This window comes from Saccoglossus kowalevskii, chromosome 14 (genome assembly GCF_978046115.1).
Source record: "Saccoglossus kowalevskii chromosome 14, keSacKowa6.1, whole genome shotgun sequence".
In the NCBI taxonomy this organism is placed as follows: Eukaryota; Metazoa; Hemichordata; class Enteropneusta; family Harrimaniidae; genus Saccoglossus; species Saccoglossus kowalevskii.
Genome location: NC_140654.1, coordinates 3,583,536 through 3,650,941, shown reverse-complemented (window position 1 = coordinate 3,650,941; position 67,406 = coordinate 3,583,536). Strand labels below are relative to the sequence as shown.

Genomic DNA, 67,406 nt, shown 5'->3' with positions numbered 1-67,406 from the left:
AGGATGTCCATGCTATGCATACAAACAGCACCTAGACAGATGAACACACACATGGGATAAACTGTTAGGATGTCCATGCTATGCATACAAACAGCACCTAGACAGATGAACACACACATGGGATAAACTGTTAGGATGTCCATTCTATGCATACAAACAACATCTAGACAGATGAACACACACATGGGATAAACTGTTAGGATGTCCATTCTATGCATACAAACAGCACCTAGACAGATAAACACACACATGGGATAAACTGTTAGGATGTCCATGCTATGCATACAAACAACATCTAGACAGATGAACACTCACATGGGATAAACTGTTAGGATGTCCATGGTATGCATACAAACAGCACCTAGACAGATGAACACAAACATAGGATAAACTGTTAGGATGTCCATGCTATGCTTACAAACAGCACTTAGACAGATGAACACACAGATGGGATAAACTGTTAGAATGTCCATGCTATGCATACAAACAACATCTAGACAGATGAACACACAGATGGGATAAACTGTTAGAATGTCCATGCTATGCATACAAACAACATCTAGACAGATGAACACACAGATGGGATAAACTGTTAGGATGTCCATGCTATGCATACAAACAACACCTAGACAGATGAACACACACATGGGATAAACTATTAGGATGTCCATGCTATGCATACAAACATCACCTAGACAGATGAACACACACATGGGATAAACTATTAGGATGTCTATGCTATGCATACAAACAACACCTAGACAGATGAACACACACATGGGATAAACTGTTAGGATGTCCATGCTATGCATACAAACAGCACCTAGACAGATATACACACACATAGGATAAACTGTTAGGATGTCCATGCTATGCATACAAACATCACCTAGACAGATGAACACACACATGGGATAAACTGTTAGGATGCCCATGCTATGCATACAAACAACACCTAGACAGATAAACACACACATGGGATAAACTGTTAGGATGTCCATGCTGTGCATACAAACAGCACTTAGACAGATGAACACACACATGGGATAAACTGTTAGGATGTCTATGCTATGCATACAAACAACACCTAGACAGATGAACACACACATGGGATAAACTATTGGGATGTCCATTCTATGCATACAAACAACACCTAGACAGATGAACACACACATGGGATAAACTGTTAGGATGTCTATGCTATGCATACAAACAACACCTAGACAGATGAACACACACATGGGATAAACTGTTAGGATGTCCATTCTATGCATACAAACAACACCTAGACAGATGAACACACACATGGGATAAACTGTTAGGATGTCCATTCTATGCATACAAACAACACCTAGACAGATGAACACACAGATGGGATAAACTGTTAGGATGTCCATGCTGTGCATACAAACAGCACTTAGACAGATGAACACACACATGGGATAAACTATTAGGATGTCCATTCTATGCATACAAACAACACCTAGACAGATAAACACACACATGGGATAAACTGTTAGGATGTCCATGCTGTGCATACAAACAGCACTTAGACAGATGAACACACACATGGGATAAACTGTTAGGATGTCTATGCTATGCATACAAACAACACCTAGACAGATGAACACACACATGGGATAAACTATTGGGATGTCCATTCTATGCATACAAACAACACCTAGACAGATGAACACACACATGGGATAAACTGTTAGGATGTCCATTCTATGCATACAAACAACACCTAGACAGATGAACACACACATGGGATAAACTGTTAGGATGTCCATTCTATGCATACAAACAACACCTAGACAGATGAACACACACATGGGATAAACTGTTAGGATGTCCATTCTATGCATACAAACATCACCTAGACAGATGAACACACACATGGGATAAACTGTTAGGATGTCCATTCTATGCATACAAACAACACCTAGACAGATGAACACACACATGGGATAAACTATTAGGATGTCCATTCTATGCATACAAACAACACTTAGACAGATGAACACACACATGGGATAAACTGTTAGGATGTCTATGCTATGCATACAAACATCACCTAGACAGATAAACACACACATGGGATAAACTGTTAGGATGTCCATGCTGTGCATTCAAACATCATCTAGACAGATAAACACTCACATGGGATAAACTGTTAGGATGTCCATGCTGTGCATACAAACATCACCTAGACAGATGAACACTCACATGGGATAAACTGTTAGGATGTCCATTCTATGCATACAAACAGCACCTAGACAGATGAACACTCACATGGGATAAACTGTTAGGATGTCCATGCTGTGCATACAAACATCACCTAGACAGATGAACACTCACATGGGATAAACTGTTAGGATGTCCATTCTATGCATACAAACATCACCTAGACAGATGAACACTCACATGGGATAAACTGTTAGGATGTCCATGCTGTGCATACAAACATCACCTAGACAGATGAACACTCACATGGGATAAACTGTTAGGATGTCCATTCTATGCATACAAACATCACCTAGACAGTTGAACACACACATGGGATAAACTGTTAGGATGTTCATGCTATGCATACAAACAGCACCTAGACAGATGAACACACAGATGGGATAAACTGTTAGGATGTCTATGCTATGCATACAAACAACACCTAGACAGATAAACACACACATGGGATAAACTGTTAGGATGTCTATGGTATGCATACAAACAACACCTAGACAGATGAACACTCACATGGGATAAACTGTTAGGATGTCTATGGTATGCATACAAACATCACCTAGACAGATGAACACTCACATGGGATAAACTGTTAGGATGTCTATGGTATGCATACAAACAACACCTAGACAGATGAACACACACATGGGATAAACTTTTAGGATGTCCATGCTGTGCATACAAACCACTTTTTCCACAACTTATTGGGAGGCCTTATGCATTGGAAATTGGTAATGCGGCTCATGGTTTCACTTGCTACAGTGAGTTGGTACCAACACAAAAGTGTGGTTGATTTTCTTTACTTATTTCTCCAAAATTACAATTACGTAATATTTTTTTTTCTATTGTTTTGATCTTTTCAAATATGCTGAGCCTTCAGAAAATCTTTACTATGATTCAGCCATACATCTGAGCAGCTCTGAAAGGATAACTAAAAAAATCTTTGTCTTGTACACTTGTTAAACCAATAAGAAAAACTCTAACATTGAGTTTCTGGTCTTGACAAAGTTTGTTATTTCATGTAATTTATAATTGTCATAGTTTTTACTAAGATTGTATATATTATATCATAATTTCACATTCCTTTGTAAGAAATAAAGGCTTCTTTTTGCTCAGAATATTTATAATTTCACCTCTGTGTGTCTATCCATCTCTCCATCCACGCTGTATCTCAGACATGCCTAAGCTCATCTCATTCACGTCACACAATGTGTATTACACATGCATTTGTTTCATGATTCACTTCTAGATGGCTGATTGGCGGACATTTTAGTGATAAAAGTTTATCAAAATTAGTTCCGGGTACTTACATTAGATCTCTGCTTGACACCAACTATATGACAGGGGCATCTTTTTTACCAATACACAGGCGATGGGTTTCTCCAAGATCTTGTCTAAACACACTAGAAATTTTGCCGTTGTTAGAGTTTGTAATCAATGAGGGAAAACCTTTGAGATAAGCCAATGTCTGGGCGGTTCAGTCTTTAATCCTTAGACGCTGTGACAAGCAATGCACAACAACTCGCTGCAAGTCAACAACATCACTTTTTTCAGCATGTGAAGGGTATGGTGCCTCACTCAACACATTTCTGTCATACTCCGGGGCTGTATACCGTTACGGTACTTACCTTGATTTTGGTGGGAGTACTCCGCAGCCATTTAAAAATTGAACCCAAAAAGATTGATGTTGAAAAAAAAATGGCCTAAATTTGGCTAAAATTACCCAAAATCTTAGAATTTGAGATAAAAAAAAGATTTACTCGATGGTCCGTACCCATGTTTCTGAACTATAGGAGTAAACACCCCCTCCCCCCTTCTCCTGATTTGCATGCAGGAAACTCTCAGTACCTAGCATTGATAGGCAACCTGGGGGCCATTCCCTCCTGAACATTCCTACCCGATGGTCCACAAATCCCTATCTGTCTAGCTTAGACAATATCTAAACAATTGATGTTAGTAATTTACAGCAAAATATTTTTAATTTCGACCATACACACACAGTCAGCTGGCGCACACGTGATAATAAAATAAATACGATATTTACTATATGGGGGCCGCCATCTTGAATGACGCATAAAACTAAATACTAGTATTTTAGTTTTATGCGTCATTCAAGATGGCGGTCCTCATATAGTAAATATCGTATTTATTTTATTATCACGTGTGCGCCAGCTGACTGTGCATAGACACACCACTGTCATAAATGCAAGTGCGTGCGCTCCTAACAGTGTTTAAATTACCGTGTGTACACCGTAATCAGTGGACGGCCACCATAGCAAAACTGAAACGTGTCGAGTTCTATATATGAATATTACACTAAAATGACATTATTGAAAACAAAAATTCATAACGACAAATAGTCCGGTTTTATTACTTAATTTATTATACAAATTTTACAAATCTTTCATTTACCGATGACAGCCAAATATTACAGTTTTTCCCTTCAACAAAATTGAACATTAGAACAATATATTTGTAGTAAGTAAGTAATAACTTTATTGATTTCGTATCCTTATTGGGATCTTGAAAATAATACAATAAAGAATGTTGTTTAAATAAACAACAGCTAGCTAAAAAAGTAACAAAATAGAGTAAACAATTAGAAAATTACATCAATAAGTAAAACAGAACAAAAGTAAAAGAAAAAATACAAGAAATGTAAAATTGAGTGATTATTTTGGGGCAGCTGGTGGTTTTTTTCAGTGTAATATCTCTGCGGTTAAAGCAGTTAAAAATGTATGTTAAAGAAAGTTGACTGAGTCACGGTTTATTTTGATCTGATTTTATAAATCACCTAACAGAAGTTAGAGTGTGTAACCTTCACATTCATATAACGAAGCACCAGAAAACATTTTTTCAAAAAAGTGAGTGCTGACGAATCTGTGTTGCTTGCACATCTTTGGTTCTCCACATTCCCCCCCCCCCCCCCACTCAGGATCCATAGGGGGCCGCATGCGCGTTCCCATTTTCTCGGGAAAAGGGGTACTTTTTGACGATCTGTCTCGGGAACATTTTCCCGAGAAAATCGTAGAAAAGGGGGTATTTTTTGCTTGTTTTCCCGAGATTCTCAAAATAGGGGGTGTATTTCAAAACACTTCCCGAGATATACAAAAAAGGGGGGTTTAAAAGGAGTTCTAGACTGAAAAGTTCCCTAGATAGGGGGTGAAATTCATCGGAAAAGCCCGTGAAAGGGGGGTGTTAAATTTTCTTCTTTTCCCTAGATAGGGGGGGGGGGGTCAAAAAAATGAGGGAACAAGCAAGTGGGGGGGTCCACATTTCAGTTGTATTTCAAACACAAAATGCTGAAAAAAACAAGAGACTGAATATTGCAAACTGATCTATAATGAGGTCGCTATTTCGAAAATGTATAATGACAGGTATAAATCGGCCGACCGTCTCAAATTCAGTGACAACAGACATTTCTGCATTGTGGAACCACTGTTCTGAAAATGATAATCCAGCCAGGCGTGAATTAAACTGGTAAAACGAATATGGCTCAAGTAATGAATTGAAGTGAGTAGTAAATTTGCATACGGGGTTAGCTTCCACAAAACTATGGATATTTCCACTTTACCAATATCAAAAAATATAACAAATCGTTAAAAAAACATTCAATTTAGAATGTATGAATCGATGGATCTTGAAAACAAAATCTGCATAAAAATCTTAAACCGCACTGACTAAACAAATGTTCATAAATGATAGTGTATTATCCTCAACAAATACAAATGTGTAATATTTACAATATTTTTCATGTGTGTATTATTTTTCATAAAATATATCCATCTCGGATACTGTCACATCTATCAAATCAGAACTTAAAAAACAACTATAAGCTTGACATGCAGGTGTGAGTGGCGCCCTCGCTGGCCAAATGGCATCAGTTGGATTTGGAACACCGCGGAGGGCGCGACTCATGCGACCTCGTCAGGCCATAGGCTTATGTGCCCTCACAGTCACACAAAACGCACGAATTCTGTTTAATTTTTAAACTACCATAAGTTGATAATAATATATTCTAATACTTCGTGTGGAAGACGTAGTAAAACGGTTTGCTTAATGGTACACTTGGATACACAAAATGTCATTGGATATGGCACTTAAAGCGCGGTGGTCGTCGCGCAGCGCGTGTTCGAATTTCATGTATATAAACAATGTATTTTACACGCATTGTTTTCGTCGCTATGAGTCCCATATCGAACAGGACGCGGCGTGACGACCATTGCCCTTTAAGATAGAAGCCTACTCATTATTTTTGAGAAAGTTGATCATAAATCGCATGACAATGTTCATTGTGTAAAATCATACCCCATCTTAATACCAAGCTGTGTAAAACGTTTTTCTGTTGTTGTTTTTTTTTTGAAAACCTGCGTGTGAACTAAAATATCCTATCATTTAACAATAACAAGACGTGTTTAGTTGTCTGAGATTGTAGCATGGTGGTGGATTTTCATTCATGTAATTGGGACAAAAGCTAGTTATCGGGAAAATTGGTTTACTGACATGTAGATCTGTCCATTCACACTTGGTTTACAGGCATGTAGATCTGTCCATTCACACTTGGTTTACAGGCATGTAGATATGTCCATTCACACTTGGTTTACTGACATGTAGATCTCTCCATTCACACTTGGTTTACTGGCATGTAGATCTCTCCATTGACACTTGGTTTATTGGCATGTAGATCTGTCCATTCACACTTGGTTAACTGACATGTAGATCTGTCCATTCACACTTGGTGTACTGGCATGTAGATCTGTCCATTTACACTTGGTGAACTGGCATGTAGATCTGTCCATTCACACTTGGTTTACTGGCATGTAGATCTGTCCATTCACACTTGGTTTACTGACATGTAGATCTGTCCATTCACACTTGGTTTACTGACATGTAGATCTGTCCATTCACACTTGGTGTACTGACATGTAGATCTCTCCATTCACACTTGGTGTACTGACATGTAGATCTGTCCATTCACACTTGGTTTACTGACATGTAGATCTCTCCATTCACACTTGGTGTACTGACATGTAGATCTGTCCATTCACACTTGGTGTACTGACATGTAGATCTGTCCATTCACACTTGGTTTACTGGCATGTAGATCTGTCCATTCACACTTGGTTTACTGGCATGTAGATCTGTCCATTCACACTTGGTTTACTGGCATGTAGATCTGTCCATTCACACTTGGTGTACTGGCATGTAGATATGTCCATTCACACTTGGTTTACTGGCATGTAGATCTGTCCATTCACACTTGGTTTACTGGCATGTAGATCTGTCCATTCACACTTGGTTTACTGACATGTAGATCTGTCCATTCACACTTGGTGTACTGGCATGTAGATCTGTCCATTCACACTTGGTTTACTGACATGTAGATATGTCCATTCACACTTGGTGTAGTGGCATGTAGATCTGTCCATTCACACTTGGTTTACTGGCATGTAGATCTGTCCATCCACACTTGGTTTACTGGCATGTAGATCTGTCCATTCACACTTGGCGTGCTCGCATGTAGATCTGTCCATTCACACTTGGTTTACTGACATGTAGATATGTCCATTCACACTTGGTGTACTGGCATGTAGATCTGTCCATTCACACTTGGTTTACTGGCATGTAGATCTGTCCATCCACACTTGGTTTACTGGCATGTAGATCTGTCCATTCACACTTGGCGTGCTGGCATGTAGATCTGTCCATTCACACTTGGTGTACTGGCATGTAGATCTGTCCATTCACACTTGGTTTACTGGCATGTAGATCTGTCCATCCACACTTGGTTTACTGGCATGTAGATCTGTCCATTCACACTTGGCGTGCTGGCATGTAGATCTGTCCATTCACACTTGGTTTACTGGCATGTAGATCTGTCCAGTCACACTTGGTTTACTGGCATGTAGATCTGTCCAGTCACACTTGGTTTACTGGCATGAAGATCTGTCCAGTCACACTTGGTGTACTGGCCTGTAGATCTATCCATTTACACATTGGTTTACTGGCCTGTGGATCTGTCCATTCACACTTGGAATTGGCAGCTTTTGAGTCTTCTTTTCAGCGAAGTCATGGTTCTTTGGGAATCGTTCACCCACGCTATGTTGCGTTCCATCAGATACGTCAAATTAATTTATTCCCATAGCAGATATCAGTGTGGTGCCACGGTAGATGGACTTATCGTGCACAGTATCCATGGTAACAACATCACACAGTCTGATTTCCAAATGGGAATGTTGTCGTGTCTATTAAGGGCTCCGTGACGTTATCTACCACGTTGTCAATATTTAAAGTTACGGATGGTGAATGTGTCGAGGACGCGAATGTAGCTGTGGAATAATTACACGAGTAACATGTTAAATATTAATAGAAAATAAGGATTTGATTAAGAATATCATATATTGCATTTTACTCTTCTCGTTGTGAAATTTATTTCATTGAAATAATTGTATTCATCTTATATGTTAATTATTCTGTAATATGATTGCCCAATATGTATTTTATTTATTTATTCATTCATTCACTAAATTATTGGTGATTGACGTCACATACGAGTCATTTACTACAGTACATAGCCATCGTAGGCAGAACAACGGTTGCATAGTGACCGTGTTCATGAACTCAATAGTAACCGTTGCATCCATTAAAGGATGTAGACGATGGGAGTGTTCGTAACTTGTACATGAATGGGTGTGCATCTCGAAGGTGAGTAAAATCTTGTCATACCTTGAAAAGTATTCCCATCTGAGTTGTCTTTATTATGGTTATTATTTTCCGTTGTTTTTTCATTGGTGTTGTTGTTATAGTTATTTCTGCCAACTAGATTTAAAACAAGAAAATTATTTTTTGTAAATACAGTGGCCCCTCGCTAAGTCGCGCCTCGGTAAGTCGCGATTCGGCTAAGTCGCGGGTACTTGGATGGCTCCCAAAATTTCTATTGTTGTTTTGACGCTGTCAGAACTTTTCCCGAAAAACTGAGAGAAATTATCTATGAAGGTGGTTATTTTGACGAACATGATTATAATTGCGATGAAACTGGTTTATTTTGGAAGCTGTTACCGTAGAAGTCGCAAGCAACAGCAAGCGGCCCACATAATATCAGACACAAACAAAATAATCAACGCAATGTTTACAGCAAACATAATCATGATTTTATTCGAATACTGCCTGACACATGTGATGATACATCAATTAACTAAACCGAGGGTTTATATGTGCTTTTTATATGTTTTTCAATGCACGACCTCCCTCTTTCACGATGTCCCTCGGTAAGTCGCGGCCCTCGATAAGTCACGGTTTTTGCTTGGATCCCAACACCCGCGACTTAGCGAGGGGCCACTGTATGTCAAAAAGCTACTAAGCGCAGGTTAATGTCGATTCCAAAATGTGATGTAGTGAGAGGTAGCCAATTAGATGGATTTCGACAACAGACTGCACAGAGAAAGTTTTGAAAATATAACAAATTCCACCGAAAATACTATAGTAAAAAACCAATGTTTATAAAAAGAAATTTCACACACATCTGATTGAGAAAAGCAAAAATGCGTGTGAATGATTTAACTCCTCTTTGACATTATCGTACATATGGTCGCCTCACAACTCTTCTATTGAATTTAATCCAAGGGCGCCCTCTTTGACCACAGTTTTTCCTACTTACGTTTAAATTCTAAAACAACTCCAATAGCACAAGCTACTATCGCCACCACTACAAATAATCCAACCATGAAGAACACCATGTTTCTCCTGTTTTTCCGATACCTATAGCTGGCCGTATCTGTCTCTCTTTTCATTGTTCCTGCCGTTGTGAAACTGTCTATCGCTTCCCAGTCTGGTGGATACGGTACTTGCGTCTTATTGATGGTCTTATTTATGTTATCCCCGTACTTCCAATTCGTAAGACAATAAGAATCTTTTTTTAAAAGTGAAACATTGTGTGTTTTAGTTGGAGAACTCAAATTGTTTATGTCTGAACTTTCCTCGGTAATGTTCGGAGGAAGCCGGATATTAATCGTCGTTTCAGTCTCGTCGTCATTTTTCCTGGAAGCAGAGTCTGGCACGGTTTCTTCGACGGGTTGATTTTCATTTTCATTTGTGCTTTTCTTATCTGACCTGTCTCTCATGGTTTCGTCTTCTACGTTATTATTGTTCTCTCCTGTATCAGGTGTTAAGTTCTGTAATGAAAAAATGACGAGTAAAATAATATAAACTGTTATTTATGCTTGGACCGTTTTGTTGATACTGTACATGGACCGAGCGTTAACTCCCGGGACCTAATTCTTTAAACAAAGCTAGACTTGGAGCATTTGGCTATATATACACTATTCGATAGAATGACCCTCAAATTCCACTTCCATGCATCACCATTGTTAATAATTTTCAAATAAGTATTTTAAAGGCTAAATTAATATCAGAATTATTGAATTTGGATACAACTTTAGTTGCCAACTGTGCACGAGAATCCACACATCGTCACGAACCAAAGTAAGACATCTTGAAATAGCTACATGCAATTTTAGCGAATTTGCATAAATCAGAATCTTAATCTAGTTAAAGCGCCAACAACCTCATTGTGAGAATATTCTTTCTTTTAAAACGACATCTAGAATTAAAATTACGAATTATCTGAATTAACAAAAATATCGTATTAGCTAAAGACATGTTTCACAGTAGTTATATTGTGGCACTGTCTTTTCTAAAGACCATTATTTTAGACTTTGTAACGTTTACTTTAGGTTCCCATTTATCTGTACCCAAATAAAAATTCTTGGCCAATAGGAGTGGAACTGAATAAACCAAATTGCCAACGTACAAAGGAAATAATAATTTCAAATTAATAATAAAACTCCCGCTATATTATGTGACAAAGAATTCTCTGAATCATTGATGAATATTAACAAAATGGGGATAGTATACTACTTTGTTGCACCCTCATCTCACACCTGAAGAAATGTGTAAAGCTACACGGTGACCAAACACAAGTTGTGACATTTTTATACATATATCTCAAAATTGAAAAAGCTTATCAAATATTTAAAAAATACCGTGACGCAATTGTATCTATTAACAAGTGTTTGTAAAATAAATATGTCTGCCTTCTCATTTACTATAGGTTAGTTGGTTTCAGCATGGAGGTAATTAATCTCTAGTAAATGATGTCACTTAAACATTTTATTTATAGTTGGTAAAAGAGTTATTCTCCGGTAATTATTTGCAGATTGTTTACACCCTTTTTTGTGAAATAGGACATAAATCAATTATGTAGAATCTTTAATTAATTTGCTTTATAATTATTTCATTGAGAACCATTGGTAAGGCAAGGCTGTAATTTATAGGCAGATGATCTATCAAAAATGCAGTGCTAGACAATTGCAAAATTTGCATAATTTGAGAGTGTATAATCAATAACACTGCATCCGTTCTTTTTTATCAGAGACATCAAATATTGACACGTCGATCACACCGCGCACAGAAAATTCGCGGGTAGGATAATATATGCCGTATCCGTGGCAACCAATAACTCGTTCGTTTAATGCACAGGCACCATATGCCTCACTGATTCATAAACACAAATGGTACAAATATGTATTGGAAGTAAACGCAGACAATTCATCCCAAATATAGTGTTTTTACTTATACTTCGCACAAAACATAAATAATTCATGACGTAATATTAGATTAAATGTGTGAAGCTGGTAAAATCCGCGTTTCAATGAATCGCTTCATTTTCAAGACTTGATTATTGTACAAATAAATAACGTTCAGTTGATTTCAATAGTGAACACCGGAAACACACTAAACCGAGATGCAGATGGATCAAAAGCTGTCATTATCGTGTCACTGACTGGTTATTGCAATATCCTGAAAAGAAACTGTAAATCGTCTTTAGTTGGTGTAATCGGTGTTCAAATAAGCAAGTAATGAGTTTAATTATCGTCCCTTTAAACCAGGGAATATGTCAAACAACTTTAATGGGCAGCATGATGTCAGTCAAGCTCGAAGTCAAGTAACGAGCGTCCATGACATCGACGCCTGACGCGTGTGACAACTCACTGCAATGGGTGCTACGTGTCCTCATTTCACTTCAGTTTAAACTTTCATTTTGAAACTGTTAATGTACATTCTTTGTCAACTTGTAACCCTTCGGTTGATATTTTAACTTAAATGGAAACATGTTTTCTATGCTTTGTGATTTTATATACTCCTGCGAATATAAATTTGTCAAATTGCATGAAAACAGATAAATCTGTTATTTTGTCACCGTTTTGTGAGATTCTTGTAACGGTTGTCTACAATTATAAAGATTAAAGGTAGCGGGATATTTGGGGTATTTTTTTAAATTAAGGTAGAGATGCAGTTTACCTGACAGGTATTTTAATTAGTTAATTAGGCAACCAAGATGACCTCCTTGTCTACAAAACTATATATTTTCGGAAAGCTTATTGTATGAATTTTAAAATTTTGTAAGTATTTTTTTATGGGCACTGTTGTTTGAAATATGTACATATGTTTACTATGAAGAAAGTGCCGTCTTGAAAACTGTCTTCCAGTTGTCAATTTTGCTGGGCAGCAGCTCAAATTTCACTAATTCAAGTTTATGCATAAATTAACACCTAGGCTAGTTGTCTGTACGATTGTTGTAACACTGTTCAACCAGTCACTGTGGTTCAACCAAAAACAATGTCCCGACGGCGTTTTGAAGATAAACACATTGTCAGTCATTTGTGAAAATTTCAAAACAAAAGGTCAAAGCGTCTAGGAGCTATTTTTTTCAAAGTTCTGGCATGTGCACTAAAAAGAAACTGAGATAAAAACCACTTTCTCTATGTACTGTCATATAAATTTCGTTTAAAATATGTTTTTTTTCTATGAAAAAATGCATGTTTTTACATTCCATAAAAATGGACACGTTTTTATTTACTTATGGTACAATGTAGAAGTACTGCTTCATTGTTATTCATGATATAACTACAACAAGCCCAAATGTGTTATAACTGTGGTCGTCACGCCTTTACTTACACATATAGAATCCTAGACTTGTAAACAATATTGTTTTTGGTGTATAATATGATCCCAGATATCAGTTTACCTGTAGCCAAGTTTCCCGCTATCAATAAAAATGCATAAAATGTCCATATGGTTCACAGTAGAGAAACCGTGACGGTGGTCAGTTCGATAAACTTGAATGTGTCTTGATACAATTTCTATCCGCATCGTGTTCAATTCCCCGTGCCCAGGTGTCACTCTACAAATTGTGTAAAATACATTGTTTACACCATGGGGGTAATCTTTTTTACACGAAATTCGTGCGTGGTACGCAACGACTGTGGCATCGATCACATATTACCGAACAAATAAACAAGATAAGAAGTTACTTTAAAGCGGGAGGGTCTTCACCTACGCAGGCGCGGGAATTGAGTCCCAAGCGACGATAACAACACACACTAAAAACGCAAAGGCTCATGGGTAGGCGCTTGTTTGTAAACCATAACATGCTATAGCCATCTGACGCATGCGCAGGTGACGACTCCCTGCTTTAAATTACAGGTATGTAATTTACAATGATAATAAGGGGCATTTAATACGAATTATTGTTCATCCGGGTACTTATGAATAAGTAGTTAGTTATGTTACACTTGTTTATTTCTAGATGAGTGATCTTTTTAGTAATCATGTTGTTATGATAATATCGGCATGGTGCACCATATGTTACTGTTTAAATTTATTACGTAATCGCATGTGAAAAGAAATTTCTTATGGATGTTTATTTCACTAGAAATTTATTTTTCAATGACCATGGTATTACTAATACGCAGTCACACCCATGGTATTACTAATACGCCGTGGTTCCAATTAACACAAGTTAAATATTATTACGCGCTGGTTTATCGTCGATAACGAGTTCTAACAAAATAACGTAAAAGCCTACGGAACGTTACCTAACGTATTAATACGGACAGCTATAGGTCTGCTTAAGTACGTATTTACTATAATTAGACATAGTCTTTACCTTGCCGTTTATTCTGTGTTATTTGCTTACTATAGGTCTGCTTAGCTGTTTTGCAGAATAAAATTAAAAAGACAAAATATACCAATATAACCATTTTTGACCAGTTCAGACACAAAATCATTGTCGTAAACGGTGAGCAACACTTCGCCTTGAAACTTATAAAGGCTCCATACTTTGAAATAGAGGGGGTGTCGAATAATCAGTTGCTATCACGGAATGTTTCGACAATCAAGAAGTCTCCCGTTTGAATTATTGATTTTGGAATCTACTCTACATGTTAGAAACTTAAACACTACCGAATTTACGGAACTGTTCGGTGATGTCATTGCTAGGCGGATACATTGCGAATATCGTAGCTCTTGCATTTATTACAGTACATATGTTACTTGACATTTCAAAAGCCTCAAACACAATTTTGTTGACAATACAGATGAAACAAAGTGTAAACAAAAATTATTTGAAAATATTCTAATTGTCACTTTCTCCATTTGCGTGTATCAAGAAGAATTCTGCTCACCGTTTACAAGAATTTTTGTCCGATTTGGTGAACACAATTCTTCTCATCTATATTTGTTCGCAATTTACCCGATTGGCACGTTAAAGATTGGGAATACGATATAAGAATAAGTTACTTATTTGAGCTTTTAACCCCATTAACCTTAATTGATGTATGTAGATCGCATCCGATATGGATTCACCTTTCTTTAGAAGTAGCGCCATCTAGCGATGTATCGCTTTCATGGCGACAACAAGACGTAGATGTTGGTCGAAAGCCAAAGCGGCAACTCTGATTGGTTGTGCGGGGGTCAAAAATACACTATTTTGATTATATAACTGCATTGTTAATATGTCATTATAAAACTATTTTCATTAATAGACGATAGCAGATCAATGCAACATGGGCACTGTGAACGGCCTTTCTTTGTCCCATTTACACCACAGATGCGCGTCCGCGACGCAACGAAATATGTATTCAAGACACGATCAGTAACACTTGACCTACATGACCTACATGACCTACATGACCTACATGACCTCTCTAAAAATACAGTAAAAATATGAGCATGTCATTATAACCGCATTAATTGTACGAATATTCACACATACAAATAGAGATAATGAAGATGAGATTCATGTTCAAAAAAAGAAATTTATATTTTTCCACGCGAGAAAAAAGGATCAATAAAATGGTTCATTAAATCAAAATGATTACGACTTGCAAACAAGATTACAATCCATTACTGCTCAGTGTGCATGGCGATCTCAATGAGATGAAGAATGGCTTGAGATTGATTGAATTAAACTTCCTGCATGTCACAATGGGTCACGTTTGTCAATATTCAGATACTGTATGAAAGCCCTATTCTTGTAAAAATTGCACGGTCGGAGCAATTTAACAGTTTGATGTAAATGCACCTACCAGGGTTTCCCGTTACTCACACGCATATCCCATAATGTAACGCGTTAATGACGTCAGGTAGAGATGCGCTCCCACAAAACAGAAATCATGTATCCGTTACTGCCCCATCTAACGGTTATATTGCAGTAAATCACGATGTTTTAACGCCCAGGCTATGAATATGCGATCATGGCTTATACGTACACGTTTTCGACCTGGTTTCGAGGAATAAATATCGTGTCGGGTCGCCGAAAACTGACAGCTGTTATGAGAAGAATTATTGATGGCACGAAATGTCAGAATGAATACTACTGATATATAAGCGATGGTATACTATTGTTTTCATCACAAGACTCTTTATGACATTAGAATGAATTCAAAAACCAAAAGTTGTAGATTCCGATCCGTACAACGTCAAACCCATGCATTATTTTTGTTTAAAGTACCATGAATGTAATCTATTTTCAGATTTACCTCATAAAAAATCATAGTGGATGAAAACAAAAATCAACGGTAAATCAAATGCATTGTTTTGACTGCTAGTATATATATGGCGGGTAAAATCAAAATTCTAACATGGAACTAATTTTTTTTGTAAGCTTTATCACATATGTCTGTATAGAATAACGCGCTGTACACCATGACAACCTCGGACTAGTAATATTACTCGTCTGAGATAAAAACGATATTAAACTATCGTGAAAATCTACCCAGCACTCATTTTACTAGTTCAGAAATCCTCCGGAGAAATACATAACCAATAATGATGGTTTTAAACTCAGCTGTAGCATTAAGGAGCTTTAGAAGCGTCTGACTATTATTTGTATAACGAGGCTAACCACTAAATGAATCATAGTGTATGAGAAACGAGAGTATCCAAGTAAAGCACCGTCAAACTAGAAGCCTGAGTAAATGTCACGTGAACAAATGGCCGGCCCTAGTGAGTACCCATATTATTATGATACGTGTAACATTTCCTTACCTTCTACCATTTGCCCTGGTCAATCGCCTTCAAAAGAAAGTTCTCTGTGTGTAGCGCACAGAACAGTGTACGTACAGTGACTGACTACAGAACAGTGTGCGTACAGTGATTGACAACAGAACACTGTACGTAAAGTGACTGACTTTTGTTGGGTTTGAAAATTGGTATTATTTTGTTTATTTTATGTAAAAAAGATTAAGTACGCGATTGTTAAAGGATTATAACTAGTATATTTGTATAGTTCAATTCTCGAATACCAGATGTTGGCATAACGATACAGATGGATTTGTTTTTGATTAAGCCTAAACGTATGTCAGGGTGTTAATTCGTGATCTGAAGGCTGTGACATTGATAATATCAGATATATCGAACCAGGGTCGGGGCTTACTGTGACATTGATATTATCAGATATATCGGACCAGGGTCTGGGCTTACTGTAACATTGATATTATCAGATATATCGGACCAGAGTCTGGGCTTACTGTGACATTGATATTATCAGATATATCGGACCAGGGTCTGGGCTTACTGTGACATTGATATTATCAGATATATCGGACCAGGGTCTGGGCTTACTGTGACATTGATATTATCAGATATATCGGACCAGAGTCAGGGCTTACTGTGACATTGATATTATCAGATATATCGGACCAGGGTCTGGGCTTACTGTGATATTGATATTATCAGATATATCGGACCAGAGTCTGGGCTTACTGTGACATTGATAATATCAGATATATCGGACCAGAGTCTGGGCTTAGTGTGACATTGATAATATCAGATATATCGGACCAGAGTCTGGGCTTACTGTGACATTGGTATTATCAGATATATCGAACCAGAGTCTGGGCTTACTGTGACATTGATATTATTAGATATATCGGACCAGGGTCTGGGCTTACTGTGATATTGATAATATCAGATATATCGGACCTGAGTCTGGGCTTACTGTGACATTGATATTATCAGATATATCGGATTAGAGTCTTGGCTTACTGTGACATTGATATTATCAGATATATCGGACCAGGATCTGGGCTTACTGTGACATTGATATTATCAGATATATCGGACCAGGGTCTGGGCTTACTGTGACATTGATATTATCAGATATATCGGACCAGGGTCTGGGCTTACTGTGATATTGATAATATCAGATATATCGGACCAGAGTCTGGGCTTACTGTGACATTGATATTATCAGATATATCGGATTAGAGTCTGGGCTTACTGTGACATTGATATTATCAGATATATCGGACCAGGGTCTGGGCTTACTGTGACATTGATATTATCAGATATATCGAACCAGGGTCTGGGCTTACTGTGATATTGATATTATCAGATATATCGGACCAGGGTCTGGGCTTACTGTGATATTGATAATATCAGATATATCGGACCAGAGTCTGGGCTTACTGTGACATTGATAATATCAGATATATCGGACCAGAGTCTGGGCTTACTGTGACATTGGTATTATCAGATATATCGGACCAGGGTCTGGGCTTACTGTGACATTGATATTATCAGATATATCGGATTAGAGTCTGGGCTTACTGTGACATTGATATTATCAGATATATCGGACCAGGGTCTGGGCTTACTGTGATATTGATAATATCAGATATATCGGACCAGAGTCTGGGCTTACTGTGATATTGATATTATCAGATATATCGGACCAGGGACTGGGCTTACTGTGACATTGATATTATCAGATATATCGGACCAGAGTCTGGGCTTACTGTGACATTGATATTATCAGATATATCGGACTAGGGTCTGGGCTTACTGTGATATTGATAATATCAGATATATCGAACCAGGGTCTGGGCTTACTGTGACATTGATATTATCAGATATATCGGACCAGGGTCTGGGCTTACTGTGACATTGATATTGTCAGATATATCGGACCAGAGTCTGGGCTTACTGTGACATTGATATTATCAGATATATCGGACCAGGATCTAGGCTTACTGTGATATTGATATTATCAGATATATCGGACCAGAGTCTGGGCTTACTGTGACATTGATAATATCAGATATATCGGACCAGAGTCTGGGCTTACTGTGACATTGATAATATCAGATATATCGGACCAGATTCTGAGCTTACTGTGACATTGGTATTATCAGATATATCGAACCAGAGTCTGGGCTTACTGTGACATTGATATTATTAGATATATCGGACCAGGGTCTGGGCTTACTGTGATATTGATAATATCAGATATATCGGACCAGAGTCTGGGCTTACTGTGACATTGATATTATCAGATATATCGGATTAGAGTCTGGGCTTACTGTGACATTGATATTATCAGATATATCGGACCAGGGTCTGGGCTTACTGTGACATTGATATTATCAGATATATCGAACCAGGGTCTGGGCTTACTGTGATATTGATAATATCAGATATATCGGACCAGAGTCTGGGCTTACTGTGACATTGATATTATCAGATATATCGGATTAGAGTCTGGGCTTACTGTGACATTGATAATATCAGATATATCGGACCAGAGTCTGGGCTTACTGTGACATTGGTATTATCAGATATATCGGACCAGAATCTGGGCTTACTGTGACATTGATATTATCAGATATATCGGATTAGAGTCTGGGCTTACTGTGACATTGATATTATCAGATATATCGGACCATGGTCTGGGCTTACTGTGACATTGACATTATCAGATATATCGGACCAGAGTCTGGGCTTACTGTGATATTGATATTATAAGATATATCGAACCAGGGTCTGGGCTTACTGTGACATTGATATTATCAGATATATCGGATTAGAATCTGGGCTTACTGTGACATTGATATTATCAGATATATCGGACCAGGGTCTGGGCTTACTGTGACATTGATATTATCAGATATATCGGACCAGAGTCTGGGCTTTCGGTGATACTGATATTATAAGATATATCGAACCAGGGTCTGGGCTTACTGTGACATTGATATTATCAGATATATCGGGTTAGAGTCTGAGCTTACTGTGACATTGATATTATCAGATATATTGGACCAGGGTCTGGGCTTACTACGACATTGATATTATCAGATATATCGGACCAGGGTCTGGGCTTACTGTGATACTGATATTATAAGATATATCGAACCAGGGTCTGGGCTTACTGTGACATTGATAATATCAGATATATCGGACCAGGGTCTGGGCTTGCTGTGACATTGGTATTATCAGATATATAGGACCAGGGTCTGGGCTTACTGTGATATTGATATTATCAGATATATCGAACCAGGGTCTGGGCTTACTGTGACATTGATATTATCTGATATATCGGACCAGGGACTGGGCTTACTGTGACATTGATATTATCAGATATATCGGACCAGAGTCTGGGCTTACTGTGATATTGATATTATCAGATATATCGGACCAGAGTCTGGGCTTACTGTGACATTGATATTATCAGATATATCGGACCAGGGTCTGGGCTTACTGTGATATTGATATTATCAAATACATCGGACCAGAGTCTGGGCTTACATACACATCAGCCTGCATGGACAGCTCACAGATTTGCAGAGGGGGGAATCATAACACTTTAATAATTCAGAACTTGAGTGACATTTGTAACCTGTAAAATAAAATGCAATCTTTTCTCTATAGTGCCAATGCTAGATTTAGGTAAGTACCACAAATAACATTGAAAACCATTGGGCTGGGATGAGATCATGTTCAGGGAATAATGATCGCCGCATTACAGCGGTTTTATATCAAGGTGTTGTGAACACATGGCAACCATTCTTTTCGATTATCTCCATGGTGATCAATTTTAATGTGAGTTTCTGAAAGCAACTTACTAACGTTCGATTCTGTCGCTATGCGTTGTCATGAAGGTATTAGGGGGTTCATATCAATACGTCAATGTATGGTCAAAGCGTAAGAGGCAGAAAGTCAGAGAGAAAATAGTTCGCGTTGAGACGGGCTTAACAACAAATAATTGATGATCAATTTTATATTTGTGATCGAGCAAAAAAATTTTGTTGTAAAATCCCGACCCCGCAAAGTCACATTAGTTGTAGAGAAGGTATTTATAGCCAACGCTGAGAGAACTGGTACATGAATACAACCCCTACACAAGGTAATACACATTTATTTGATTAGAACTGTTTTAGTGACTTTAACCACAATGTCTTGAGGGACTGTGCTTTAACCCCGGTGTGACGAGTAACCATGCTTTAACTGTGTATTCTTTAGTGAATATTGTGTCCACATGATGTACGCAAAACTAGAAATAAACATTCGATTTGGACATAAGATACAGAAGACACGCACTTTATTCTGGATCCCTCTTGGTTGTCAGATATAAATCTAAACTAAACTCCCTTCGTCTGGGTTCCACAGAAGAGCTGGCGAAACTCTTGCACCTAACAAATTTGACTCTAGTATTTTATAACTAAAATTATGTAACATTACCACAGATAGTTTGATAGTTGAATGAATTAAATGCGTTATGGGACCTATGTGATTTTACAATGACGATCCAAGGTTTTCGTAAAAAGGAATTCTTAGTCAGTCCTAAATGTTGCTAGGGTAGAGGTAAGCTGTTCGCCAAGTGATATATGGAGTCAGTCCTAAATGTTGCCGGTGTAGTGGTAAGCTGTTCGCCATGTGATATATGGAGTCAGTCCTAAATGTTGCCAGGGTAGTGGTAAGCTGTTCGCCATGTGATATATGGATTCAGTCCTAAATGTTGCCAGGGTAGTGGTACGCTGTTCGCCATGTGATATATGGAGTCAGTCCTAAATGTTGCCGGTTGTCGGAGTAATTTCTGAATCATTTATCTGTGAAGCATTGTAATTGAAACATGCAATATTTGTTAATCGCTTTATTCATTTCGTTTTATACAAGTTCAATAATACTGTATTCTGACTTATACATTGTTGCAAAATACGGATTCTGAAGTGAGACGACGACATGAATGCGAACGTGGTAGAAACCACCGCAGTGTGTTCTTTTGTTTCAATTTTTATATTCATCCAATTAGAAGTTTTCCCACTAATTTTCTTACACGGTCAAGAGTTTATCGATGTATATCAAGGGCATACGGCCAATTCTGTATCATTCTTACAATTTGTGTTATATCGTTGATATCCAGTTGTAAGTCTCCGGATTGCCAGCGGGTTTTCCGTTAGTGAATAAATTCTGAGTTTTACATTTAAGTCGTTCCTCTGTGGTGATTGGTGCTGATTGTGTAGCAGATAATTTTGCATACTATATTTCGTTACATTTCCATATTCGCAACGTATCGTCCCCCACACCGGTGTAGTGGTACGCTGTTCACCATGTGATATATGGAGTCAGTCCTAAATGTTGCCAGGGTAGTGGTACGCTGTTCGCCATGTGATATATGGATTCAGTCCTAAATGTTGCCAGGGTAGTGGTACGCTGTTCGCCATGTGATATATGGAGTCAGTCCTAAATGTTGCCAGGGTAGTGGTAAGCTGTTCGCCATGTGATATATGGATTCAGTCCTAAATGTTGCCGGTGTAGTGGTACGCTGTTCGCCATGTGATATATGGAGTCAGTCCTAAATGTTGCCAGGGTAGTGGTAAGCTGTTCGCCATGTGATATATGGATTCAGTTCTAAATGTTGCCAGGGTAGTGGTACGCTATTCGCCATGTGATATATGGAGTCAGTCCCAAATGTTGCCAGGGTAGTGGTAAGCTGTTCGCCATGTGATATATGGAGTCAGTCCTAAATGTTGCCAGGGTAGAGGTAAGCTGTTCGCCATGTGATATATGGATTCAGTCCTAAATGTTGCCGGTGTAGTGGTACGCTGTTCGCCATGTGATATATGGGTTCAGTCCTAAATGTTGCCAGGGTAGTGGTAAGCTGTTCGCCATGTGATATATGGATTCAGTCCTAAATGTTGCCGGTGTAGTGGTACGCTGTTCGCCATGTGATATATGGAGTCAGTCCTAAATGTTGCCAGGGTAGTGGTAAGCTGTTCGCCATGTGATATATGGATTCAGTCCTAAATGTTGCCGGTGTAGTGGTACGCTGTTCGTCATGTGATATATGGATTCAGTCCTAAATGTTGCCAGGGTAGAGGTAAGCTGTTCGCCATGTGATATATGGATTCAGTCCTAAATGTTGCCAGGGTAGAGATAAGCTGTTCGCCATGTGATATATGGATTCAGTTCTAAATGTTGCCGGTGTAGTGGTATGCTGTTCGCCATGTGATACATGGATTCAGTCCTAAATGTTGCCAGGGTAGTGGTAAGCTGTTCGCCATGTGATATAGGGAGTCAGTCCTAAATGTTGTCAGGGTAGTGGTAAGCTGTTTGCCATGTGATATATGGAGTCAGTCCTAAATGTTGCCAGGGTAAAGGTACGCTGTTCGCCATGTAATATATGGATTCAGTCCTAAATGTTGCCAGGGTAGTGGTACGCTGTTCGCCATGTGATATATGGAGTCAGTCCCAAATGTTGCCAGGGTAGTGGTAAGCTGTTCGCCATGTGATATATGGATTCAGTCCTAAATGTTGCCAGGGTAGTGGTAAGCTGTTCGCCATGTGATATATGGATTCAGTCCTAAATGTTGCCGGTGTAGTGGTACGCTGTTCGCCATGTGATATATGGAGTCAGTCCTAAATGTTGCCAGGGTAGTGGTAAGCTGTTCGCCATGTGATATATGGATTCAGTCCTAAATGTTGCCGGTGTAGTGGTACGCTGTTCGCCATGTGATATATGGAGTCAGTCCTAAATGTTGCCAGGGTAGTGGTAAGCTGTTCGCCATGTGATACATGGAGTCAGTCCTAAATATTGCCGGTGTAGTGGTATGCTGTTCGCCAGGTGATATATGGAGTCAGTCCTAAATGTTGCCAGGGTAGTGGTACGCTGTTCGCCATGTGATATATGGAGTCAGTCCTAAATGTTGCCAGGGTAGTGGTAAGCTGTTCGCCATGTGATACATGGAGTCAGTCCTAAATGTTGCCGGTGTAGTGGTACGCTGTTCGCCATGCGATATATGGAGTCAGTCCTAAATGTTGCCAGGGTAGTGGTAAGCTGTTCGCCATGTGATATATGGAGTCAGTCCTAAATGTTGCCGGTGTAGTGGTACGCTGTTCGCCATGTGATATATGAAGTCAGTCCTAAATGTTTCCAGGGTAGTGGTACGCTGTTCGCCATGTGATATATGGATTCAGTCCTAAATGTTGCCAGGGTAGTGGTAATCTGTTCGCCATGTGATATATGGAGTCAGTCCTAAATGTTGCCAGGGTAGTGGTAAGCTGTTCGCCATGTGATATATGGAGTCAGTCCTAAATGTTGCCAGGGTAGTGGTAAGCTGTTCGCCATGTGATATATGGAGTCAGTCCTAAATGTTGTCAGGGTAGTGGTAAGCTGTTCGCCATGTGATATATGGAGTCAGTCCTAAATGTTGCCAGGGTAGTGGTAAGCTGTTCGCCATGTGATATATGGAGTCAGTCCTAAATGTTGCCAGGGTAGTGGTAAGCTGTTCGCCATGTGATATATGGAGTCAGTCCTAAATGTTGCCAGGGTAATGGTAAGCTGTTCGCCATGTGATATATGGAGTCAGTCCTAAATGTTGCCAGGGTAGTGGTACGCTGTTCGCCATGTGATATATGGAGTCAGTCCTAAATGTTGCCAGGGTAGTGGTACGCTGTTCGCCATGTGATATATGGAGTCAGTCCTAAATGTTGCCAGGGTAGTGGTAAGCTGTTCGCCATGTGATATATGGAGTCAGTCCTAAATGTTGCCAGGGTAGTGGTAAGCTGTTCGCCATGTGATATATGGAGTCAGTCCTAAATGTTGCCAGGGTAGTGGTAAGCTGTTCGCCATGTGATATATGGAGTCAGTCCTAAATGTTGCCAGGGTAGTGGTAAGCTGTTCGCCATGTGATATATGGAGTCAGTCCTAAATGTTGCCAGGGTAGTGGTAAGCTGTTCGCCATGTGATATATGGATTCAGTCCTAAATGTTGCCAGGGTAGTGGTACGCTGTTCGCCATGTGATATACGAGCGAAATATACATGCTGGTACCTATAAATGGCAGTGTATCAACTATAGTACGACGATACTAAATATAACTGATCATGGAGATAAAAGGATAGACGCAAGTTTACGCTCTCCTACGAAAGTAAAAACAAACTGGCGCATGGAAAAACAAATAAGTATTTGTGAACTTAAAGCGTCACCTAGAAACGACGTTTTATGAAATCGTGCTGAATGTGAACTTCTTTAGGATGCCACTATATACTAGTACTTATATGCCTCCAAAATTCGCGCCCTCAAACGACGAAGCGCTTCTGTGACGTAAATGGGTGTAATGGACGATGACTACGGCGTCCATATTGTTTTGATCTGTTGACATCCGTCAATAAAATATTACAACATGGGTATGAAGTGAATATTTTTGCCATACATTTAAAAATTCTGCAGGGCATTGACCCGTTTTATCTCAGGCCAAGGACATGTTGGATATTTGGGTCTATCTGTATATGACAGACTAGACTCAGGCAATTTATAATTAGAATTGTGATAATTCTGTGTATACAAAGCACAGAGATATCGGTTATCATATATACATAGAAAATGGATTTTCTGAAGGAGTTGTGCTTCATGATACCAATACTACGTTACGGTACGAGAGGCGGCCATTGTAGAAGAAGGCGTACAACCACTACAAGGCCATGGACAAATATTTGTGTTCGGTTAACTCAGTACGATTTTTTTTCCATGGACAATTCTAACAATAAATACAAATCCACGCGCCATCAGTCGATTATGAAGAACAAATGGGTCAGAAACTGACTTATTTAATTCGTGTATGCTGAAATTGACGAAAAATTAATCACCCCAACAGAAATAATGGTAACTATTATAACATGAGCAGCATGGAGAACTTTATTAGACTGGGTTTCCAGTCGGAGGATACGTCTACTTCACTGCTGTCCCCATCCCGTTAATGGCTACCAACAGTGGGAACGACGCAAGCAGACTCGACTCGTTGATGAGGAGACTTTCGTAAGAGCAGCTGTCAGCAACTGGTGACGTCAAACTTGAAACAATCGCACCCGTATATCATTTCATGTTTCCGAAAAACAAGATGCCTTCAAAGTTCTAAAAACTTATATAGGAATTTTCATATGCAAATTAACCAAATATCAGCGACTTGCATCTATGAATTATATTTCGCTTTGATATCCACTGAAAATGTCTGTATCGCATCAAAGTATATCCACGTGTCATTGTCAGGTGTAGTACGTCATATCCCACTCACTTCAGTATTGACCAATGTAGTTAATATCTGAGAAGTATTTAAAGCATTGTTCTATAGACCCTACAATTGTATGACAAATACTAGTAGCTGATGAAATCCAGCCAAACTTCTAGATATCAACAGTACAAACAGTCTTCGTATGCATGTAAGCTATAACAATTTTGCTTTTCGTGACATAGACAATTGATTTTATACATAACGGACTTGCATATCAGGTGTCACATGCCGTAGTTTACAAACAATTCAAATTCATTACGAAGAAAGCAGTCGTGAACACTAACACTAAACAAAAGAAATGTACACAAATCGGTCAGCTAAATCGATATACAGACCATGTGAACCGTGCCACACAAATACCACCGATATTTGCGTTTCAAACAGGAGTCAATCAGATTGTTCGTAACCATACAGTTGTAGTGATGAGTTTTGTTCGAAGTCAGTGGGTTCCATGCAACGCATTCCATATATATTGTTTGTTTGCACACTGACCACTTTTCTGCATGATACTCAAACTGTATTTTTGATGCCGCGAGTCCAGTAAAACGAGAATAAATTAATGACGGAATAAAAGAAATGACGGCGACATGCACCGTGTGACGGGAAATAATCAAATTCAGGCCTTATTAGTATTCAACCAACATAATGTTCAGTCAGTATTCAAACATGATGTCAATCTAAATCAGTTCGACATCTTTCTGGGGTTGCTAGCAGGGCAGCTTTTACATATCCCTTTAGTGTTAATTACAACAGTTGCCTCTAAGGTCATACGCGGGCATTCCACCTATTAAATATGCGCAAGCAGTTTGTCACATTTGTTTCGTTTCAAAAGTTGTTTGTAAAAAAAATTTCTGCCCCCCCCCCCGTTACTTTTGCTGGTGTGACAACATAACAAACATACACAAATGAGGCATGTTAATGTATATTTTCTCCATAACGGAAACATTTTACTCATGCAGCTGAAACAAATAGTCAAGTCTAAATAATTGTGTCGAAACAAATAAAATAAACTCATTTTTGATTTGTATACCAAAGAAATTACCAGTATGTGTGACTTTTAGAGATCATGACCAGTATGAAATCTTCTTTGAAGAAAAAACTGTAAAAAGAACAATGTCGGGACTATTCCATGTTTCATGATTATTTCATAAAAATGAGGGGGTACTTTGTGAACAACATTATACTATACCATTTCGGATAATCCATGGATGTGGTTTACGGTTAATTAGTAAATATTTAAATACCATTTAGGAAATTAATGGCAGTTAAACCCCGTTCAACCAATCACAACAACTGTTACTTGTGCGGATGACAATAATTTAGAAATAGCGAAGAATTGGAGGTTTGTTTGTTTGTTTGTTTGTTTGGTAATCATTTTTCTGTAGCTATTTACACAATATAACTGACAGAAATACCATTCACAATACAAGTTTTAAAATACGATCACAAATTTACACTAAAGAAAACTTGTGGTCATTTTCTCGGCATGACACGGCTACATACACACATTCATCTGTTGTTGTTTTAAATGATACTTATGACACATTTTACCCAATATACATAATTTATCACAACATTGCCTGACAACAGAAAGTTTTATTTGCCAGGCGATGCAGGCACTTATACTGAGTCGTTGTCATGCACACCTCGTGAACATTTCTGACAGGGATGGCAGAAATCGGATTACTAGCGAAAGCACGAGTCAAAACGAATTATGTACAGTGTGATTTATGTGGTGTTGATATGTTTACACATTGTGGAGGGTGGCTGAGGCTCAACGCAAACTATAATTTATTTGATTCTAATATTATTTAAATCGTATTATTTACAGTAACCTCTAGATCATTTAAATCGTGACAACCTAACGTGCACGTCCCGGCGGAGCAGAAGACATATTTAAAAGTGGTGGACGAAAACACGACATATTAAAAAACGGGCTGTGTATATTAAAATATTCAATATTCGGTCAAAAATGTACATTTTTTCCGAAACCATGATGATTTTTATCTCCATGATAGACAAATATCAGAGTTGCCGTGGGGGGGGGGGGGGGGGCGAAGAACTGTTCTAGTACACTTGGAAATGCAAAAAGAAAGATATTCCGCTTGCTTGAAAAATCTATATATCCAACCGCAGCCGAAATAATAGATCGCCTATACCTACTTGCGCCATATCATACACACTGGTAACACTGGTAATCTACTAGCTGTACGAATATGACCTTTGAACCCCGATCGTATCCCGTCGCATCACTCGGCTCATTACCACACACTGAGTAACACTGTACTATTAATAATTTGAGTACGGAAAGTATACCGTTAGCGTGACAAGTAGAAATTTCATTACACCATATTTTTCAGTTTGGAACAGTTTCAAATCGTGTAGTTCCTGGTTTAGTCTTGTACACATTTGAACAGGCTGAAAGCGTAATTGATATATTAACGCGAAACACACGCCGGTCCAAACAATCGCGACTATTTACACTTAATTTTACCCGACCAGCAACAAAAGGCAGGCCGGTGACTATTAATTTCACTTTGGGAATTCAGTACCTGGCAAGTATTGAACCATCGCCTGCACGAATGATTCATACTACCGTGCGACATGTTCATAGTACCAGTGCCCCACCCAAATTAAATCCGCATAGAAATTCGCCAAAAATATATCATTACTTTGCCATCACGTGGTATTATCTGCATTGGGTTACTAGTATTTACAGCGGCCGTGTGGCTAATTTTACTTCGGGTTGATTGCAATCGCTGGGAGAAGTCACAGGCGACCACGAAACCTCGTGTCCATGGATGATACATACATGTTACGTAAACGAAACTAAAAATATGTAGTTGAAATGGCAGACTGCAGTTGTTCGCCCTATTAGGCGATCCTCGCGGGTTGTAAGTTATTACCGGGTCGACAATGAACATTTAGAACTACTATACTAAATTGACGTTTTCCTCCAATAAGTATACAATGCAATTTCTACACAGCTGTTTCCGATAATTGTTGATGTCGTATTGTTATTATTATATAAACGAGTTAGAAAGCAATATGACTATATGTGGAAGGTATGGCGGTATATCGGTGTATGTATTGGCTGATTTCATCCATCACTCTTAGCGTGGACTCGTAGCAACGAAGGTGAAAAATGAATGCGACAATCAACAGAAACCAAAATGCGACAATCAACAGAAACCAAAACCTCAAATACATGTATACTCAAATCGTGAACGTTTATATTGACTTTCAGGCAACATACTAAAAACGTTGCAAATGCAATTGAAATTGACTCGTTAATTTAACGATAAAATAAATGAGGACAAATAAACGGGTTATTATATTATGAAGTCCGCTTGTCGGGTGACATGTGTCAGCGATATATGCTGCTTCATCAAATCGTCTATTAAGTACACAGTTTGCCAGGTTTAGCGCTGTGGTTCATGATTTACGCATCTATAAAGCCGATCGAAAAGTCGAATTAAAGAGTTCGAATTTCATTGGCTGTATATATTTATATATATGCTGTTATTATTCACAACACTTAGAGTGGCAGTGCGACGGGTGCATTATTTTAACGTTTCGCGAATTTCTGCTTTTGAAACAGTAATTTTATAAACGTGCATGAAAAGTAATTTACTCACCGAGGTGTCATCTGCGGTTAAAGCCATCGGTCATAGCACCTGGATGTATGCCTGTCGTGGGCGTTAAAACTGGCCAGCCTTCGTACTGTTGTGTGATATCGTGTCACTGTTTAAAATGGAAAGTACTATTTGCATATCAATAGGTCGACGTGTATTCGCGATATGTATGGCATACAGAAACAACGCATGCGTAGTTGGTTTTTAGTCGCTGCTGGTGTTACCCGAGAATCAAATTATGCTGGCAGCCAATATTCAGTCCCGGACCACTGACTGCATATGGAATATAACACCATTCTTTTTTTCATTTTTTTTTGTTAGTAGAAGCACAGTCCCTGTGGTAGAAGCGAAGTAGAAAAGCTTGAATAATTCTGAGCCCCCACCCACCCCATCCAAACAAAAACAGGCACAAAACGGTTCCTTCGATTTCGTCGGCGTCATCATGGTAATCATCAGACAGGCAGTGGTCCACTCACGGTGGTAAAATTTACAACTTTTTCTCCAAGTTGACATTCACAGAACACTCGTCGTTTTATTCTCTAATCACGTGTAAATCCGTCGATTTATAATGATTGGCATCTCTGATATTGGAATTCAATGTTGTGTTAACTCACCGTTCTAAGCGTAGTACATGCATATGGTGAATTTCTACTCGACCCAGCTGTAGATCAATACAATATGTTAACAATTACAAAGACCATATAATGGAATTCTCTATGTACTTTTAATGGTTGACGTATAATAAATATTGACATGTGATTGAGAGTCAATCAGTCAATTAATAAATCAATCAATAAATCATTTAGATCACATTTCTGATTATATTTCATTGTGTTTTGGATAAATAAATATTTATTTATTTATTTATTTATTTATTTATTTATTTATTTATTTATTTATTTATTTATTTATTTATTTATTTATTTATTTATTTATTTATTTATTTATTTATTTATGTGTATTTATTTATTTATGTGTATGCAATTTTCGAGGTGCACATGGGCATGTGTTTGTTTGGCGTATGACGTATTATCTACATTTATGGTAAGGATAAACTACGGTGATATGGACTTACCATCATACAGTAACCGGCACACTCTGTTGCTTTGACTCAGAATATTGTAGTTATACCATTGTATACCATTGTTCACTCATTGTACGTGACGATAGTTCGTTCGTCACACTGACCCTGGGAAAGCAACAGGTGTCTTTAATCAGAGACTGAATAAATCACAACACCATATATAAAGCCAAAGTAAGTATTCATTTACCTGTAATTCAATGCACAGAAGTAGGATTTCATTGTGTTCATTAAAAGTATCTGGAATAAAAAGATGTAGATCTTTTTTACCTAATTTGTCAGATTTAGATGTATTCGTGTTCCTCGCAATTCTTTCCTTTAATATAAATTCGTTTCATTTTGTTATTGTGTGCCTTTAGTGTGGCCAAGCTTAATTACCCTGCGTTGAATCTGGTCATTCATATGCATGATATTAATTATTTTGGACACTTATTATGACGCAATTTTCGTGTTGCATTGTGGGATATACATGTGTGGGTATCAAAGTTTTCAGTGAATGAGTGCGCTGTGTGCGTCCCTTGAATCTGTTGATATGTTTAAGGACGAATCATGATAATGTTCTTCTTACGTTCACGTACCTATTTATTCAGGTGAGCAACCCGCCAGGTTATCCAAGTGAGACAAAAACACGAAGAAAACACGTTTAAAAATGTGTTGCCGATACACAGATTTTAGGATAAATTGATTGATTACAGCGACCATAGTTTTCCTAGTGACTCTTTCACAAAGTATTATGTTTTTGTAATTACATGTATTACGTCAGAGTAATCACTTTGTTACAAATATTGATTGGATAATTAAAGATGAAATAACCATCGTCACAAAAAGTTTGTTCTCCCATCAAAACGAAAGTTTGACTATTATGAAGCCGTAAAGTTGTTTTTATGGTCGACAACAGTGTCGTGTGGGTTGTGTAGTCTTTTTTATTTCCAATTTAAAATCTATCAAAACCATTTTGATTGTCGGACGACTACAGGAAATAGTATTAACAATATGAACGGTATTCTTTTCACACCTATGACGTAACGGGTGCATTTGCCGGTAGAGGGCGTGATATATATGAAAGTGTACGAATGATAGAGCATACATTTCATAGACTTGATCTGTTTATTGGAATCGCTCTTCAAAGGCCACATACAACGATTGACAATGATTATAAAAACATATTATTCTGACCCATTTACCTTGCGCTGTTATATTGCTTGATTACTACAACAAATTGTACCATTATTACTACTAGATCTCAGATTGGTAAAAAAAAAATGACGAAAATATGCACAAGTAGATCTGCGGGACCCTCCTCCCGGAACACCAGTAGAAACTTGCCAACGGTATGCGAAGCTCCCAAATTAAAATGTTCTATAACTTATATCTCCAAATTGGCAAGGTTTGTTCAATGGTTAATGGGTTCAGGATTTTTTCATTTTCAGGAATCAAAGAAATCGTGTTGTTGCTATGTTATATGTGTAAATGTAGGTCCAATTTACCACGGTTTTGAACTACTGTAGAATATTTTATTTGGAACTTATTTTCGCTATTTTCGCTGAAGGATTCATTGAAAATAAAATTCAGCGAATAAAAACTCCATAAAACACCCAAAAAGCCTCTTTTTTGAGAAATATGGTCTCCGGAACACGATTTTCGCTAAAAGTTGGTGCCTCTCTGACCCGTACATAAATAATACAAGTGACTGCCATCCCACCTGATAGACCAACGGCGAATCGATGAAGTGAAAGTGCGCCACCAGGGAGAAATATAAACAAATCTTTCAGCATTTCAGACTTGCGACAGCGATTTTTTCAGATCACTGACGTTTTTCTTTGCAGTAAGTTATTTTGTATTGCATGTTTTAAATTCCGAAAAACTTGCGAACTTTTAAGAACATGGTATCTGGCACATAACAAACACGTGCTCCTATTGGGTCATAGACATTGTAGATTATTACCAAACGCTTCAGCGTGGTACTAAGATTTTGTTTTCAGGCTTGGGTGGTACCAAGGTGGAAAATGGTTGCACATATGGGGGGTAATTCCTGGAATTGCAATAGAGAGGGTTCAGTCCGAAATACATATATATAGTGTTTCCATGTTTCGTCTGATATTTCTGTGGTATTCTGCTGCTGTAAATAATGCAAGATTTGTTCCGAAATTCAGTGTGTTGTGTGCACTCCAGGGTTATTCGTTTTTTTTTTGCTCAAAACACCCCTATTTTTTAATGGCAGAGTCGAATAGTTTCACTCCCACTGGGAAATCTGCATTGTTACTTGAATGAGAGCTAACTAAACACATTTTCCAGACCGGCGAAAGTGTATGCAACAGCCAATTTTAACAGCCTGTCACGTGATTTTAGTCTGAATGTCAACCTCAAAAGAGGCTAATCCATTTACGCAGGTATAACTGGAAATAGAATATGTGAGGGATTGTATCAACAGAGATGTGTATAATGAAAAGTAACATCTATCCTTCTTTTGCATCGCTGAGCATTTCTGTTTTAGTATACTGGTTTGAAAATGTTGAACTTGCATGATTTGCAATGTGTTTTTTTACTGAAACTCCCCTATTGATCGAATCCCGGGTTTGAAAAAGAACGGCACACCACGTGATTCGTTTGAATACAATGGTGAAGGCACGCAAGCATGACTTACGTTGTCAGCAGTAGTCGCTGAGCTTCACGCTACAACTTCACTTGTGATGTTGCTTGTTAGCCGTGGATTGAATTAATCTTGATTGCCGGTTAAAATGTTGCTTATTTGGGGTTGGTGATCTTTATTTGGAACTGGGTAACGTCGCCAGCAGAAACCTCCTGGGATTTTGATGTTGATGGTTGCGCCTCCATGGCAATCGCTAATTTTACTGCGGGTGGATCTTCCAAGAGCCCTTCGGGGTTTATAAAACTCATTCAACATACATAAAGTTCTCTCAATCGTAGTAGTCCATGTGATGTACACCTAATATGCCAAACATGTTACTGAACGATTTTGCCAATGAAAACAAGCCGGTTGGCGATCCACTCCACTAAAAAAAAACTAGCAATATGTTTTCGGCTGTTGCCATGGTAGGACATGAACGTGAAGCTAACGTCGGTTTATAACTAAAACTGGGCACCATATACAAAGTTCGCAAAAAAACATTCAGTCCTTAGAAGTCATTTTATTTTATTGCTAGGACATATGCTGTTGTTAGGGATTGGTCAGTTACTTCGGCCTGGGGGTGGATCAGTAGGGGGGTTACCCTGTTTTTGATTTTGCGAATGGGGGGGGGGGTCACCCTGTTTTCCACAATTCACACACGCGCTTATGTATATATTTTTTTAAATTTTATTTCAGAACAATAGATTAAAAAGTTAATCGTACAAATGTGTTCTTAATAATAACTATTACCCATATTGCCTATAAATTTGTTGATGCAAAAAATGTTATAGGCTAAATATTTTGGGGTTGAAGTTGACAAATAACTAACAGATTATGCAATGCGGCAGAGCCCCATGCAATTATACAGTTAAGTTTTGAACACATCCCAAGTCCATGGGATATCAGATTATTGTATTTAAAGTCTGAAGTCACCATTGTATAAGATATTTACTGGATTTATCCAATTGTAGCTGGAGACGGAAAAACACAGCAATTAGTACAAAGAGCAGTGACAGTTTTTGTTCAGCAAATCAAAAAAGTTAAATGGATTCATGTATATAAATAAATAGTTTTTTTGTTTTTTTAACTTTTAAATATGCATATTTTGCTCTGTAAAATACCAAAATCCAACACAAATTTATACAAAAATCAAAGTGTCCTTTGTTTTCATAAGCACAGACTGTGCTTCAGGTGTAAAGCTTTCCTGGTCTATAAGATATGAAAGATATATTAAATCCAAATTAGTTTTCAAACCGCGTAGATTCAAATCCTCTTTTCCTATCTTATAAGGGCGTTTATCAAGTGAGTACTCCACAGCTTTGTTTTTATTTACTATCTTTAGCAGCATAGATTTCCCTACTTCCTGCAGTTTTTTCTGTAGTCGTTTTTTGGCTTTATGCTTCCCCTCCCCTCCTAAGGTGACTGGTCTATTAAATGCAAACACTAAAAATTACGGCAAACCACGATATTTTCAATGCACATCATACATTTTGTAATCATGTCAGAGCCAAAACTGTTAATGTTTCTTTGTTTTTCGGGGGGGGGGGTCAGCATGTTTTAAAATATAATGTTAGGGGGTCGCCCACTTTTTTGTTGTTGATAGGGGTGGGTCAACTGAGATTTACAGCTGACAAAATGGAATCTGCCGACAACCCCCCCAAGCCAGAGTAACTGAACAATCCCTTGAAATTTATTAATTCCAACCGATAGTATTTTCTAGATTGCAGGCAGCATTTACAGTTCATTCAAAGTTCAAAGTTGCGTCGGGATTACGTTGATACAGTGTAACAATGTCGGCGTCGGTGATCTCTTACCGGTGTGCAACGTAGCCAAAATAAAAGGCATGAATACAAGACTAGTGGGAGGTAATAAATTTGGGGTCGAAAGTATTCAAAAAAACAGTTTTTGGCTGTTGCCATGGTAGCTGTGGACCAGGATTGTTTTGCCAATTAGTGACGGTACGACCTGCCTGTCAATTATAAACAAAATTAGCCAAGCCAAAAAAAATCTCAGTAAATTGTTGCCCACACTCAATCGGATTAGAATGAGCTACGTCCATGCTTTTTAATCATAGAAATGTAGGGTGTGATACATTTGACGTGAAGGTATTAAAACATTCAGTTGTTGGCTGTTTCCATGGAAACGGTTGTCAGAATTTGTTTTCAGATTTTACCAATAGTAACTTTGTGCCCAAAGCTATGTCTGAGGTGTTGCATCCAAAATTTGTAGGAGATACATTCCTGATAACTAGGGTGAAGGTGTGACCTACCTGCTAAGTTCGAGCGAAATCGGCCAAGCCAAACAAATCACAGAAGAATTAATACGTGAAAACACTAGAAATCACACACACACACACACACATATACACAAAATTAAAGTGATTTTAAGGGCAATCCAAGTGGAGCGAATCGCCAATACCATGTTCATTTGCATATTGACCGTGAAAATACCAAAAACATCATTGCATGGGTGATATGCAAATTAGTTTTAGTCAAAATAAGTTACTGCTTAGAAGTACCATTACTGTTGTTCAAATTTCATTTCACTCGGCAAATATATTCATGTACCCAAACGTAAAGTATCGTACTTCTAAATAATGTTTATTTCTGCTATGTTTCGAAAAACGCTACTCTTGAACGGACTACTTTATTCGCTCTCAGACCTCATTTGCATATGGGGTGTGGAAGTACAGATTTTGATTTCAGGGACGAATCAAAATAAACTGTAGTATATATGTAATAATGTGGAATACTTCCTTTCACTGTGAACATTTTTCCGCTAAAATAAATTCCAGTGAAAATGCCATTTCCCTCATACTCTATTGAGACTTGACACAGCACAGTGAAAATTTGATTCACACCGTATGCTTGAAAACTTTTCATCGAAAATAAATTAAGTGAAATTCTGTGTGATTTCATGAGAGTTGAAAATGAAAAAAATTATATGACACCCAACCCTACCACTCCATACACAATGTAACCACACCTCAAAAACATCCTTTCACCAGTGTATTCTATTTGAATTCAGGAGAAATTTAAATAAACAAATTATATGACAACGAACTTAATTATAATTTCAACCTCTAGTTCAGCACTGATTAAATAAACTACCTCGTCTTTATGCCAACTTGAAGTTATTCAATGCCTACACCAGTGACTTCAAAATCTATGTTTCAATTCCAGGAATTTCACTTGCTATTAATTGTATGGGAGTGCCAGTCTTTCATGAATTTCTATTGTCATGTCAATTTCTTGTGATTACTCGGAAAATGAAGCTGTAACCACAGACCACAGTGCTGCAACTAAATCCTGGTATAAGCACCGGTTAGGCAGTCTTGAACTATGCATGTGAAGCCAGCTGAGAGGTATATCCAATCCTATAGATTTCTCATTGTTTGGTAACTATTTGCTGCAAATGCAACAAAAATCAATATAAAAATATTACCCACACAGCATTCTACAGGTTACTTGTATCATTGTGTTTTCGACGACAGTGAATACACGGGCATCAGTTGTGTGCTTCCTCTGCCAGTTTTCCAAGAAAGTGTGTTTGAAGGTGCGCCCTCATGAGGGTGCAGTCCACGATTCCAGAAACGACGAGATATCGTTGCGAGATGTCGTCCCAAACAAAGATGGCCGTGGCCCCTGGGTCCCTGGTGAACAAAAACAAAAAGAATTTCATTGGTGTTCCCGCACCACTTGGCTACGTACCTGGCCTGGGCAGAGGGTAAGTATACTTGGAATCACTCGGTATAGTTAACATTTTGATCACGCTTGTTAAAAGGGCGACGCTGACCATGTATTTGTGTCGAACAAAACAATAACATGATCATTTTAGTTCTAGTCAGCGTGTTATCTAATAAGCCCCAGAGCACGTGTTACGATAACTGTCACGATTGGCGATGATATGTTTACAAGCTAGTCTTCAATTTATATGCGTGTCTTGGCGGCCTGCAAGGTTATATTTCGCAAATATAGACCACAACATGTGACACTAAACTTTGAAGTTAAAAAGTAATACCCCGGTAAGTTAAGAATCTCCAAAAAGTGATGGTGAATCTCATGTCATATATTATGAGGTTTTCATCGCAAAATATTAGGTATTACGGCAGTACAGTCTTTGTACGACAGTCAGCTGGCAAAGTGGTAATAATATATATATATATACTGCATCATGCATGGGGGCCGCCATCTTGAATTCTGCGTGAATCTAAACAAATACACATGTTGTTTTTCAGATTCACACAATATAGAGAAAAAATAATTTAATAAAAAATATAAACTGTGTACTACCCAGTTCTCGAACTGCACTCATTTTAACTGTAATACATCTAACAGATAATACTGTTAAATCTGTATTAGATGCACAATCCTGAGGGGATGCAGCTTCTATTAGAGCATCTACACATATAAGAAATGGTGAATTTTTGGTTCTCATTTGTTCCAAAGGAATGGGTATGACTTCTATTAGGAATGTGACTTCTAATACAGATTTCACAACAAATCATTTACCGTAAAACCATTTATTTTCACTGACTTTTAATTTCACTATTTTGAGCATATTAACTGTGTTTTAATTTCACTAATTTGTTAAGTAAAAAATTAGTTTTATTATTATTTTACATGTTCATGTAGATTTAATTTAGCAAATTTACTTATTGGTGAAAATAGTGAAATTAAAACTCAATGAATAATTAATGCATTTACAGTACAAGGTGTGTACCGTTATTGTAAGCACAACCAAATGTTGACTGGAGTATCCAGGTTTTTAGCTCCACTGTCGACTTTGTCGAGCGGAGTTTATCATATGAGTGATTGTTTGTCGTCGTCCGTGTCAATGTTTTACTTTTTCGACTTCTTCTTGAAAACTACAAGCCTGAATGCTTTGATACTTGGTGTATATGTAGCTTGGGTAGACCTCTCTCAGATTTGTTCATTTCATGATCATATCTTCAATAATCTAATTTTGATGAATATTTTTGTCATTTTTGGTAAAAGTGATATTTTCAACTTCTTGTTAAAAACCGCAAGTCCAATTGCTTTGATATTACATATATAGGTACTACATGTGGACCACTCTCAAATTTGTTCATTTCATGATGATATCTTCAATTCTCTAATTTTGATGAATATTTTTGTCATTTTTGGTAAAAAGTGATATTTTCAACTTCTTGTTAAAAACCACAAGTCCAATTGCTTTGATACAAAAATGTATTACATATATAGGTACTACATGTGGACCACTCTCAAATTTGTTCATTTCATGATGATATCTTCAATTCTCTAATTTTGGTGAATAGTTTTGTCATTTTTGGTAAAAAGTGATATTTTCTTCTTGTTAAAAACCACAATCATTTATGGTGAAAAATGATATTTTTGAATTCTTGTTGAAAACAGCAAGTCTACATATTGTTCATTTTCTAATGATATCTTCTGTTCTTTAATTGAAATGCGCATTGCTAACAGCGGAGCTATCTCAGCCGAGAGGCTGCTTGTTATACAATCTGATAATTATGGAATATGTTACACACAGCCCATATTACTACTGTAAGTGTTTTATTTTCAGGTTACCACCAGATTAATAAGTAGTAATACAGGGTTCTGCCCAGCTTGATTTGAGTGCCGGTCGCTAATTAATATTCATGAGCTAATTAATATTCATTTTCCATTCTACTAGCTACGAATTAACTACTTTAATTATTTTAACTTTTATTTATTTCAAATATTTCAATGTAAAATTAATCTGCTTTAATAAAAGTGAAAAAATATATATACTTTATTTTTGAAATCACGTCTAAAATACGTATTTTTAGACATTGACCTCTGACCTGGCAGCCATTTTTTTTTCAAAGCGTGTCGTCCGTTTGTTACAGCCAAAGTGGCAACAAGAATTTAATTGTTTTCTTTCCCGATGGAACGCTGGTAAATCACATTAATAGTGAGAAATTAGTATTCCTTGTATCGCTGACTGAATATAGCTTATGAATTTATTTTTATGAACGAGTCATGAAGCCAAAAACATCAATCACGGTTACTACACTCGAGTGCAAGTGCAGATTAAACGAACGACAGCTTGATGCATCGCTGCCGGTGAAGTGAGCAAGTTATTGTTAAACTCGGCACGCAACTAAACTTGCAATGGTAATCCTTTCTGTTTATTTATCATTGTCTCCCCTTCCATTATCTTGATGTACGACTTATTCCGATCTGGTTCGTTTGTTAAAACTAACAGAATGTCAATCGGAGGTTAAAACAAAAACACATTAGGCTGATGTCACACGTGTACGTTGATTTTGAACAGCGGTATCTTCTTTCAAGTTTTGTTGTGTGTTAATTTTTTGCATTGTGTTGTGTGTTAAAACCAACAAGGACAATAGAATGATGGTCCAGTGGCCGACATCCTGTGTGTATCATAAACAAATAGAATAGTGCTGGTCGCCAACTTTTTGTCCTGGTCGGAAATTCTGAGTGCCGGTCGCTAGCGACCGGCGCCGACCAGCGTGGGCAGATCCCTGGTAATATCACTTGTGTCTTGTTGTTTGTTAGCCACTCATATCAACTATGATCTGATCCTCTCCTTGGTACAATGAAAAATTATTTCTTGCACTCATTATTCATTATAGAGCTACAGGCTTCACTACAAGGTCTGATATTGGTCCTGCCAGGGATGCCAATGACATTAGGTGAGTACATATTGTATTAATGATGGTATTGTGCATGTCTCTTCATTATCTACTTCTTCTCCATTATCTTAATCTAGAGTTGTGTACATGTCTGTGATTTTATTTCTTAGACACTTTAAAAATGTTTGTAGCTAGGAGCATGATGTCCCCTTGTACTTGATTAATATATCATGGTTTTTCTCCAGAGTTTGAATTTGGCACTTATGTGTGCTTCTGGTGGAGTTGCACTTGTAATATCAACCATCTTTATTATGAGATGTGATTAAAAATAGAACTGACATTGTCATACATGTGGTACAGCACAAGTAAAACATTAAATGGGTACTACGTGTGCAGAAAGACTTTTTTTATCCTCAAATGTGTGAAAATCAAAACGTTTATTGCCTGAATAAATCTTTCAATGGCACAACAATCATAAATACATCTTGCTTTATACTTATTTGTCTGTATCAGTTGTCTTAATGAATAATTAATCACTTGATGGAATGAAAATAAAAATTAATTTTATTTGCTCAACCTTTTCACCACCAGACTTTCTCGGTCAAATTTGTCTGCACTTTTTTCTTATATTCTTCAATATTTCTGGAAATAAAGCCTAATTTTTAAGTCAACAGACAAAATTTTATTTAATTTTCAGTTTTTACCCCAACAATTTGGCTATTTTTGTTTCCATCTTCTGAAGAAAAGTGCAGACTTATAAACAGGACTTACCGGTATTTGTGAATTTGTGATGAAAATTGGTGGGGAAAGGCAATTTGAATCTGGGTGTCCTTTCAACATCTGTACATGTAGCAGTATACAGTGTATAGTATTTCATAACTGTCAGTTTAATGTTTATATAGTGATGACAGACATCCTGCTCCTAAAAAGAAAAAACAAGATGAAGAAGATGAAGAAGAAGATTTGAATGATTCAAACTATGATGAGGTAAGACACGTATAGCCTGTGTAAAGTAAGTCAGCGTTTTTTTTGGCTCCCCCTACTGTTAGCCTTTTGAATGTTTAAGTGAACTTTCACAAAATAACACCACATAAGTTTTTCAATATTTTTTCCATGTTTTGATTAAGTCAGTCAGTGGGAAATTGTGTTTGAAAATTATGGAAACATAAAATTTTAAAAATGTTTTGTGGGCAGTTGAGTAGTTTTGACAATTGAAAATTTTCAGAATTTATCAAATTTGCACTAAATTTTACTTTTAAGAATGTTGGCTCTAAAAATGATTGGGCTCAGTTTTCTATTTTTCAAGAAATTTTGGTGGCCATTTTGTCAGTATTGGAAGACTCTCACCAATGGCAGGGATATTATGCCATGTCTGAAATTGTAGCCTAGGGTCATTGTTATCCTGACATATTTCAAAAACTCAGGTTTTAACAAGTGATAAATAATGTTGTTCTCTGTGAAACTGTTCTAAAATTAGCAGTTTTTCAATAATATTTTCTCAAAATACGATACTAGAACACAAGACAGAATGCTGTTACCATGGAACTATAGATCCATGATTGCTCCTATAAGCCAATTGTGCAATTTATCACCAAATTTCACTTTTGCTCTCATTACAAAATTGTTGCCATGGATTTTTTAATAATCTCGTATTTATCATATTTATAGTTTCATGGTTATGCAGGGAGTCTGTTTGCATCAGGACCTTATGAGAAAGACGATGAGGAAGCAGATGAAATTTACGAAGCAATCGAAAAAAGGATGGATGAGAAGAGGAAAGAGAGAAGGTTAGTGTCAATCATGTGTGTGAATGTGCGTCCACCTAGGGATTCCTAATTTCAAGGTATAGTTAATACATTAATACTCACCATCACAGAGTATGACACCCTAAGACTACATAAGGTCTATGTCAGGTATAGTGTACTAAAACACCTTTTGACATATAAAAACATATATAAGTCAATGAAACAACACTTCCAGTCAATAATGAAAACTGTCACCTGACATAATAACTAAAAAAGCTCAGTAAAATTTATCATCTGAGCAACTTGTCCAAGAATTTCATACATTACATTACCCATATTAATTAACTTTTTTTGAATAAAATAATAAAGATGCTCAGTTGATTATTGATTATAATTCAGTATTCTCCCTACTTTATGCCTAAATATGGGGACTAATTTGCATATTAATGGTGAATAATTTGCATATGAGTATATTTAAATGATATATATTAAAAGAACAATGTTGGTAACTACGGTTTGACCTTCAAAAAGAAATATTTAACACATGTAACATTTAATACCACAGTGATGTCTTGAGAGCGTCTTAACTAATAAATAATTTTATATTCATAAAATATAATTTTTACAAATACTATTGGAATGAGCTTATCAAAATAAGTTAATGGTTAAATTACAGAGAGAAAAGATTGAGAGAAGAATTGGAAAGATATCGACAAGAACGACCAAAAATCCAGCAGCAGTTTTCAGATCTTAAGGTACAGTTACACTGAGTTTTAGATTCCTTGTTCATGGCGTGAAATCAAACATACTAGTACTTGCTCTGCTCACCAATAAAAACAACTTTAAATTGACAGAGACAATTGGCGGATGTATCCGAAGATGAATGGTCTAGTATTCCTGAAGTTGGTGATGCCAGGAATAAAAAACAAAGAAATCCAAGACATGACAGGTACATATTGAATTCAACTTTATAAATACTTGAACAGCTTAAATGCTTAGAAGGGAGTTATTCTAATCTGTAGTGCATACCCTGAAACATGCAGTTGCTTCCTTCTTCTTGGAAACGTATAGCCTTTCCACAAAATTAAAAAAATAGAATTGTGACACAATCATTGTGTACTTATAGAGGACCCAATCCTCTGTAATTTTTCTTATGTATGACATAGCTGGATGGATTGTATTCAGTGAAGCCTAGGAATGCAACTTTGAACAGATACTCCAGATTTAATTTCTAAATTAAATGTTTGAATTATTTTAATTCATGTATTTATTAGATTGACCCCAGTTCCTGACAGTCTATTGGCTAAAGCAGCCTTATCTGGTGAATCAGTGAAGTCATTAGACCCCAGACAAAAGGTTAGTACATAGAAAGTCACTATATGTACACCTGATCAGAATACATTAGTGATATAATATATATATGTGCTCTGTGCATTGCATTAATGGGTAGTGATCATTGTAGAAGACTTTTTACAGTACTTTCCACAAAATTTGAATATGTGCTACACAATAACTTTTACATTTAGATGAAATGCGCTTGAGGCAGTCAAAAAAGAAAAACTGATGCAAGAATTCACTGCAAAGCAATCCATTGTCTAATGCTCCAGCTGAAAATTGAATTCTGTAATAAAGTTGTATTCAAATCATAGACCATAATATCCCATGTATGATTCAATGATTTGATAATGCCCAAAAATTTTGAAAACTCAATCACAACCAAATTTATGGAAATTCTGTCATTTGTTGTTTATATACATATCATTTCCAAATCTTGTGAAATCCATAACATTTTCATCTATTACTACATAGATCAAGAGCTTAATGATTATCTCATTAAGTTTTAAAGGTTCTATTCACAAGTATGTTTGGAATCCTAAAAGTGTTTTTAGTTCACTTGCATTCACAATGCACTAATAGATGCAATTACATCAGTTCTGTTCATATGAGTTGTGATTCAGTTCCTAAATAAGCAAAATCAATACTAATTTATTTTTTATTGTTAGGTAGCCAATCAGAAACAGTCTTAGGGAAGAGTAGGAAATCAAACTCGCGGTTTACCGCGGTCATTACCGCGGTGGTGGTGGGTGCTCACCGGTCGACCGCATTTTATGCAAATTTATGCATAGATTCCATGACCCCGGTTTACCGCGGTCGTGTGCGGTAGGCTCGCATGGCAATTTACACCCTATTGTTAAAACTATGAATGGACACAATAGACTGGGAAACTAAAGGTTACTTGCCGCCAAGTTCAAATAATAAAAATCGAGTGGTACCAGAAGATTGGAAAAATCGTCTCTGTTAGTTCACAGAAGAACACTAGTTTATTTTCACGAGTCTTGGTATAACATCGCAAAGCAACCCAGAATAATGTAGACCCCACATAATGTAAAATAATATCACATTATTTTGAATTTACATCATGTATAGTCTCAGGATTTATTTTAAAAGATTAATGTTTCGCGTATGCCAATATAATCGGGTGAAGTATAAATTCCAAGTGTAAAACACTCGATGAGAGGCCGCAGTTTACGTTACCTCGAGACCATGCACTAAGTAGGAAAAGCAAGCCGAAGTCGAAGAGGGAGTGTCACACACTTGGTGCTACAATATATACTACAACAACTGGGTAATCAGCGAAAAAAATAGCGCACTTCTTGGCGAAACTGACTAATCTAATAAACCTTGGCCCAAGTTTAACCCCAAGTCACGCGCTGAACAAGTGGGTTGTTACCTTGGTGACCATTCGCGCTCCGCGCGTTGACCTTTTTATTATACACATCCCATTACACAAATTTTTACTGGCTCTGCGTTGCCTACGTAAAAATTGTTACCGTTCTGGTTGTGAATATTTCACCATTGCCGACGTGATAATGCGTTGCCTTCGTAGTAATTACGCAAACTTATTTTCCATTGTTTACGTACTGGCTGTGAATATTTCAACTTTGCCGACTTGATAATGCGTTGGCTTCGTAATAATTGCGCAAACTTGTTTTTCATTGTTTACGTACTGGCTGTGAATATTTCAACTTTGCTGACTTGATAATGCGTTGCCTTTGCAATAATTACGCAAACTTATTTTTCATACCCCTGTCGACACCTCGAGTCAGGCTGCTATCACCATTTCTATTTCAGTAATTGACGGTCTGTAGGTGTTAAGTTGTCACCTCCAACTGATTGAGCGGGCAATTAAATACGCGATAATACCAGACTTAGTTTTTCTACTTTAAAACTGACGGCAAAACACAATACAATCGTCCGAAGCCATCGAACTACGCGACTTAGTCGAAACCGCGACTTGCTGCCTCAGAGACGGGGCCACTGAATAACTGTTGTTGATAATGATATTGTAAACAAACACGCACACACAAAACATTAAAGCCAGAAAAGTCAAGTCAAGAAACAACATTTCAAATAAAAATAATTATGGTTTGACATCTATATCATTTTGAAATAAACTAAATTTCATGTAAATAAAATCCATGCGTTACAATTTACTGTAATTTCAAACTCGGGGCAGCGTACTTTGAACACAGAGTATTCGATCGCTTACATTTCGAGTGAAAAAAACAACAAAACAACGTCAGGTGCTTTTGAACTATGTGCGGTTGGCACAGTAACGGGCAATGACCTCAGCGGTTCACACGCAATGAAATTCTAATCGAGCCAGCTAGCGTTATCGTACGGTATCATAAACTCAATAATTATTCATTCAAAATGCCTTTCACACTCACGAGTACCATGGAACACGAACATGTAACAGAAAAATAACGTCTTTTGTTTAAAAAAGATTCTGTCAACCAAGAATACATGCGCAAGGCAAGATTTATGAAACGAAACAGAAAAAAATCATGTCATTGTCAGTGCAATGCAGACGGCCTGACCTGTTTTGATTAGTTCGCTCGTTTCTCGTTTGCTGGCCATTTTTTCTTGAGTGTGACACAAATGGGGAACATGATACTGTCAAATCAATCAAGAACCAGGATACGGCTTGGATACGCTGAAACTTTGTAAATCGTCCTCTTTTCAATTGTAAACTTTATTCCAGTGTAATAAAGGTATACCTTCATGTACCATGAAAAATTGTATCGCATCACTTTGGAAATTTACGCTAAATATATGTACTAAATACTAAACAAGCGCACATATCGTATTCATTTACAGCATCGGATTTTAAAACAATGACTCGTGGAATCACAAAGAAACTGTTAAGTACGTATTTCACACATTACCGAGGACCGCGGTAGAGACCGGTAGAGACCCCTAATTATAAGCAGTCCGCGGCTCTCCCCGGCATTCTGCGGTACACCGTGGTAATGACCGCGGTGCACTGCTCGTTTGATTTCCTACTCTTCCCTTACTCTATGATTTTATGTTGATTGATTGGTAGTCGTATGGTGCTGGTTTAAACTCTCCTTATCCTGGGGGTATGATGACGCCTTCTGGTGACGTAGATTTGCGTAAAATTGGTGAGGCCAGGAATACTCTAATGGACATTAAATTGAATCAGGTATTGTATTATTCATTTTCACAGCATGGGGTTTGTTATCTGTAAACCTCAATAATTTTTTAGAACTTTAACAAATTTGAGTTTGTTGTGTGGCAGTACAAATAAATAGATCCTAGAAACACATGATTGCTGAGACTTCATTGAGACTGAGAGAGCCACAAAACTTATTTATATCTTCTCTAATAATGTTCCATGCTCTTCCTTCACTGTTCCTCAGACTTATATAAGCATGATATTTCAAACTGTGGATGAGATTAGAACACTACAACGTCATGGCGGCCATGTGCTTTTTACACAATTGATCATTTCTGTTATTCTATTGGTATGAAATCTGATTAACGTACAAATGAATGGGATCAATCATTGTACATGGAAATCAAAGTTGCATACACTCAACATCTTGACATATACATCATAGTTAAAATAGGACATTTGGCAGCAATGTGTTTTGAATATGTAATACTGAGCTGCTTTCTTTTATTTTTAAGATCCAAATAAATATTTATCACATCTTGTGATGTTTTAGTTTACATCATATTCCAGCTGTTTTTTGTTTTTTCGTTTTTTTTCGAGGTATCTGGAATATGCGCTTAAATGACACAAAATTGATTTATCCCGTAAACATGTGACATAGGAATTTAATGTGGATGCTTTATAATTGAAACGTAACTTTTGTTACTAGGTATCTGATTCTGTAAGTGGACAGACCGTGGTCGACCCGAAAGGTTATCTCACAGATCTACAGAGTATGATCCCACAGATTGGTGGAGATATTGCTGATATCAAAAAAGCCAGACTTTTATTGAAATCTGTCAGAGAAACGAATCCAAACCATCCTCCAGGTGAGACATCAAACTCTTTATTATGTTACGGTTGAGGGCAGTAGATATGACTACCATTAGATTGTGTGGAAACAAAACAATGAATGTATTTTAACCACATTCTATAAATAGTGTTTTAGTTCAATTCCACTCTTTTTTTTTAAATTCAATTTTCGAGGTCTCTCAAAAACAGATTTTTATTTATTTATTTGTAAAATAGTTTCCATAGATTATAAAAAACAAAAATTAGTCTCATGAAATTTGTCTGCAGTTAGATATCAAAATATTACCACACATCACTATGGAGGTTGCCTGTCACTATTTAATCACCTTTGTGTAACACTGAACCCAGTGTATGATGATATTGTATTTCTAATATTTTTGTATATTTTACCAGCTTGGGTTGCATCTGCTAGATTGGAAGAAGTGACTGGTAAGTTGCAAGCCGCTCGGAATATCATAATGGACGCTTGTGAAAAATGTCCTAAAAGTGAGGATTTATGGCTAGAAGCAGCAAGACTACAGGTATGTCAATTATTATTATACCATGTTTTTAGTACCTGTTCGGACACTGTCCAAAAAACAGGGACTAATGAATTGACCTCTGTGCGCGTGGATGTGTGTGTACGTCTGGACCTGTATCTTGAACATGCCTGGACTGATTACATTCAAACTTCACACATACATCGTGCATAATATTATACATATGCATATCAATTTGTTTCACAACCTGATTAATGATGGCCAAATGGTGGAACTGAATCTTGGGTGTTTACAGATGGATTTTGGTGAATTTTACTGTTCTTTTACACAGTGCTTTTTATGAAGTTTCATTCTCAGCAATTAGAAACATTAATAGTAGTGACTTGGTTTCCAGTAAGGTCATAGAAGATTTAGTCTCCTTAGGAAACAAAATGCCAACATCATCATCAGTACCATTCATTGCACATTTTCATCACACACACTAACTACCACATAGATAACATAGATTTGTTTTTATAATCAGCCTGGTGATGCAGCTAAAGCTGTCATAGCACAAGCAGCAAGACAGTTACCTCAGTCTGTCAGGATATGGATTAGAGCATCTGATTTAGAGTCTGAAACTAAAGCAAAGAAAAGAGTACTCAGAAAAGGTATATTTTACAACATTTATGGTGACCAAGTATCAATTGCCTTTGAGGTCAAACATGTAGAACAGTGTAAACTGTGTATGACAGGCTAAGTTCGACTGCAACATCGTTTTGCTTCCATTTTTATTTTGTGAATGGTTACATCCACTGTTATTAGGATTTATTAGGATGCCAATACATGGTTGCTAGGTGCAGTGTTCCTTAGAGATTCAATGAGAATTGTCACACGCAATGTATTATTACTTTAATTGGTATAGTACAGGTGTGATGGTTCAAATACCAAAATGACAACAGTAACAGAAAGACTTCCCTGGTGGCGATGATAAAATGCGAACACGGAGCCAACAGATGAGGTTTCAACTGGTACTGGTATTATTATACTCTGCAAACATCAAGTACAATAACGCGGTAAAACTCCACTACTCCAATAACTAGATACTTAAACTCCAATACAATTCAACGAGATCTCCGATCTGATCTCAGTGCTGAACAACTCCCCTATATATACCCACACTGTCTATAAATAGACCATTACATCAGCATACATAATGAGTCTGGAACTTACTACAAATTTCTAGAATGTTCCATTACCTTCTATTGCCTCCTACAGTGTTCTATTATCTATTCAACCAACTTCTAAAAATTCCACCCAGACATAGTACGGTTCTAGAACATTCTCAGTGACACGGAAGTGGTAAATAAGTCGTATGCGACAAGAATGCATCAGCAGCTTATTTCAAATACCAATCTATAAAAATGTTTGTTTCTTTATTGTTGTAGTCAATGATGTTTTTCACTGACTAGGGAAGTATTTACTTATTCTACTCAATAGTGGTGACTATAAGAAGCTATAACTGCTGTTTTTGTATTTTCCAGCACTGGAGCACATTCCTAACTCGGTGAAACTGTGGAAGTCTGCCGTGGAATTAGAAACACCAGAAGATGCCCGCATCTTACTCAGCAGAGCTGTGGAGTGCTGTCCAACCAGTGTAGAGGTGAAATAAATGTCTACTTTTATAATAGTCTAATCATCCTTATAGATAAATATATACATCAAAATAAAGAAATAAATTTTTAAAAAAATACTTAGAAGTTGATCAACAAAGTTTGTTGGTGTCTCGTACTGTAATCAGTTTGGATTGCAATAATTCATTACAGTTTCTCGTTTGAATTCCATTCATGGGTTGCCTGAAAGTATAATACAATAGTAAATGGATTAATATTCATATTATATCAGTTTCTGTGAATCAGTGAAATTAGTAAAATCAAAACTCATAGAACTCATTGTCAAATATACCAGTAATAATTTTATAGTTCTGTGTTGTTAGAGTTAGCATTAGGAACATGTTATTAGTTTTAAGACAAGTGTTACAATATTATGTTATATTCAATGGTTACAGAGATTAATATTTAAATTATTTATCATTTATTCAGTTGTGGCTGGCATTAGCAAGACTTGAGACGTATGACAATGCTAGGAAGGTTTTAAACAAAGCCAGAGAGAACATCCCAACAGATAGATTAATATGGATTACAGCCGCAAAGCTGGAAGAAGCTCATAACAATACAGTGATGGTGGATAGGATCATTGAAAGAGGTCAGTATGTTAAGGATCAATGGGCAGAGGTCACACATCCTGGTACTTTTTGAAATGTAACAATTCTTTCTTAAACCAGATTGTTTTTTATTTAAGTGATTCCTGTGCACTATTGGGGCCAATATAACACTATTAGGTATTGATCTAATGTCCAATAATGTAAAGCAGTGACATCACTTAATGCCCTTATATGGACAATACCGGTAGTATAAATGTTATGTCCCACACAGCTATCACCTCACTGAGGGCCAATATGGTGGAAATCAACCGAGAGCAATGGGTGAAAGATGCAGAAGAATGTGAAAAATCAGGAAGTATTGCAACATGTCAAGCAATTATGTAAGTATAAAAGCATTACTGCCAAATGCAATGATGAAATATAAGAGTTGTTTACAGGAAGGCCTGAAGTAGTGTTTGTCAACTGATGTGACAGTCAATAAACAGGAGTACTTGTATTACTATGCAGAATCATTCATTCATTTTCACTGTCATTCTTTGTGACTGAATTCTTTGAGTATGAGGTCTACACTCTTTAATTTATAGATTTTCTTAGATTACTGGTAGTTATCGGTACAGTTTACTATTGAATATATCGGTACAGTTTGCTGTTAAATATATCAAGTTTATTTAATAATATCAGTAATTTTTTACTCCCATGTGCGAAACACAAAATGGGAGTCTTTGCAGTTAGTTTGTCTGTATGTGTGTGTGTGTGTGTGTGTGTGTGTGTGTGTATGTGTGTATGTGTGTATGTGTGTCCGACTGTTCCACTGCTATCTCAAAAACCATACATCGGTTTTTGATGAAACTTGGTGCATAGATGCTCTGGGCCAATGCGCAGATTTGATTAGGTTTTGGTAAAAATCCATGCTCGTTAATTACCTAATTTGCATGATAATTAGCTAATTTTTAGCTGTTCTATGACTGTTCCACTGATATCTAAAGAACCACTCATTGGATTTTGATGAAACTTGGTACATAGATGCTCTGAACTAATGCTAGGTTTTGATTAGTTTTTGGTAATAATCCGTGGATACTAATTACCTAATTTGCATAATGATTAGTCAATTTTCGGTTTTTCCACTGATATCTCAAGTACTAATCATCACATTTCAATGAAACTTGGTACATAGATGTCATATGACACTGCACAGATCTGATAGTTTTTATGGTAATATCAGTACATATAATTACCTAATTTGCATAATTAATTAATTTTCAGCTTTTGATATAAGTAGTGAGCATTACATTTCAATAAAACTTGGTACTTACATACTCAAGGACTATGCAGAGATTGATTGTTTCAGATAAATATTTGTGCATATTAATCACCTAATTTGCATAATTAGTTAATTTTCAGCTTTTCCACGGGTATCTCAAGTACTAATCATCGCATTTCAATGAAACTTGGTACATAGATCCTTTAGGACTATGCAGAGACCTGATTAATTTCAGGGTAAATAATTGTGCATATTAATTACCTAATTTGCATAATTAATTTTCAGCTTTTCTACTGATATCTAAAGTACTAATCATCACATTTCAATGAATCTAGAATTATGCAGAGACCCAATTAGTTTTTGGTAAATATTTGTGCATATTAATCACCTAATTTGCATAATTAACCAATTTCCGACTTTCACACTGATATCTCAGGTACTAATCATCACATATCAATGAATGTTTATACATGGATGCTGTAGGACAATAGACAGACCTGGATAATTGTGGGTTAAAATCTGTACATATTATTTACCCAATTTGCATAATTAACCAATTTTAAGCTTTCAAACTGATATCTAAAGTACTAATTTCCATTTTAATGAAACTTAGTACAAAGATGCTCTAGGACAATGTACAAACCTAATTAGTTTGGGGTAAAACTCTGTTCATATTATTTCCCTAATTAGCATAATAATTCATAATTTTTTGGTTCTTATCACATTTCAATTAAACTTGGTACATAGAGTTTTTGTTACATTGCGCAGACCTCATTAGTTTTACAATCAAAACTGTTCATGTTAATTTTCTGATTTTCATAATTAGTTTTCAGCTAAGTAATTTCAAATTATATTTAATGTGTCTCCAATACTCTCAGCACATGGGAGTTCTTTCTAAGCTTTCTTTGATTCTTATCTTGTAGCCGTACTATAATAGGCATTGGGGTTGAAGATGAAGACCGAGAACCAACCTGGATGGATGATGCTGATACAGTGAGTACTCGTGACTAGTGTATACTACCACAGTGGTAACATGTGTACTAGTTATACTAGTAATATAGTTGTAACATAAATGACAATGTCCATTTCATCAAAGATTAGTAAAGACATTATCGAAAAATCAAAGATATTGTGTCAACATTTTGGTGAAAGAATTTGTGCCATGTAAATAGCTATTATATATTAGATCAGAATGTTTTGTGAGATTATTGTAAGGTTGTTATGAAGTATGCTAAACACAGTACAGTGATGTAGCGGAGGTTGATGCAATCGTGTTCTATCTGAGTGCATACGTTGACATAACTTATGCCAAACACAGTACAGTGATGTAGCAGAGGTTGATGCAATGTTTTCTATCTGAGTGCATACGTTGACATAACTTATGCTAAACACAGTACAGTGATGTAGCAGAGGTTGATGCAATCGTGTTCTATCTGAGTGCACACATTGACTTCGTAATAACATTATTATTATACATATTTCCTGATCCAGTCACATGAACTGAGCAGAATGATGAAAATTTAAAACCTTTCATGATGAAGATCTTTTTTATAAATGATGACATAGATGGGATTCAATATCACAAAATTACGACACACTGTAACTTACGGCAATACAATGACAGATAATAATATGTTGTACATGTATACTGTGTGAATTTTGAATATTTTGTATATTTCTATCTATAGTTTGCATCCCACGGTGGTATCGAGTGTGCCCGTGCCGTGTATGCCCATGCCTTGACAGTGTTTCCAAGTAGAAAGAAGATCTGGATTGAAGCAGCTTACTTTGAAAAGAACCATGGAAGCAGGTAGATACACTTTTATTGTATGATTATTGCCCTCTATGGTAGGAATCAGTAGAATGACTATACTTAGCATAGACCACTTTCCTGAAAGTTGTGAGACCGGGGTGTTCAAATTCTCCTGCCTTCTCATGGCGGAAAATACAAAAATGTAGTGTTGCTGGTATTCGATAAAAGGGAATTTTATTTCTGTGACGTCGATTGGTACACTCAGAAGCACAATATCACGTGTGCAAGTTTATGTTACACCACAAAACAGTATGTGCGCACATACATAACACTGTATCTTCGACTTCCAAGAAAGTAGTCTATGAATCTAAAAGAAGACTGCTTACCGTTAATATCATGACAGTCACTGATATTAGTATTTTATTTTATTTCCCAATTAATGGAAATGTCTTTTACCTCATATATACTTTTAATAATTAATCTGACTCATGTGGCTATTCTCAGAAAATATGTCTGTGACATTTCTGCCTCAGCTATGTTATATATTTGTGTCAATTTTTCTCAAAGATGTTAAACTTGATCTTGGAACTAATTGATTTAGAGTACATCAACTAAATATGGTGGACCTGCATCACGTGACACGTTCTGCCACAACAATATTTTTGTTTTGTTTATTCTTTGCTGGACATCATTGTGACACGTTATATTTCATATATGTCTCCTACAACAACACACACAAAATTCAACTGTATGCACACATCAACCACTACATCAAAATTCAACTGTATGCACACATCAACCACTACATCAAAATTCAACTGTATGCACACATCAACCACTACATCAAAATTCAACTGTATGCACACATCAACCACTACATCAAAATTCAACTGTATGCACACATCAACCACTACATCAAAATTCAACTGTATGCACACATCAACCACTACATCAAAATTCAACTGTATGCACACATCAACCACTACATCAAAATTCAACTGTATGCACACATCAACCACTACATCAAAATTCAACTGTATGCACACATCAACCACTACATCAAAATTCAACTGTATGCACACATCAACCACTACATCAAAATTCAACTGTATGCACACATCAACCACTACATCAAAATTCAACTGTATGCACACATCAACCACTACATCAAAATTCAACTGTATGCACACATCAACCACTACATCAAAATTCAACTGTATGCACACATCAACCACTACATCAAAATTCAACTGTATGCACACATCAACCACTACATCAAAATTCAACTGCATGCACACATCAACCACTACATCAAAATTCAACTGCATGCACACATCAACCACTACATCAAAATTCAACTGTATGCACACATCAACCACTACATCAAAATTCAACTGTATGCACACATCAACCACTACATCAAAATTCAACTGTATGCACACATCAACCACTACATCAAAATTCAACTGTATGCACACATCAACCACTACATCAAAATTCAACTGTATGCACACATCAACCACTACATCAAAATTCAACTGTATGCACACATCAACCACTACATCAAAATTCAACTGTATGCACACATCAACCACTACATCAAAATTCAACTGTATGCACACATCAACCACTACATCAAAATTCAACTGTATGCACACATCAACCACTACATCAAAATTCAACTGTATGCACACATCAACCACTACATCAAAATTCAACTGTATGCACACATCAACCACTACATCAAAATTCTACTGTATGCACACATCAACCACTACATCAAAATTCAACTGTATGCACACATCAACCACTACATCAAAATTCAACTGTATGCACACATCAACCACTACATCAAAATTCAACTGTATGCACACATCAACCACTACATCAAAATTCAACTGTATGCACACATCAACCACTACATCAAAATTCAACTGTATGCACACATCAACCACTACATCAAAATTCAACTGTATGCACACATCAACCACTACATCAAAATTCAACTGTATGCACACATCAACCACTACATCAAAATTCAACTGTATGCACACATCAACCACTACATCAAAATTCAACTGTATGCACACATCAACCACTACATCAAAATTCAACTGTATGCACACATCAACCACTACATCAAAATTCAACTGTATGCACACATCAACCACTACATCAAAATTCAACTGTATGCACACATCAACCACTACATCAAAATTCAACTGTATGCACACATCAACCACTACATCAAAATTCAACTGTATGCACACATCAACCACTACATCAAAATTCAACTGTATGCACACATCAACCACTACATCAAAATTCAACTGTATGCACACATCAACCACTACATCAAAATTCAACTGTATGCACACATCAACCACTACATCAAAATTCAACTGTATGCACACATCAACCACTACATCAAAATTCAACTGTATGCACACATCAACCACTACATCAAAATTCAACTGTATGCACACATCAACCACTACATCAAAATTCAACTGTATGCACACATCAACCACTACATCAAAATTCAACTGTATGCACACATCAACCACTACATCAAAATTCAACTGTATGCACACATCAACCACTACATCAAAATTCAACTGTATGCACACATCAACCACTACATCAAAATTCAACTGTATGCACACATCAACCACTACATCAAAATTCAACTGTATGCACACATCAACCACTACATCAAAATTCAACTGTATGCACACATCAACCACTACATCAAAATTCAACTGTATGCACACATCAACCACTACATCAAAATTCAACTGTATGCACACATCAACCACTACATCAAAATTCAACTGTATGCACACATCAACCACTACATCAAAATTCAACTGTATGCACACATCAACCACTACATCAAAATTCAACTGTATGCACACATCAACCACTACATCAAAATTCAACTGTATGCACACATCAACCACTACATCAAAATTCAACTGCATGCACACATCAACCACTACATCAAAATTCAACTGCATGCACACATCAACCACTACATCAAAATTCAACTGCATGCACACATCAACCACTACATCAAAATTCAACTGCATGCACACATCAACCACTACATCAAAATTCAACTGTATGCACACATCAACCACTACATCAAAATTCAACTGTATGCACACATCAACCACTACATCAAAATTCAACTGTATGCACACATCAACCACTACATCAAAATTCAACTGTATGCACACATCAACCACTACATCAAAATTCAACTGTATGCACACATCAACCACTACATCAAAATTCAACTGTATGCACACATCAACCACTACATCAAAATTCAACTGTATGCACACATCAACCACTACATCAAAATTCAACTGTATGCACACATCAACCACTACATCAAAATTCAACTGTATGCACACATCAACCACTACATCAAAATTCAACTGTATGCACACATCAACCACTACATCAAAATTCAACTGTATGCACACATCAACCACTACATCAAAATTCAACTGTATGCACACATCAACCACTACATCAAAATTCAACTGTATGCACACATCAACCACTACATCAAAATTCAACTGTATGCACACATCAACCACTACATCAAAATTCAACTGTATGCACACATCAACCACTACATCAAAATTCAACTGTATGCACACATCAACCACTACATCAAAATTCAACTGTATGCACACATCAATCACTACATCAAAATTCAACTGTATGCACACATCAACCACTACATCAAAATTCAACTGTATGCACACATCAACCACTACATCAAAATTCAACTGTATGCACACATCAACCACTACATCAAAATTCAACTGTATGCACACATCAACCACTACATCAAAATTCAACTGTATGCACACATCAAACACTACATCAAAATTCAACTGTATGCACACATCAACCACTACATCAAAATTCAACTGTATGCACACATCAACCACTACATCAAAATTCAACTGTATGCACACATCAACCACTACATCAAAATTCAACTGTATGCACACATCAACCACTACATCAAAATTCAACTGTATGCACACATCAACCACTACATCAAAATTCAACTGTATGCACACATCAACCACTACATCAAAATTCAACTGTATGCACACATCAACCACTACATCAAAATTCAACTGTATGCACACATCAACCACTACATCAAAATTCAACTGTATGCACACATCAACCACTACATCAAAATTCAACTGTTTGCACACATCAACCACTACATCAAAATTCAACTGTATGCACACATCAACCACTACATCAAAATTCAACTGTATGCACACATCAACCACTACATCAAAATTCAACTGTATGCACACATCAACCACTACATCAAAATTCAACTGTATGCACACATCAACCACTACATCAAAATTCAACTGTATGCACACATCAACCACTACATCAAAATTCAACTGTATGCACACATCAACCACTACATCAAAATTCAACTGTATGCACACATCAACCACTACATCAAAATTCAACTGTATGCACACATCAACCACTACATCAAAATTCAACTGTATGCACACATCAACCACTACATCAAAATTCAACTGTATGCACACATCAACCACTACATCAAAATTCAACTGTTTGCACACATCAACCACTACATCAAAATTCAACTGTATGCACACATCAACCACTACATCAAAATTCAACTGTATGCACACATCAACCACTACATCAAAATTCAAGATTGTGATTGGACATTCAGTGTATCAGAAAATATCAAAAACTTACCAACCATGAGCCAACCAACAACTGACACATTTCCTCAATCACTAATGAATGATATTGTTTATACAGGGAATCACTGGAAACTCTTTTACAGAGAGCTGTGGCACATTGTCCTAAGGCTGAAGTGCTATGGTTAATGGGAGCCAAGGCCAAGTGGATGGCAGTAAGTACAAAGTATACTCATTTTAACCACTTTGTCACCACCTTACACAACCAGTGTAAACAATGATCTAAAACTCTCAAACATACTTTGGGATAGCTGTTGAGACTGTCTTGAACAGTGTACATGTACATGTGTAACATTTATAAATTTGGTTGTTCAGGATTGTCTCAAAAATTAGTTTGTGCTATTTTCTCAACTTTAGCTTCTTTTACCTTCTCTTTGACCGGCGTTCCACAGCAGCTTGTCCATAGCCCATAGAAATACATGGTTAAGTGGTGCTTATCTTAGAAACATAGAACGTTCTGGTACATAGCTATGTCCCACTTTTCAGCATGCCACTGAATGTGATTCTTACCTATAACATCTTCTCTAAACACTGTCAAGCAGCATCCAAAACATGTTGTCAGTCACCAGTAATTAATAACAATACCTGTCAGGTGACCTCTGAATTGAGCTTGACTTCTTGTTCATTAAATCAAAGCCATAGTGCTGTAGGTTAAGAACCCATTGCACACTGTCAGACTAAAACTTAAAGTTGTCATTTTTTGTTACCTATATCTTTATTTCAGCTGACTTTAGATGTCTACCTACTGTAACTTATCATCTGCTTTGTAACCTAGCCTTTATAAAGTATTTATTTTAAATTTTTTGGGGGAAATTGTTTTGTTTTTTTTTATAATACAACACACATAAATAATCACATATATTTGTGAACTAAGCAAAAGTTACATGTTTTGCAACTCCCACAACTTTCAGTGTTTTCAAAATAGTAAATATTCATCTCTATGAACTGTTAATTTTTTAAGAAATATATGTGGTACATATTTTGTTTCTTACAATCATCCATCATTCAAATCACACAAAATTCACAAACTTGATGTAAACTTATTATTCCATGAATGAACTCGGAAATATTTGAACTTGTTTATTAATAGTGTAAATTCATGAATTTTAGGGTGATGTGTCGGATGCTAGGAGTATTCTATCACTAGCGTTCCAGGCTAATCCAAACAGTGAAGAGATCTGGTTGGCTGCCGTTAAACTGGAGAGTGAAAACAATGAATACGAAAGAGCCAGACGATTGTTAGCGAAAGCTCGTAGTAGTGCTCCAACTGCTAGGGTAAGTAGTAAAACTCCATGTAGTATCTACCACACAGTGACTGCCATGTAATTGTGATAAGAAGTCATGTCACTTAGTCTCAAAACATGAAATGTTGATTCTGTCACAATGCACTTGAAATTATTTTTTTTATTTTAAAAAGTATAGAAAACTGACATTCAATGTAGAAACTGTCAACTTGCACAACAAATATTTTTAAAAACTAAACTACCTACATAAATTGAATACTCTTTGCCATTCGAATTTTGACAATATTGGTTTTAATGTCTTATCTTATAATCCCAGGTATTCATGAAATCAGTGAAGTTAGAATGGTGTTTAGGATGTATTCGTGAAAGTTTTATTTTACTGGAGGAAGGTCTCAAACACTACCCAGAGTTTGCTAAGGTAAGCTACTCTATCTGATGAAATGCAGACTTGATTCTGTAATGTCATTGACAAACACTACCCAGAGTTTGCTAAGATAAGCTACTCTCTCTGATGAAATACAGACTTGGTTCTGTAATGTCATTGATAAACACTACCCAGAGTTTGCTAAGATAAGCTACTCTATCTGATGAAATGCAGACTTGATTCTGTAATGTCATTGACAAACACTACCCAGAGTTTGCTAAGGTAAGCTACTCTCTCTGATGAAAGCAGACTTGGTTCTGTTATGTCATTGACAAACACTACCCAGAGTTTGCTAAGGTAAGCTACTCTCTCTGATGAAAGCAGACTTGGTTCTGTAATGTCATTGACAAACACTACCCAGAGTTTGCTAAGATAAGCTACTCTCTCTGATGAAAGCAGACTTGGTTCTGTGATGTCATTGACAAACACTACCCAGAGTTTGCTAAGGTAAGCTACTCTCTCTGATGAAAGCAGACTTGGTTCTGTGATGTCATTGACAAACACTACCCAGAGTTTGCTAAGGTAAGCTACTCTCTCTGATGAAAGCAGACTTGGTTCTGTGATGTTATTGACAAACACTACCCAGAGTTTGCTAAGGTAAGCTACTCTCTCTGATGAAATGCAGACTTGGTTCTGTGATGTCATTGACAAACACTACCCAGAGTTTACTAAGGTAATCTACTCTCTCTGATGAAATGCAGACTTGGTTCTGTTATGTCATTGACAAACACTACCCAGAGTTTGCTAAGGTAAGCTACTCTCTCTGATGAAATGCAGACTTGGTTCTGTGATGTCATTGACAAACACTACCCAGAGTTTACTAAGGTAATCTACTCTCTCTGATGAAATGCAGACTTGGTTCTGTTATGTCATTGACAAACACTACCCAGAGTTTGCTAAGGTAAGCTACTCTCTCTGATGAAATGCAGACTTGGTTCTGTGATGTCATTGACAAACACTACCCAGAGTTTACTAAGATAAGCTACTCTCTCTGATGAAAAGCAGACTTGGTTCTGTGATGTCATTGACAAACACTACCCAGAGTTTACTAAGGTAAGCTACTCTCTCTGTTGAAATACAGACTTGGTTCTGTGATGTCATTGACAAACACTACCCAGAGTTTACTAAGGTAAGCTACTCTTTCTGATGAAATGCAGACTTGGTTCTGTGATGTCATTGACAAACACTACCCAGAGTTTACTAATGTAAGCTACTCTCTCTGATGAAATGCAGACTTGGTTCTGTGATGTCATTGACAAACACTACCCAGAGTTTGCTAAGATAAGCCATACTCTCTGATGAAAGCAGACTTGGTTCTGTGATGTCATTGACAAACACTACCCAGAGTTTACTAAGGTAAGCTACTCTCTCTGTTGAAATACAGACTTGGTTCTGTGATGTCATTGACAAACACTACCCAGAGTTTACTAAGGTAAGCTACTCTCTCTGATGAAATGCAGACTTGGTTCTGTGATGTCATTGACAAACACTACCCAGAGTTTACTAAGGTAAGCTACTCTCTCTGATGAAATGCAGACTTGGTTCTGTGATGTCATTGACAAACACTACCCAGAGTTTACTAAGGTAAGCTACTCTCTCTGATGAAATGCAGACTTGGTTCTGTGATGTCATTGACAAACACTACCCAGAGTTTACTAAGGTAAGCTACTCTATCTGATGAAAGCAGACTTGGTTCTGTAATGTCATTGACAAACACTACCCAGAGTTTATTAAGGTAAGCTACTCTATCTGATGAAAGCAGACTTGGTTCTGTAATGTCATTGACAAACACTACCCAGAGTTTGCTAAGGTAAGCTTACTCTCTCTGATGAAATGCAGACTTGGTTCTGTGATGTCATTGACAAACACTACCCAGAGTTTACTAAGGTACGCTACTCTCTCTGATGAAATGCAGACTTGGTTCTGTGATGTCATTGACAAACACTACCCAGAGTTTGCTAAGGTAAGCTACTCTCTCTGATGAAATGCAGACTTGGTTCTGTAATGTCATTGACAAACACTACCCAGAGTTTACTAAGATAAGCTACTCTCTCTGATGAAATACAGACTTGGTTCTGTGATGTCATTGACAAACACTACCCAGAGTTTACTAAGGTAAGCTCCTCTATCTGATGAAAGCAGACTTGGTTCTGTGATGTCATTGACAAACACTACCCAGCTTTTGCTAAGGTAAGCTACTCTCTCTGATGAAATGCAGACTTGGTTCTGTAATGTCATTGACAATCACTACCCAGAAATTATTAAGGTAAGCTACTCTCTCTGATGAAATGCAGACTTGGTTCTGTGATGTCATTGACAAACACTACCCAGAGTTTACTACGGTAAGCTACTCTCTCTGATGAAATACAGACTTGGTTCTGTGATGTCATTGACAAACACTACCCAGAGTTTACTAAGGTAAGCTACTCTCTCTGATGAAATGCAGACTTGGTTCTGTGATGTCATTGACAAACACTACCCAGAGTTTACTAAGGTAAGCTACTCTCTCTGATGAAATACAGACTTGGTTCTGTGATGTCAATGACAAACACTACCCAGAGTTTACTAAGGTAAGCTACTCTCTCTGATGAAATACAGACTTGGTTCTGTGATGTCAATGACAAACACTACCCAGAGTTTACTAAGGTAAGCTACTCTATCTGATGAAAGCAGACTTGGTTCTGTAATGTCATTGACAAACACTACCCAGAGTTTGCTAAGGTAAGCTACTCTCTCTGATGAAATGCAGACTTGGTTCTGTGATGTCATTGACAAACACTACCCAGAGTTTACTAAGGTACGCTACTCTCTCTGATGAAATGCAGACTTGGTTCTGTGATGTCATTGACAAACACTACCCAGAGTTTGCTAAGGTAAGCTACTCTCTCTGATGAAATGCAGACTTGGTTCTGTAATGTCATTGACAAACACTACCCAGAGTTTACTAAGGTAAGCTACTCTATCTGATGAAAGCAGACTTGGTTCTGTGATGTCATTGACAAACACTACCCAGCTTTTGCTAAGGTAAGCTACTCTCTCTGATGAAATGCAGACTTGGTTCTGTAATGTCATTGACAATCACTACCCAGAAATTATTAAGGTAAGCTACTCTCTCAAATGAAATGCAGACTTGGTTCTGTAATGTCATTGACAAACACTACCCAGAGTTTGCTAAGATAAGCTACTCTCTCTGATGAAAGCAGACTTGGTTCTGTGATGTCATTGACTCAAGTGATGCATATTTAAACCTTAAGTATCGTCAGTTATCAGTATCTCTAAAACAGTATGTGTGTTCAATTTGGCAGCAAACAATTGACTTTCAAATTTTTTGTGGATACATTTGGTTTAAAATAAAGTTGTGTTTGCACATTTGGGTATCAAATGCCAAGGTGAAGAGGGGTCAAACAAGGTAAAAATGATGATGTGATAGTCAAATAAACAGACTTTGGCTCTATTAATTTACAATGATTACATTCCAGTTATGGATGATGAAAGGGCAGATTGAAGAGCAAGAAAACAGATCTGAAGATGCTAGAAAAACATATCAACAAGGGGTAAGTTGGGTGTTCTAACCTGGAAGCTTTTGATCCCCTAGGGATTGTATCAAAGTACCATGGGACAACCATTGTTTGTTGTTTCAGTACAAATTTCTGATGAGCTTTATAATTCAAAAATTAAGAATATTTTAATAAGGTCTGAGAAATGGTTATGACTATCGCTATTGACAATAATCAGCGTTTTTGCTGATGTTCTATTTCACTGCCATCCACGGAGGTTATTTTCTAATGCATTAATTATAAAGTTAAGTAAAATCCGCTAAATTAAATCTATGCGAACATGTAAAATAACAATAAAACTCATTATTTTCTTGACAAATTCACAGTGAATATGCTCAAAACATCAAATGTGTGCATCACTGTGATTGTTGCGTTCACGATTATGTCTGATTACTTTCACAGCTCAAGAAATGTGTGCATTCCATATCACTGTGGTTGTTGCATTCACGATTAGAGGAGAAAGCCGGTAATGTGACCAAATCAAGAGCTATATTAGAAAAAGCTAGACTTCATAATGCACATTGTCCTGAGCTATGGTAAGAATACATACATATATACCATCCACACATAATATAAACTGATACAATTTCATGCAAATATATTACAATGTAAACACTGGTGGTGTCACTTCTGTACTGATATATGTATATTTCATATCCTGCAGGCTGGAAGCTGTAAGGGTGGAAGAAAGAGGTGGTAATAAAAATATTTCGCAAGCAAATATGGCCAGAGGTAAGAGTTTTGCCTATTAGGTATAACATTCATAGTATCAGCTGCAACTTTGTGAGTATTACTTTCAACATTCAGGTATCAGTTGCAACTTTGTGAGTATTACAATCAACATTCAGGTATCAGTTGCAACTTTGTGAGTATTACTTTCAACATTCAGGTATCAGTTGCAACTTTGTGAGTATTACTTTCAACATTCAGGTATCAGTTGCAACTTTGTGAGTATTACTTTCAACATTCAGGTATCAGTTGCAACTTTGTGAATATTACTTTCAACATTCAGGTATCAGTTACAACTTTGTGAGTATTACTTTCAACATTCAGGTATCAGTTGCAACTTTGTGAATATTACTTTCAACATTCAGGTATCAGTGACAACTTTGTGAGTATTACTTTCAACATTCAGGTATCAGTTACAACTTTGTGAGTATTACTTTCAACATTCAGGTATCAGTTACAACTTTGTGAGTATTACTTTCAACATTCAGGTATCAGTTGCAACTTTGTGAATATTACTTTCAACATTCAGGTATCAGTTGCAACTTTGTGAATATTACTTTCAACATTCAGGTATCAGTGACAACTTTGTGAGTATTATTTTCAACATTCAGGTATCAGTTGCAACATTCTGGGTATCAGTTGTAGCATTCTGGGTATCAGCTGCAACACTTGTATTACTTGCAACTTTGTGAGTATTACTTGCATCATTCTGGGTATCAGTTGCTACATTTTGGGTATCAGTTGCTACATTTTGGGTATCAGTTGTAGCATTCTGGGTATCAGCTGCAACACTTGTATTATTTGCAACTTTGTGAGTATTACTTGCATCATTCTGGGTATCAGTTGCTACATTTTGGGTATCAGTTGCTACATTTTGGGTATCAGTTGCTACATTTTGGGTATCAGTTGTAGCATTCTGGGTATCAGTTGCTACATTCTGGGTACCACTCTAACATTTCCCTTCTTTATTGTTACAGCAATACAAGATTGTCCAAACTCTGGTATATTGTGGGCAGAAGCTATATTTATGGAGGCAAGACCACAAAGGAAAACAAAAAGTGTTGATGCATTAAAACGATGCGAACATGACCCAAATGTATTACTAGCAGTGTCAAGGTAGATACAGAACTTGGTACCATGTTTTATGTATATACATATCGTATGAAGGAATTGAGTTTTAAGACATATAGTCTATTGTTTTTATTTAATCAGTATAATGCATTTAACATGCATACACTTTCCTCCTTTGTTTATTTATTTGTGTTCTTTGATAGGTTATTCTGGACTGAGCGTAAACTCAGCAAAGCAAGGGAATGGTTTAATAGAACTGTGAAGATTGAACCAGACTTAGGGGATGCGTGGGCATACTTTTATAAATTTGAACTACAGAACGGGAATGAGGTAAGACAGAAATTTTAACTACAGAATCGCAATGAGGTAAGACAGAAAGACATCATGTTATCTTGGAATTCCAATAGTTCATGTTAAAAACGTCTTGCCGGGAAAGTTCTATTGACATGTAATATTATCTTTATTGTAGGAACAACAGGAAGATGTGCGAAAGAAATGTATCAATGCCGAGCCGCGTCACGGTGAACTTTGGTGTTCTGTTGCAAAAGATATTGTGAATTGGCGTAAGAAAACTGAAGAGTTGCTGCCATTGGTTGCAAAAGTTGTCCCGCCTGTTGCGTAGGCCTGCAGCCCTCCCCTGTCTGTTGCGTAGACCTGCAGCCCTCCCCTGCCTGTTGCATAGACCTGCAGCCCTCCCCTGTCTGTTGCGTAGACCTGCAGCCCTCCCCTTCCTGTTGTGTAGGCCTGCAGCCCTCCCCTGTCTGTTGTGTAGGCCTGCAGCCCTCCCCTGTCTGTTGTGTAGGCCTGCAGCCCTTCCCTTCCTGTTGTGTAGGCCTGCAGCCCTCTCCCGCCTGTTGTGTAGGCCTGCAGCCCTCTCCCGCCTGTTGTGTAGGCCTGCAGCCCTCTCCCGCCTGTTGTGTAGGCCTGCAGCCCTCTCCCGCCTGTTGTGTAGGCCTGCAGCCCTCTCCCGCCTGTTGTGTAGGCCTGCAGCCCTCTCCCGCCTGTTGTGTAGGCCTGCAGCCCTCTCCCGCCTGTTGTGTAGGCCTACAGCCCTCTCCCGCCTGTTGTGTAGGGCTGCAATCCTCCCCTGCCTGTTGTGTAGGCCTGCAATCCTCCCCTGCCTGTTGTGTAGGCCTGCAGCCCTCTCCCGCCTGTTGTGTAGGCCTGCAGCCCTCTCCCGCCTGTTGTGTAGGCCTGCACCCAGCCACTGTCAGTATGTTCCGCAATTACTAGGGAACCAATTATTCATGGACACAAATAAGTGAAAATAAAACTAGAACTTAGTGACTTGTTTGTAAATTTTGCGGTGTTGACTTTCGATGATTCTATTGGTTGTACTTGAACATATTTCGATAAACATAATAGATTCTTGGTAACACCACTGAGTGAATCCAAAATAGCTGACTAATGGCCATTTTGTTTTTAACAAATGCTGTCTTGAAAGCATATCGCTAACATGACTGGGAGTGATCTTGTTCAAACTTACATATTTCATGCTAGAAATGCACTATGTATATATCATGGGCAGAATAAAGGAAAGAATCATACAAATAAACTGCTCCACTTTGTATTATGTCTCATATTAGTTAAATCAACTATATAATGCTGGCAGTTAAAAAAAAATGGGCGGGGATATTTTTACACTAAAAATGTATTTCACTTATCTCATTGTCTATCGAGGTTGTGTCATGTCTATCACTATTTTTATCTCTTCTACATTATATATACATTGTATATTAAAGATGTTATTGTTTTTCAAATTTATGTTCTTTGGTAGACTGAATTATTGAAGCTGCACATGTACCTTTAAACCCTGGTTTAATGACAGACAGATTCTTAATGAGATTCTTCATTTTAATTACGGTAGTTACCATCGAAACTATGTCTACAATAACTTATCTTTGCATTAGCTCATACACTGGTAAGTATATGATCTAGCCAAAGTATGATACATTTTATAATATGGGGGGAGGGGGTACATGAAGAGTCAGAGTGCACAGAGTGCAGAATGTATATGTATCACTCCAAACCAACTACAATATACACTTTTGGAAGGCATCAAATGAGTCCTCTCAGAAATTTTGTACAAATTTCATACTGGGAAATAGTGAACCATGTTCCTAATTTATTATGCAATACATGAAGGTGTGAGTGAGCGAGCGAGTGTTCAGCACTTGTAACCAGTGTTCTTGTTTTGCATATTGTGGAAGGTGGACATGTATTCAAGGGCTGCATAATGATCAACTCGTGGATATTAGTGAACTTTATATATTCGTTTTACATGATGTTATAGATATTCAAAATGGCCGACTGACGGCCAATTTGGACAAGTACTCGTTTGATGAGATACAAGATGTCAATAATTTTAATGTTAAAAAAATCATCATAATCAAGCATCATCTTCTGGATCCATACTATATTACTATAAACAAAACTATGTATCTTAAATTGGATAACTAGCTGGGACTGTGCTATGCATGGCTCGTTTTTCTTGATCTAGACAATTTTGGACAGTGTTTCCTCTTTTGTGTCATGTGATCTGTATAAAAGTCGTTTGATTTATGAGAATAAAGATTCGTCTCAGTCATATTTATGACCGTGAGTCAAACACTGAATGAGGACATTTACTTTATACAATCAATTACTGCATTAGTGTTCTGATTGGTTGAGAAGCATTAGGTATATACGTAAGACAATATGGTGCACAAATAGGAGTGGGGGGGGGGGGTCAACTTTATTTCTATATATCAGTTTTTGAAATGATTATTCCCCTTTCCTTGCAATATGCAACATAATATCTATGTATAGTGAAATACTGAATAAGGTACATAATATATGTGAAGAAGTCTAAAAATTAAGTATTGCAGCTAAAATTAAAAATCGTAGAAAGAACCATGTATTGCATAAAAACATTGTCA

At 37.1% G+C, this 67,406-nt stretch overlaps 2 protein-coding genes across 2 annotated transcripts; one reads left to right on the top strand and one right to left on the bottom strand.

Annotated features, from left to right (window-relative positions):
• Positions 1-8,451: 8,451 nt before the first annotated feature.
• Positions 8,452-29,685, bottom strand: LOC102800825 (uncharacterized). Its single transcript, XM_085508224.1, has 4 exons — positions 29,569-29,685; positions 9,902-10,415; positions 8,971-9,063; positions 8,452-8,573 (listed from the first exon to the last, which is right to left on the bottom strand). Exons 1-4 carry the CDS (start codon positions 29,593-29,595, stop codon positions 8,452-8,454), a joined length of 756 nt encoding a protein of 251 aa, XP_085364350.1. The 5' UTR covers positions 29,596-29,685.
• A 7,082-nt stretch (positions 29,686-36,767) lies between these two features.
• On the top strand, positions 36,768-66,252 carry LOC102807028 (pre-mRNA-processing factor 6-like). Its single transcript, XM_085507801.1, has 25 exons — positions 36,768-37,001; positions 39,898-39,957; positions 40,800-40,884; positions 41,566-41,684; positions 42,319-42,397; positions 42,497-42,591; positions 42,917-42,998; positions 46,030-46,149; positions 46,832-46,991; positions 47,368-47,495; positions 47,977-48,103; positions 48,977-49,095; positions 49,535-49,697; positions 49,928-50,036; positions 51,841-51,910; positions 52,606-52,727; positions 57,525-57,618; positions 58,574-58,738; positions 59,024-59,125; positions 62,611-62,685; positions 63,091-63,224; positions 63,353-63,420; positions 64,395-64,533; positions 64,692-64,818; positions 64,958-66,252. The coding sequence occupies exons 1-25, from the start codon at positions 36,841-36,843 to the stop codon at positions 65,108-65,110; spliced, it is 2,856 nt and encodes a 951-aa protein (XP_085363927.1). The 5' UTR covers positions 36,768-36,840; the 3' UTR covers positions 65,111-66,252.
• The last annotated feature ends 1,154 nt before the right edge of the window (positions 66,253-67,406 follow it).

Coding starts and splice junctions, on each gene's coding strand:
- LOC102800825 (XM_085508224.1), bottom strand. CDS start 29,595: ATGGCTTTAACCGCAGATGACACCTCG. Junction 10,416..29,568: donor TAACCGCAGATGACACCTCG/GTGAGTAAATTA, acceptor TTTTCATTACAG/AACTTAACACCTGATACAGG. Junction 8,574..8,970: donor AGATGGGAATACTTTTCAAG/GTATGACAAGAT, acceptor ATTATTCCACAG/CTACATTCGCGTCCTCGACA.
- LOC102807028 (XM_085507801.1), top strand. CDS start 36,841: ATGAGGGTGCAGTCCACGATTCCAGAAACGACGAGATATCGTTGCGAG. Junction 42,398..42,496: donor AGCAGTTTTCAGATCTTAAG/GTACAGTTACAC, acceptor TTAAATTGACAG/AGACAATTGGCGGATGTATC. Junction 62,686..63,090: donor GAAAAACATATCAACAAGGG/GTAAGTTGGGTG, acceptor TTACTTTCACAG/CTCAAGAAATGTGTGCATTC.